The 72,089-nt window shown below is 35.9% G+C and overlaps 4 protein-coding genes across 8 annotated transcripts; 2 read left to right on the forward strand and 2 right to left on the reverse strand.

Annotated features, from left to right (window-relative positions):
• The first annotated feature begins 5,023 nt into the window (after positions 1–5,023).
• LOC133868385 (WPP domain-associated protein) lies at positions 5,024–13,214 on the forward strand. The gene is made up of 6 exons (XM_062305271.1): positions 5,024–5,217; positions 5,699–7,941; positions 8,463–8,589; positions 9,300–9,401; positions 12,428–12,506; positions 12,720–13,214. Exons 2-5 carry the CDS (start codon positions 5,762–5,764, stop codon positions 12,488–12,490), a joined length of 2,472 nt encoding a protein of 823 aa, XP_062161255.1. The 5' UTR covers positions 5,024–5,217; positions 5,699–5,761; the 3' UTR covers positions 12,491–12,506; positions 12,720–13,214.
• A 1,417-nt stretch (positions 13,215–14,631) lies between these two features.
• Positions 14,632–27,739, reverse strand: LOC133869492 (uncharacterized). 2 transcript variants are annotated; one of them, XM_062306517.1, is made up of 8 exons: positions 27,417–27,739; positions 25,691–25,838; positions 22,173–22,364; positions 19,779–19,907; positions 17,962–18,131; positions 17,354–17,484; positions 15,584–15,706; positions 14,632–15,326 (listed from the first exon to the last, which is right to left on the reverse strand). In XM_062306517.1, exons 1-7 carry the CDS (start codon positions 27,664–27,666, stop codon positions 15,629–15,631), a joined length of 1,098 nt encoding a protein of 365 aa, XP_062162501.1. In that variant the 5' UTR covers positions 27,667–27,739; the 3' UTR covers positions 14,632–15,326; positions 15,584–15,628. The 2 variants fall into 2 exon arrangements, with proteins under 2 accessions (XP_062162501.1, XP_062162500.1); XM_062306516.1 differs by lacking the exon at positions 14,632–15,326 and having other exon boundaries at positions 15,369–15,706.
• A 14,082-nt stretch (positions 27,740–41,821) lies between these two features.
• Positions 41,822–45,105, forward strand: LOC133867916 (probable receptor-like protein kinase At1g30570). The gene has a single exon (XM_062304697.1). The coding sequence runs from the start codon at positions 42,428–42,430 to the stop codon at positions 44,954–44,956; it is 2,529 nt and encodes an 842-aa protein (XP_062160681.1). The 5' UTR covers positions 41,822–42,427; the 3' UTR covers positions 44,957–45,105.
• An 800-nt stretch (positions 45,106–45,905) lies between these two features.
• Positions 45,906–53,202, reverse strand: LOC133867917 (GDP-L-galactose phosphorylase 1-like). Of its 4 annotated transcripts, none has more exons than XM_062304702.1 (8): positions 53,070–53,202; positions 51,947–52,393; positions 49,376–49,497; positions 49,235–49,294; positions 48,903–49,133; positions 48,301–48,480; positions 47,090–47,341; positions 45,906–46,271 (listed from the first exon to the last, which is right to left on the reverse strand). In XM_062304702.1, exons 2-8 carry the CDS (start codon positions 52,041–52,043, stop codon positions 46,077–46,079), a joined length of 1,137 nt encoding a protein of 378 aa, XP_062160686.1. In that variant the 5' UTR covers positions 52,044–52,393; positions 53,070–53,202; the 3' UTR covers positions 45,906–46,076. The 4 variants fall into 4 exon arrangements, with proteins under 4 accessions (XP_062160686.1, XP_062160684.1, XP_062160683.1 ...); XM_062304700.1 differs by having other exon boundaries at positions 45,906–46,274; XM_062304699.1 differs by having other exon boundaries at positions 48,903–49,142.
• Positions 53,203–72,089: the final 18,887 nt, after the last annotated feature.

Consider the following 72,089-nt stretch of genomic DNA (forward strand, 5'->3'; position numbering starts at 1 on the left):
TGGAAAGATGAGTAGCCCGCATAGAGTGTGTGGTTTATAAAGATAGTCATGAGTGCTAATAAGTTCCACATTACCTAGTTATTAGATGAAACTGGCTTTTATAATGAATTTTAGGGAAACTCTAAATTGACTAGTCCTTTTGGGGTGATAGCGCAAATGTGACTAGCGCTTTTACTTGGGTCGTTACAAATGGTATCAGAGCCACCTAATAATGCCAGGTCATGTGGTATTGGAACACTGCATGACATGACCCTAATGAGGACGTCAGGGGTTTAAGGATGAGAGTTTGTAACACTAGGTGTTACAGCTACATTGTACTCACTAACTTGTTTGTTTACAATACATAGGTCTCTAATTATAGTTGAATAAGTTGACCTATACAAGTAAACCTAAATCGACTAATACAAGGAAATACAAATCGACCTAGATTAGGAAATATAAATCAATAATATTATGCTCCGTTTGTTTCGACGTAAAATGGTTTTCGTCGTAAAATGATTTCAGGGAAGTCATTTTTCTTGAAAATATTTTTCGCCGAAAGCATTTTTCGGTGTTTGGCGCGTGCGGAAAATCACAAATATTTTTATTCAATCATATTAACCTATAAAAATCAATTTTTATTCAAAGCATATAAATATTAATGAAAAATAATATAAAAATTACTGAAGACGAGATTCTGTCATTGACCGATAGGATTTCAGCTACTTTTACCGAATTCCGCCATTCCGGCTACTATAGCCAGAATCCAAATAGTTTCGTCGGAATCTACGTTGGCCGGATTCCGGCAAAAAATTACTGGATTCCGGCATACTGGGCGGAATTCGGCCGTTCTGGCCTGATCAGTCTGGCCGGATCTGGACAGCCGATCGGAATCCGGCCGTTCTGGCCAGATTCCGACCAGATGGCCGGAATCTGGGCTGACCGGATTCCAGCGACGATGGCCGGATTCTGTCGCCGGATTCCGGCGACATTGTCCGAATGCTGTCAGATTTCGATACCGGCAAGATTTTGTTGATGGTCGACTGCTTGAAGTGAAGGTCGACTGTGTCGTTTAATAGGGGTCGAATGCGTCTGGCGTCTTCGGAAAATGATTTACGCTTTTAAAAAGCGTAAATCATTTTCCTAAATTTACTAAGCATTTTTGGTCAAACAGAAATCATTTTCCGGTTGACTATTATTTTCGCCCCTACCAAACACCGGAAAATGCCGAAATCATTTTCCAGAAATCATTTTACGCCGAAACAAACGGAGCATTATATTCAAAATATATTCCAATAATTAATGTTTTTGTTTATAGAAGAGAACAAATAAATTTTGGGGCAGGCTATACTTCTACTCATTTTCAAGAATGAACATTTATAACAGCACTAACAACAGCTTCTTTATAACCTTTCCATTTTCTTTAATATAGGAAAAATCTAAAAACAAAACAAAAAAAAGTCACATGTAACAGCTTCTCTATTGTTTCTCTATACATTCCATTTCAATTATTTTAATACAAAATATTTTTCTCTTATCTCTCATCTTTTTGCCTTTCGTCGGGGATTGTGTTGGGATATTTTGTAAACAAAGCGAGGGTAAGTAGGAAACCTATATTTTGTAATTAAATAATATTTTAATGGTATTAAGAAAGATAATGGAAACTATTGCGGAGTGTATTTAAAGATGAAAATAAAAATTAATTTTGTTCTCTAAATTTAAGAAAAATTAAAGGGAAGCTGCTGGACGCTAGCCTGCCAGTGCTCATTAGCAACAAATTCCCTAAATCTCATTCCCTTCCTTAAATGTAGAAAAAACTCTTAAAAAGCCCAATCGCAACAAATTCTCTTGGTGTTGCAAGCACTCTCAGTAGCTTTCCGAAAACTTTATCTCTTCCCTAAATATAGGAAAAGTTTCCAATTCAAAAAGTCACATACATCAGATATCCTGTACCTTCACTAAATATTGGGTAAGCTACAATGCAACCCAATGTATTGGATAACACTTTAACTTCAATATTCATTATTTTTACACAAAATATTTATCTCTCCTTTCTCCTCTCTTCTTTCTTTCCATTTCATTAGGAAATGTGTTGATATTTTGTAGAAAAGAGGAGGGTAAGTAAGAAACTTGCATTTTGTAAAGAATTAATATTTTAAAAGTCTTTAAAAAAAAAAAAAACTATTATAAATTTGAATAAAGAAGCAAAAATTAGATTAATTTCCTAAATATAAAGAAAACTGGTTTGCACTGCTCTATAAGTGTACTCCGATTTTCAGTTGATTCCTTCTTGCTTAGCGGGAAAGAAAAGAAAAGAAAAAGTAAAAGGGACTCCCGCTTTAAAGTTTAAAGAGGTTTGGGAATTTACCATCTTGTCACGTCATTGCTAAAGAAAAAAAAAGGGTAAAAAAGAAAAAGGAAAAAGTTTTGGCGGTCCTTCATGATTGGTCCTTCTTCACAACCTTTTTCTAGATGTTTTGTGTTGGTACAATGAGAGTGAGAGAGAGAGAGAGAGAATTTATGCATTCACAGTCAAAAGTAAGGGAGCCTGCATTGTGCTTCAATCTTTTTAAGAGTGGGGGTGTATGACTTAGGTGCGGCCGAATATTAACCGTTCGCATGTATTATTTACAACGATTTATTATTAATAAATATTGATGTGATTAGTAAAAATTATTATTTGCATAAGCAGATGTGAATATTGATTTTAAGATACACGTATGACTGCATCTGCATATCTTTTATATATATATATTATATTTAATAAATTCACCAAAATGACGTCATTTTGGATTATATATAGATTGGTTATATTGATTGTGTTGCTTGCTCGTGTAACGCTTGGGCAAAAATGCAAAAGTAATGTGAATTAATATATTTTTCTAAAGATTAGGCTTAAAAAAAAAAATTAAAACAATCCCAAAACACTAAAAATTGGCCTAAATTATTTTCAAATGCGTTTAAAATAGGCCATAATAGAGACCCAAAGAAGACAAAAAAGACTAAAATAGGGTCAAAATGCCTATTACCTAACATGCGAATAGCAGATCATAAACGCAAAAACCGTATAGATGCGGTTAGTAAAAACATAATGCAGATACAGATATCTAAAAATGATATTCATGTTTTGCAGATGCAGACATTATAAATAACCGCATCCGCATCTACATCCCTATACTATCATCTTAGACGGAAGGTGAACGGAGCAGCTCATAGGCTAGCGAAGAATATACTCCCCTTTGTGGAAGAAGTAGTCCACATGGAGAAAGTTCCTTAGTGTGTGAGAAAAATAAAAAGAAAAAAAGTTGGTGCTTTTACTGTGAGAAAAGTTTGACGAGGTAGAGGACTTTGCTCATAAGTTTCCCCATACACAAAAGATACTAAACCGTTTCTTAGGGGTTAATTCATCTCATCAAAGTGGATATATATGTTCTCCACACTGTTTATCAATATTGGAATTTCCTTTCTAACCTAGTATTGAATGAAGAACACTTCATTTTCCATGTTTATCCATTCGTTATTAACACAATATAATCCTAGTATGATTGTTTTACATCCGAGATTAAATTTTTCCTCATTATTAAAAAAGAAAAAGTTATAATCAACCAGTAGGGGCGAAACCACTCAAAGGCTTGGGTGAGAAATAGTAGCCCCGAAAATTTTAATTTTAATTTTTTATACTTTTGAAAAGTCTTTTTGTTTTAAAAAAAACTAAATTTTGCCCTCGTCACTTAAAATTCTAAATACACCCGCACCGATCGGTCTTGTCATTATCAAAAAGAAAAAAGAAAAAGAAAAATAAGAAAATCATGAGTTATTGGTGATAGTACTATAAGCTTGTTGATTGCCTTTGAATATTGGGCCTCCCCAACTATTTTATGGTAGAGCATAATTGAAAAATATTTAGAGACAGACAGAGCTTCATTCAAATGACAATGCTGTCTCTCATTCCCATCAAACTTTTATTGGTGGGTCGAATGCTTCAAACTTGTTTGTTAAATGACACCAAAAGTAATGGAAAAGGAATTTTAAACAAGCTAAAAAGAAAAATAAAGAAAAAGAAAGAAAGAAAGAAAGAAAGTAATGGGAAGGAGATAAAGTCACAGGCGATCATGGTGAACATGATTCCTTAAATAAATAATCATTGTGCTTTTGGTCTAACTAATCAAAGCAATGCCACAATTAATTAAATAAATCTCCCATTAACACTAAAAATGAGTCCACCACCTTAATTCCCAAATTCTTATTGCTTTATTCTCATTAGAGTTGTACTTATATTTTATGGATTTCGCTTAGAAGAAAACTAAATCATATGTACTGTAGTTTTTTCAACGGACCAAATTTTCTTTTAATTTTTTTTTTTCCATAACAACTTAAAATTATATTTGGACCGGTAAAAAAACTACAACATTTACAGAACCTAAGCGAAATCCGACTTCCATTGAAAGTGATCCAAAGAACCACAAATGGCTATAAGATAAGAAATGGCCATCCTATCATCTTCAGTTGACTTGGGTGTGATTTATATTGCAGTCCCAGTCATGCCCCCAATCCAAACCATTTAAATTTGATGTCCCATGTCCAAAATTGTCCATTTGAATCTTGATCAATAATTTGTCAACAACTTTTTTCAATCAGCAATTGATCACAAAAGTAACCAAATATATTTTTGTTGATTGTATCTATTGAAAGCTATAAAAAATGTCATTATCTAATTATCTACAATTTGAAAATTCATAGAATTAGTCAAATGGAAAAAACCAAAAAGAGAAAATTTACTGTTCATAATTTATAACCTTAACCTTCTCTTATTCTTCAACAAACCCTAATCCTATTGGGTTACACAAACAAACAGATTGAGACGACTATTATTTGTTTGTTTACATCATCTCAATTCTCAAGTCAATCTCCATCAAAAAGATTTCACCAAAGAAGTCTTATTATTTTATTTTTATTATTTTTTTATTTTGGGGTAGGACTGTAAATTAAGTGTGTTCTGGGGTTAATTTATCTACTTCTTCTCTCCCGCTCACCAAATCCCCCCACCCGAACTTTTTTCTTCTTCAAAACCCTAAAAACCTGAACTGAATGACAGAGGCTTTCGTTCCGGAAATCTTTTTACAATTCAACTGCCGTCTTGGGATTATCAAACGCTTTCTGACCGTTAATTTTCGAGGAAAAGCTTTCTACTTGAAAAGCCAATTGTACTGTTTGCTGGGTTCTTCTTCTTCTTCACCAGTAAGTCTTCATGTTGCTAAATATTCTCTTTCTTTTCTTTTTTTGTTTGTTTTTTAAGCTTTTAAATAAGCTCTGGTAAAGTGTTGAGCTAAATTTTCAGTTCATTTGGTGTTTGAGCTTTTGGGTGTGTTTGGTTACCGAGAAAATATCGGAAAATAGTAGTAGTAAAGAGTACAGACTTTTGAACTCAAGTGGGCCGTAAAGCAACTACTTGGGTTGTCTAAGTAGGGGAAATTTTTCTTCCGTGCACCAAGGTAGAAATGGAGACAATCAAAAACACAAGATTAAGGACTCTGTACTCTGTATTTGTTTTAGTTTCCTCAAATTTCTCAGTAACCAAATATACCCTTTTGTGATTTCGCTCAAATTTTCAAGGAATTTAGTCACACAGTGTAGTGTACTATAAAAAAAATGTGATTTATTACTATTTCTGAATCTGTACGTTATAATCTTGTCCTTATTGTTTGTTTAATGTTGGCAGTTTTGCAAGTCTGATATGGAATATCATATTTGATCGGGCTGTTAATAATCTTTTTGATATGTTATGGAGAGTTTAAGGGTTATGGGTGCTGGCGCTGCTGCATGCAGTGATGGATCGATGCAGCTTGGTGATAATCTTCAAGAAAGTGAAAAATTGGGTGATGAGCTCCTTGAGGATTTGGACTCATATTTAGAAGATATTAATGATCGGTTGACCATTTCGAGGATGGTGAGTGACTCTGTCATAAGGGGCATGGTTAATGCAGTTAAAGAAGACGCAGATGAGAAAATTGCTCGGAAAGAATTGGAGGTGGCTGGATTGAAGGATAGGCTACATCTTTACCATGTGGATGCGAATAAAAATGAATCCTTAGGATCTTGTTTGTCATGCCGTGAGTCAAAAATCACAAGTCACTACAGGATGTATTATGACGTTTCAGATGCTTTTGTAGAGAATGATAGCGCAAGAGAATCTTTGGCAAGCCTCAGAAATGCTGCTAAAGATCAATTCAAGATGCTCAAGAAAGAAATTGACCGCATAAGAGGGCCTAGTTCTATTAGGAGGATTAGTTCAGGTTCAGAGCTACTGGGATTGGGTGGTATTCTCCAAGATAAGGCATGTGAAAGATGGACTGATGTGGATATAATGCTTGAAAGTCTAAAGGCTACAATAGACACTGTCTATAAACGGATGGAAGATATGCTTCAGTCATCGAAGGCATCACTCTGTGCATGGCAGCTAGAGCAAGAGTTTCAGGATAATATTGAAGGTATGGTAATTAAGAATTGCATCCGTAGTCTCCAAGAAGAGTTCGAAGAAAGACTTTGGGATCAAAATGCTCGATTTTGTTGTGATGAAAGTGTGAATTGGAATGAAAAGATTAAAGAAATTTCAAGTTTGCGGCAGGAATTGGGTGCCATTTCTAGGTCACTGTCTATTTATGAAATTGGGCCGCTAACTTCTCTTGGGTCCTTAGAGATTGGTGAGGAATGGAGTAATGATAAAAGGGCTGATCATTTCCACCGCAAAGTTTTGAGCAGTAATGTTTCATCGTCAACTTTGGTTTGGGAAGGAAATGGCAAACATAAAGATTCAAATGCTAATCTCCCAAAAAACTCAGATCCTGCCTGTCTAAAGTCAATGGGGAGAGATCAATTGATTACTGAGATGGCCACAATGAGGAGAAATCATGAGCAGAAAGTGCAAGAGATCACTGAAGAAAACATTCGCCTCAGGGGAGAATCATTGAAGCTGCGGGAAAGGGGGTCTTCTTTGCCATTGAAGAAGGAGTTCGACATGTTTAAGAAAAAAATTCCCCATTTCATTTCAAAGTTGGATGACATTCTTGTGGAAAATGAGAAACTACATGCATTCAACGGAAATGCTGAAAATCTTGGCAGTTTGAAGGACAGAATGGAATCCCTTCTTTCAGAAAATCGCCAGCTTAGAGATTCACTTTCAGATAAGAAAAAGGAAGTCAACCGCCTCTTATCACAAGTTTCTGATGCTGAAGATAAAATGTCACAGCACCATCTAATTGAAGCAAATTTATTACGTGCTACAGAAGATGCACATATTAAAGATTTGATTAGTGAAGATGTATATAAATGTGTTCTTAGGGAGTTATTGTGCCAAATTAAATGCGTCACTGAAGAGTCAGACTTGCAGTGTAATATCATGCAAGAAATTTATGAAATTTTCTCCAAAGAAGCCGTTCATATTTCTGAACCTGCAAGCAAGTATGAAGTTGAAGATTCAGATATGGAGTCAATTATCATGCAAGCGCTGGGTGGGATAATATTCAGAGAAGTCTTGAAGGATGCTGAAGAGAAAGTCAGTAACTTGAACATGGAATACATTAATGAAAACAAACTACGAGTTTCTCTTGAAGCGGAGAAACTACGCAAAGAAGAAGCATTAAGATTGGTGGGTCTGGAAAAGGAAAGATTAAACCAAAAGATACACTCACTGGTGGCATCAGTAGAAGAAAAGAAGAAGTTAGTGCAGGAAACAACAGATGCATTGGCAAAAGAAAAGTCGCAATTTTTGTTAGCTTCTCAAGAGAAAAGGATGCTTCATGCTGATGCCCAAGAGAAGCAGAAGGCTTTATCATTGTTCAAAGCTAAAGAGAGGGAGCATCAAAAGCAAATGAAATCCATAGTCGTTATTGTCCAGGGATTTTTTAAATCAGTTGCTGGTTTTGAAAATAGAGTAACGGAAAATATTTCAAATATCAGTCTGAGGTACTTGTCATTGTTAACTTTTATTTATGGACTGTATTAGAGCTACTAGTGACTGCTGTGTGTATGTTGATTTGGGCTTAGGCATGATTATCAAGATTCTGGATAGCTTGTTAAATTGATAGGATACCCGTGTCTTATAACATTGAAAAAGTCATGCACGTATGATCTATTAAATATTAGTTCTTTAGATGCTGGGAAGAGTAGATCTGATGAGCTTATGTACACAGCCCACCTTCTTCACTTGATATCTGACTTTCATTAACCTATAAACTGAGCCTCGAAGAAACGACTCCCTTCCCATTTTCTGGAAGCTCACAATTCATTTAGAATACCCCCCTTTTCTTCAATAACAGTACATGTTTTTAGTGGTTTGATTTCATTTCATTTGTTTTCTTTCTTTCTTTTTCTTTCTTTCATTCTTTTTTTTTTTTTTTTTGGTTCGTATGCAAGATTTCAGATGAAATTTAGATTGGGTTTATTTGACTTGAAAGCCATTTTATACAATATGCCTTTGTATTCAGGCTGGAAAAATTGATTTCTGAATCGCGATCGCTTATCCCTAATGCTAATGTGCTCCAAAGAACGGGATTGTTGTATAAGCAGAGGCTTGAAAGGAGATGTTCTGACCTTGAAAAGGCTGAAGCTGAGGTAAGTATCAGAAAGTTTACAGTAGTTGTAGGTGATAAATATTGCTGTATTTCAATTTGGTGTTAAATTCTTATAATCTATTCCATTCAGGGGATAACATTTACGTGTAAATTGAATTGAATACAACACATGCTTTCTACTTCTAGAAAAAAACTGGTCTGGAGATGTAATAGTCTGCAGAACATAACAATATCACATACATGAATGCATGTTCTCCACTACATAGAGGACCCTGTTATAAGGTGGTTCCACAATGCTACATTTTATGATTTGTAGTCAATCTGTCTTATGACCACGTACAATCACTCAGCCATTGGGGTATGATTTTAGTGGCAAAAAAGCTGGTCTCTAAAATGTTGGTACGGGAATATGTGCTATAATCATAAACCAGAGTTAAGGGGTACTAATATCACCAATCAATGGATTAACAGATATGCTGACAAATGTAGGATGAAAAGCTTACATCTCATGATTCGCATCTATTAATATATCCTAAGAAAAAAATTAGAGGGAGGGAGGATTGAAATAATTCTATCAAATACATTTATAGTTTGTATCCTAGTTATGACAAAATAAGTTGAAATCAGAAAATCTTGCTGGGAATCATTAATCACATCTTTAGTTTTCATAGATAGATTAAAAAATTGGCATTTTTTTTAGGGAAAAAAAAATTCTGTTGTAATTCTATTTGATTCTATTTTTGCTTTCAGGTTGATCTTTTGGGTGATGAGGTCAATGCTCTTTTAAGCCTGCTTGAGAAAATATACATTGCACTTGATCATTATTCGCCAATATTGCAACATTATCCTGGAGTAAGTTTCTTTGTTGTTATTTTTTACTTTCTATTGGTTACATTACTTTATATTTTTAGCGGTCTTTGGCCTTGAAGAGTTATTGTGTGGAAGCAATCAACTTTCTGACACCTATTAGTGTTTCTTACCAATTAATTATGGCAACCTTTTTCATGTTCTTGTTCTAGCATTGGTTAAATCTCTGCTAATCTCTTTTGCTTTCCTTTCCAAACACTTGCAAACCACTTGCAACAGAATCACTTTTTTACTTGGATGTGATCTACTGGAACTAAGAGGAAATACGAGAATCCTCTTAAATTACCTGCTTCTTAGTTTTAATAGAAATAGAACTTGCAGGAGGATCTGGCTTTTAATTCCAGGGCCTAACTTTATTCCTCTAGCCAACTAGCGTGATTTAAGTTTTTTACTACTGCTTCCTGCTGTCCTAATTTAAGTTGCAACAACAGAAGTCTTGATGATCTATCTTGAAAAGTTATGAGTTATTGTGTTGTCATAAAACTGGAAAATGCAAGCATATACAAAAAATCTTTAAGCAAACTAAAAAACATTAGTTTTAAATGTTCTGAAAAAAATAAAATAAAAAAAATCCCCATTAGTTCTTATTGCGACTAGAACAAGTTTTTGAAGTTTTTGCATGTATTCACCCAAGGGGTTGGGGGCTATGCCTCATAAAGTGGGGGTCATTAATTCGAATCTCTTGTTCTCTCCTCCCCTTGGAACCAAAAAATTACTCGTAGAAAGGAAAAAAAGAAAAAAAGAAAAAAGGGTTCTTGCTTGTATTGGGATATTGTATGCCAAGAAGCAAACATTTTGAACAACAGTCGACATACACATTCTAATGCAAAACCTATTTTTTTCTGAGTGGATTTATGGAAAAGAGGAGTTTTGTTCAATCACCGATTATCAAAGTTTAAACTGATAGAAAATGGTAGATTTATTCATTTAAATTAATATTCTAATACTCCCCAACACATGGTGTCAAACTCCCCTTCAACAAGTGAACTTAAAGTTAATTTGATTTTTCGTTGTGTAAAGTGTCAATTGAGGCCCATCTTATGGGTTGTAGGGTTGGATCGCTTCCTATGACATATTTGGGTATGCCTTTGGGTGCCTCTTACAAGTCCGTTCGTACTTGGAAAGGGGTGATTGAGAAAATGGAAAGGAAGCTGGCTGGTTGGAAGCGTATGTATTTGTCAAAGGGCGGTCGGTTGACTCTTATTAAGAGCACGCTGTCCAATATCCCCACGTATCTCTTGTCGCTGTTCCCTATTCCTTTGAGGGTGGCTAATCGTCTTGAAAAAATCCAGAGGGATTTCCTATGGGGTGGCATAGGGGATGAGGCCAAATTTCATTTAGTGAAATGGAACAGGATTTGTACTCCGTTGCATTCAGGTGGATTGGGAGTTCACAATCTTTCCCTGTTTAACCAAGCTCTTTTAGGTAAATGGTTGTGGAGATATGGTAGGGAGAGAGAGGCTCTATGGCGTTTGGTGATTGACGCCAAATTTGGGAGCCTAAAGGGTGGGTGGTGCTCTATTGAGGTGTCGGGTTCCTATGGAGTAGGGGTTTGGAAATATATTAGGAAAGGGTGGGAGAAGTTTTGTAATTATGTTCGGTGTGTGGTAGGGGATGGCTCATATATCAGTTTCTGGCATGATCGGTGGTGTGGGGAGATTTCTTTGAAGCTTTGTTTTCCAGTTCTGTATAGTCTTGTGAGGAACAAAGCGGCTATGGTGGTAGATAATATGGCTGTTCATAATGGCAATATTCATTGGAATGTTCTCTTTACGCGGCAATTACAGGACTGGGAGTTGGAGATGGTGCTCTCTTTCTTCGAGCGGTTGTACTCCACTCCGATTCGACAAGGAGAGGGTGACAAGTTAGTTTGGAACCTCTCTTCAAGGAGCTATTTTGAAGTAAGGTCATATTATGAAGCACTTAGTCGGAAAGAAGGTCCATCATTCCCGTGGAAGAAGATATGGTGTGCTAAGGCTCCGACAAGGGTGGCGTTCTTTGTATGGACTGCAGCTTTAGGAAAAATTTTGACTCATGACAATCTACGAAAGAGGAATATTGTGGTTATTGAGTGGTGTTGTATGTGTAAAAAGAAGGGGGAGTCTATTGATCATCTGTTACTTCATTGCGACACCGCCCGTGAGCTTTGGAGTTTTGTGTTTTCTTTGTTTGGAGTTGAATGGGTCATGCCACAATCGGTGATGGGTTTGTTGACTACTTGGGGTGCTTTTCGAGGGCATGGCCTAGCAAAAAATGTTTGGCGTTTAGTTCCTCACTGTGTTTTGTGGAGCATTTGGAGGGAGCGGAATGCGAGGCTTTTTGAAGATGTCGAGACGGTAATGGTGGTTTTAAGGAAGCGTCTTCTTAACACGTTATATCTATGGATAGCTCCCCATCTTTGCCACCTAGGTGTTTCTACTTTTGTAGACTTTCTTAATTTATTAGTTGTTCCTCCTGTTTAGGGGCTCTCTTGTATACTTCCCGTGTATTAGGGTTGCGCCCCTCTGCGCTTTTTTATTGAATTTTAAATTACTTATCAAAAAAAAAGTGTCAATTGAGGCAAGATTTGGTTGAATGGAAGATCATAGTCAGATGGTTTTTCCCCCTTAACAATATTGGTCAATGAATGTTCAAAGCGGTTGTTTTACATAAAGAATGCTTCTGGTATGTGGAGTTGAATGGTACTGGTATTTCTGGTTGAAAGAAAGATATCAATGGAAAATTCATTTTATTTTGACCAATCTCAATGTTGCAGACATGACACTTGAAATATGTTGCTAAAATATGATATGATTTTTGAAATGAAAGATGGTAGACATCAGTGTGAAAAGGGGGATAAAATTGTTTTGAATTGAGCACACTCTCTTGTCAGCATGACCAAAATTTTAAATTAATTATGATATTGTGGTAATTGATCAATAATTCTACCTATATCCTAAAATTTAGCGGGATAATTATTTGTATGTTGCAGAAAAAATCAGTCTAATTATCCAGCTCCTTGCTTGTTGCAGATTACTGAGATCCTGAAGCTGGTAAAAAGAGAACTGCGTAGAGAATCTACTCGAGCAGTTTAATTTGTTCATTCACTAGGTAATGTTAACTGATTTAGTGGTCTTGTTCCCCACAACCTCGAATAATTGGACATGACTGATATGCTACTTGAATTCTGTGTATGTCGGGAAATATTTTATTTTATTTACTCTATTTCCTATGAAATTATAATTTACTTTTTCTTTTTTGGATTTTCTTTATTTATTAAGGATGCATCTCAATGTCTTGAATGTTTTCTTTGTTGATGAACAGATACAAGGCCGCATTATTCATTTTGGTCCCCGCTGCTGCATCTTTGTGTATTGTATGTAGCACTGGTCTGGGAGTCATTACCAAGCATCCATTGCCTTTATCAATACAACCAAACAATACAAGAACACACCGGTGAAGCCGAGCTTGGAACGATACACCTCTACTTGAGATGTCTGGCGGTGGTTTTTTTTTTTTTTTGGCTCTTAAGAAGGATTTTTGAAGACAACACACATAGGAGAGATGCTATACAGTTGCAATAGTATTGGCAGGGAAACCTGTGGAGTTAGGGCTTGTCAAAATATTCTTTGTCCTTGGAGCTTGTGGGATTTTCCCTTATCTCCAGTGAAGTAGAGTTAGGGCTTTGGATTTATAGTTACTGTTCCTTGTTCACTTCCTTCCGCTTTTACACAGGTTCATAGTTTATAATGTATATGTGTTATATGGGAGATAAGCCTGCTGGATAAGAAAATGAATGTTTTTATTTTATTTTATTTTATTTTATTCTCTTTTTGGTTGGAACTTGCAAGGAAAGGAAAATGGTAGTCATTTGATGCTCTCTCATGTAGAAATTATTAGCCTACAGTGTCAACAATGGCCTCAAACTTCCCCCCGTTCACCCCAAACACCTGATGATATGGTAACGATTGATTGGACAGTTCAAGCAATCTTCAAAGAATGTACTTACTTTTATTTATTGACTTATTTTTTTTTTTTTTTTAGAAAAAGGGATTGATTATAAATGTGTCTATTTTATTATTAATGATTCATCTTCGAGGAAAAAGTATAGATTACCTCCTCAAACAATCATCTCATTGTCAATGTCTTCTCTAAATTACCACTTGTGTTAATGTCTCTTATTAAACTATTAAAAAATTTCAATGTTTCCTTAATGACAAAAATACCTTTCATAAAATTATTAAAATAAATAAAAACTAAAAAAAAAAAAAAAAAAAAAAATTATTAAAAAAATATAAAATAAAAAAACCGGTTTTTCTTTTTTTCTTTTTAAAAAAATTGCTTTTATAATTTTTAGTTATTTTTTCGTTTTTTTTTTTAAAAAAATTGTTCTTTTTCTTTTGTTAAATTTTTTTTTTTCGTTTTTTGAAAAACTTTTTTTTTTTGCTTAATTTTTTTGTTTTTTGAATTTACGAGGATATTTTTGTCTTATTCAAAAAAAAAATTAGGATCATTTTTGTCTTTTTGTTAGTTTTAGGAAGGACATGACATTTATTGACATTTTTTGACAGTTTGAAGGAAACATTGACACAATTGATAGTTTGAGAAGACATTGACAATTGAGTGGTAATTTGAAGAAATATATATACTTTTCTTTTTTCTTTTTAATTTTTAATTTTTTTTTTAACCTATTACCAATCCTGTCCTTGTTGCTCTGGCAATGTTTAGGTTTTAAATCTAACATACTATATTTATTCTCTACTATGATTTCTTGTTTAACGATCTTCTTCTTTTGTTTGAGTAATTAATGCAGATAATAATAGGCCAGTCTCAGACACGAACCAACCTGATATTGGGATAAATCTAATTAAAATAAATTTTCAGAAGTTGAATATGAATTCAGCTTAGGTGCTTTTTTTTTTTTTTTTAAAAAAAAAGACAATAAAGTAGGCTTTTCAACGGTGCAAATTTAATTCCAAGTCTTTTAGGAAAAAGAGAGAAGTTAAATCTGGACTACTGAAAAAAACTACGCCAATATATATTGTAACTTTTTTACAGCACCTAAACTCAATCCATCGAATATAACTCGGCCAATCCTTAACCCTAACTCATGTAATCTGATGGGAGATGCATGCCATTGAATTTGAAGTGCTAGCACCATCCTGCCAAATTCTCTCATTCTCAATAGTTATTGTCAGATCTATTACATTAGCTGATGAGACCAAGATCCTCTCCAGTTGCTCTCAACTGGAGAGGAGTCGGTCCTTTATACATAGGGACATTTTTGTAATTTCACAGTTAAAAATCAATTGGAGAGGATCTTGATGCTAGCCGATGTAGCTTGAGTGTCCTTCACTTCGGCATCATTACCACTCTTCTAAGCATTTTGTAGCTTCTCAAATGAGGATCTTAACCAGCACTAGATTGTCATTTCCACTATAAATCTTTTAAATACCAAATTTCAGCAATTAGTGCATTCCATCACCACAATATAAGGTAACACCATAGCCACATCATTTTTACAAACAATCTTGTAAACAAAGTGTCATTGCAGTCAATTTACATCTAAATAGTAAGCTCCCCATCCTCCTCAACAAGATGGCAAATCATACATGGAGTAACAATTTAGGCAGCCTTATCATATCTGGATAGAGCTTTTCACCATGTTAATAGAGTTGGTAACATCATATTGATGATAAAGTGGTGATCACTTCACTTGGCTAGATCTTAGAGGAACCTTATATTTATCCCCCATGCTTGACCATTTGAGAATGTTTGAATCAGCTTTTAACTCGAAACTCAAAAAATGAAGAACAGAAGTCACAAAACTACAACATAATTTATTAAACCAACGCATAAAAGCCACATGAACTTCATCTTCCTCCAACACTTCTAAGATGGTAATCAGGTGTGGAGAGGCACCATCAGATACTACAGAATCACATCAACAGGAAACAATACCTTTTCAGGTAATTGAAATAAATAAACCATTAAAACCATGTTTTATGCATTGAACATATTTTATACTCTAGCAGTTGTTTCTGTTTTCATCTTTTGTAGCACAAAGAATTGGAAAGAAATGTCTGAATCCTGATTTGAGATTAATGAAACAGTTCTTCAATGTTTGTTGCAACAAGCCAGCAAATAAGAGATTCACTGACAATAATAATATTATTTGAATATATTACTTGTATTTTGAAATGAACAGTGGAACACTTGCTGCAGAACCCTGGTCAGCTGTTATAGTGCCCTTCTGATTCTTTCATCAAGAAATTGCAGGCCAGCAAAGCTGCCCCAACAGCAGGCTCTACCTGAAGATCAATTTGTTTTTGGTAAAGAAAATCTTACAAGAAAAAGAAATAGCATACAGTAATTATTTAGGTTGTAAACTTCCACATGTCCATAATCCATGATCTGCTGTTGATCTGTGGTATGCATGTAAAATGTGTGGATTTGACCTCCTTTGTGAAAACTATATCGGATAGGTACAGAAAGATTTTAGCCCCAACTTTATCAATGGAGATTTGAAGTGTCAGCAACGAAGTTGTGGCTTATACTTTTTGACAGCTCTTAAAAATTATTTTAATGCATTCATATAATGTACAGAGACATAGACAAACACAATTAGTTGCACAAACATGTACTTCCTGAATAAAACTGTCTATAACAATGCAAACTTCATCCATAACTCAATACAGGCTTCGATGCCATATCTAAAAGGGTAAATTACACCCAAAAAAAATAAACTTACACAACATTTGAACTTCGACCACTACCTTACGATGCACTACAACTCAGACCTATAAACTACCAAGATATTGAGTTACTCCCTGACTTAGATTTGGCTGTTAGTCTAGATAAAAAAAATTAACAAGTGCCAGTCACGTGCACATGAACCATTTATTCGGCCAAAAATTCCCCGGCTAGAGAGAAAATTACAAAATCATCCCTCTCCTAGTGGCTTGGGTGGGGCTGACTGCAGCCACGGCAGAAGAAGATAAGGGTGGCCGCATGACCACCCTAGGAGAAGAAAGGGGGCGACCGCAATGGCTGCACAGCCACCCGAAGAGAAGATGAGTGGCTGCGAAAATAAAGAGGATAGTGGGTGGCCGCGTGGCAACCCCTAATAGGAAACAACAACTGGCCGCGCGACTACCTCTTATCTTTTTCTGGGTGGCCACAAACCCATTATTTTCTTCTAGGAGTGCCGCTCCCCCCCCCCCCCCCCCCCCCCCCCTCTCTCTCTTCTCCTAGGGTGGCCCACAAATTTTTTCCCCCACTCTCTTCTCTTGGGGTGGACATGCAGCCACCCACTGTCGGCCATATCCTCTCTTCTCCTAGGGGTTGTCGTGCGGCCACCCATCTTCTTCTGCAGTGGCTCTGCAGTCATTCCCACCCCCACCCCAGCCACAAGGATAGAGATAATGTTTTAATTTTTACTCTGTAACCGGGGTGTTTTTGGCAAAATAAATGGTTCATGTGCACATGTTAAAACTTCCATCCAAACTAATGGCCAAATCTGACTCAGGATGTAACTCGATTTTTTTTTTATTTATTTACTTTTTTTGTAGTTTTTAGGTCCAAGTTGCAATGAGTCATAGTTAAGAGGTCAAAGTGCAGATGGGGAGTAAGTTTTTTAGGGGTCTGTGGGAGGAGTAGAATCAGAAGTCCCATGGCACTAGTATCTCCTGAGACACAGACGCAGAAGAAAGACTAAAATTTAAATTCATACGGTTCTCTCACTAAACTAGATATGTACGTAGAGATTACATAAATAAATGCAGTGACTTTAGCATACTTTATCTGATTAAAAATTAACAAAACAGAAAGAAGAATAAAACTATACTGTGAATTGCCGAGAGAGAGAGAGAGAGGGAGAGAATTTGTTTTATGATGAAAAATGAAAAGTGAAATCTGGACCAGTGTTTTCCAAGTGGAGGGAAAAGAGGAATGCGAACCATTGGTCTAATTGGATAAGCCCCAGGGTAGTGTTTGTAGATACAATTCATAACTTCTTTTCCTATATCCCAATTCTTATTAGCTTCAAGGACACCACCAACCATCACAATAGGGAAAGAGCCATTTCCATCTGCAATCAATATCAACATACATTTTAAAAGGGTTAGACACCGAGCAAAAATGGAAAAATTATACATATTGGGTATAGATACATAACAGATCAGCACTTACTTATTATGCATACGTAGGTTTTTTTTTTTTTTTTTTTTTGCCCTTTTATGGCCTTTTAGTGTGCTTGTATATTCATATATAAATGCATACATGCATAGGTATGCATGAATGCATGTCAATATTTAGACTGTTCCTTTTATTTGGAGGAAAAACAATCCACCAATTTAACTTTTGTATTCCATCTTATCACAGTAATTAAAAGAATTAGTAAAATTCGATGTTATTTCAGGCATTTTGAGTTCTTTAAATGCAAACTTCATTTCCATAATTCAAACTGTCAAGAATCAAAGTAAACACATTTAAACAAAAAATCTAAATCATTATTTATTTATTTAAATAAAACATTTGAATGATTATAGTAAGACAAGTTAAGAACCTTCGCCACACAAGCAAAGTCTTTGAACAACAGCTTTCACGCTTATAGCCAATTCCTGGACTGCATCAACTAGTATCTTATTTGCGATTTGATCACCTGCTTCTGCACAAGACACTACTTCCGGAACAAGTGCTGCAATACGTGCCCAAGATGGATCCGCATAAGTCCACCTAAGTCCAATGAAAAAAATATGAATCAATTTTAATATCCTAATTGAATGTGTCCTGTAATATTCAATGAGCTAAAAAGGGACCAGTCACTCCACGCCATTGTTTCCAAAGACAACTGAAGTTACTTGTTTCGAGATGAAATTAGGCTGGGTCTGAATCAATTGTACCAAATGTTGAAGAATTGTGATACTTCAGGCACACTCCAATAAAAAACACTAACAGCTAACCAGTAGATCAACTTCTCTTGTGTCTTTTTTTTTAAACCCCTACCCTCTCACCATAGAGGCCCCGCAACAAAATGCAAGGCATACCAACGAGCTATTTACAGGAAATCAAAATACTAGGACCAGTGCCTAGAAGTGACAAATTTCTCCATCACTAGGGAAAAAAAAAAACTGAGTCTAATATCTCATTCAGTTACCAAAGACTACCTAGCATGATGCTTCTCTCTGTCTCTCCCAATCTCTTCCAGCCCCCCCCCTCCTCCCGCACACAGTCGGCACGTTTCATCTCAATTCTAGTTTGTTTCTACTGTTGTTCTGGCTCCTCACTAGGTTTGTGGGTTTCTGTGATGGGTTTCCTAAGGTGGTTCTATGCCGAAGCTAAGGTCTTCGAGTTTTTGGTTGTAGAGGGGCATTCAATGTTGCATTTTGACGAGTAGAGGGATTTTTTTTTTTGAAAAGAAAAATAAAAAAGTACACATACCCCCCTCAAATTACCAACTAATTGCCAACGTAACCCCCCCCCCCCCAAAAAAAAAAAAAACTACTAAACATGGTCAATGTCCCTATTTTGTCCCACAAAAAAAAAAAAAAAAAAAAAAAAACCTTAACAATTTTTTCACAAAAGACAAAAATAGCCCAATAATTTTTTTTTTTTTTTTAAAAGTGAAGACCCACGGCAATTTTTTTAATTTGCCATGGTCCACCATTTTTTTTATTAAGGGTATTTTTGTCATTGGGGGACATTGACAATTTTTGGTAGTTTAGGGAAAACATTGATGCAATCTTTAAGTTAGGGGGAGCATTAACAATCAAATAGTAATTTGAAGGAGGATATGTGTACTTTTCCAAAAAAAAAAAAAAAATCAAAACATTCTATGGGTGGCCGACCACCCCAAGTGTATTATTATTATTTTACAATCTTGGGTATTTTAGAAATTTTGATTCAATTCCAGTGAGAAAATCATGTGTTGTCACTAAACTAAAGAATATGAATGATCATTCAATTCCAACTTCTAGTATTCCCAATAATAGCCATTCCTATTCTTAAAGAAATAATCATTCTGTGTACCAAACGTGCCTTTAGTCTACTTTGAAATGATTATGGGTGGCCACATTTTGAAGATTGTGTAAAATTAGCATAAGTCAAATGCTAACTCAAACAATGTGGTGGCTCCAAAACTTTCAAGCCAAGAACATAATTAACTTATACCAACTTAAAGCCCGATGCTTAGATCTATATGCCATTCCAATAGACTTTGGAGACACCAAAAAAACCAAAAAACAAAAACAAAACACAAAAATAGAGAGAGAGAGAGAGAGAGAGAGAGAGAGAGATCCACACAGGCCCTGCTAGATCTCAGAAATTTAACTAGCAATTGTGACTACATATGACAACCATCAGAAGAAGTTTCAAGAAAGATACCCTATCAGTTCATTAGGAGAAGAAAGGTCGAGAACCTTCAAAATACTGTGTGTAAGCATTGTCTGTGGACCACGACCATCATGAGCCCTCACTACCGCTGTTAATGCCTGTGCAGCAATCCCATAGCCACTACAAGTTATCACATATCATCATTCATCAAATTTGTATAAAATAATTCTAAGTATACCGTAATGTATTCAATCAATTATAAGAACTTTGAGCTTGTAATATTATATGCTAGTCTTTCCCTTCAGTGGGATACAAGTGACCAACGTAATCATTGAGAAACCAAAGATTTTTGTCCAGTTGGTTAGACAAAGCAGCACTTTATTTCGAACCATATGGAAAATTAATACTAAAGTAACAAGCCAAGAGATTTGTTAGAGCAAATTAAACTTAAAAAATTAGATGTCAATTAGAGATCCACATACCACCTTTTACTAAAAGACAAAGTTACGAGTTTATTTCAATATTCAACAGAATTGCTGCTGTCCATCAACATGCACAACGAAGGTTTTCCCAAACCCAATTTCAAATGCACCTTTCGCAAACCAGTGGCATTTGTGTATGATAAGCAAATAAGTAGAAAAGATATGTTCCTCAGCAAATTAAAAAGGATGTGTATCTCAGAAAACTTGCATTCTACAAGACTACATTAATTCAGCAAGTAGCTCCCTTCTTAATGTTTGGGTAAAACCTCCACAAGACTACATTGATAAGAATTGGAAATCATGGAAAATTAAGGTCTGTATTCTTTTACATTGTATTAACAGGAGTATCCGTTTTCTGCTAAGGTTCTATCAACAATGACCAATAGATCTTATTTATAAAGATGAAAACCCTCCTGTCAACTGTTGAATGCCAGTACAAAGACAAATTAGTATATCCCTTTAAGTTCAGGTTCATTTAAAAATCATGTGCTTATAATCAATTTTCCTATCATCAACTAAATAAGAACTTAGAATTTGACAGAAGCACTAATGATTTCTGTATCACATTTACCAAAAAAAAAAAAAAAAAAAAAAACCCCTTAATATTTCACATCCGAAAACCTACTGAGGAAACCGTCTGTAAAAGGTATCAGAATATGAGGTTGGTATCCTTGACATCGGCCACAAAGATGAGTCAGCAGAGGGCAATCTCAAAAAGCTACTAGCAAAGTTCTTTACATATCTACAGATTGCCAGTAACTCTAAGTATCCTTTGTTTCAAATAGCACGACTCCTTTAAAGATTTGGCTCCTCATTTGAGATTTGCAGCTCTTCAGAGTAGAGCTGAGATGATGAGAACATAATTCATATTAACAGAGCTGTAACAACTCTCTATCAGCTCATGATCTTTATATTCAATAAGAAAGACAGAGTTACAAAATTCAAGAATGGTTACAAGTCTCTGAAAGTACCCCCATGCCTTACAAACATTAATTTCTAAACAATATCAACTTAAGCAAACTTTGTCATTCACCAGTCAATCCCAACAGGATTAACAGGGTAAATTGGGAAAAAGAGAGAGAAAACTAACAAAATCACAGTACTTTTACAGCTCAACGTTCTTTGTATTACAATTAAACATCAGCATCTAAAATTTTAGCACTTCAAGTTGCATACTGTTCCAGTTCTCTTCTTAGGTTCAGCTAATGCCAATTTTTAGTCTAAAAGGCCAAAAGGAAAATGTTTTGGCTGAACATACTACAAGCTTCTTTAACTTCTAACATATAGGGAGTCCATTTTGTCCCGAAAACCATGAACGAATTGTACATTGTCGTAATGCGAAAGGGAAGTGCTCAATTATAGCTATTACTGTGTCTCTGATTGCTTGGTTTCATCTTCTGAACTAGAAAATTACAATTTCCAAGAATTTGGAAACTATCTTGGGTAACTAAAACTGCCAATTCATTTGACAGCAATATGGTACTTTGCCAGCAGACAAAGCATATCAAATATCGGATTGAGATCTACTACAATTAGGCTGTCTGAATTTATGTGAGAGAGTGGCTATGGAACCCACCTACCCTAGGCAGGTGGGCTCAACAACCTGGACTGCCCATGCAAGGTGGGCCCCACAACCTACTCTCTTAGGCTTCCCGAATTTCTGTGGTGGATCCTCAACCTTAAATACTGATGTGTATATACATAGTATATCATCACCATCTTGTAAAGATGAATTATTGCCTCATCTTTCCCTGTCACAAAAGCTTATTGACTTGTCATAAACTTGCACGCATTCAGATGTTTTGGCCCATATAAGCTATTTTTTTTTCAGATCATTTCAATGACATAGTATTAACACACAACCAAAGCCACCCGTTATTTAAGAAAGCAATTGGAAAAAAAATAACACATTCTCATCATTTACAGTAATAAACTAAAAGCACACCAAGACTTGATCACATACCTTCCCCAATCACCTAAGACAGGTCCTGCACCTGCAGCCCGAGCTTCTCTACCATCGTTAGAAAAACCATAACAAATGCATCCTGTACCAGCAATTAAAACGCATCCATGAAGCTTTCCCAGTGTCCCGCTTGCCAGAGCTGCTAGGGCATCATTGTGAACATATAGCTTTACATGACTAGGGAATATGTCCCTGAGTAAATCAATTTAGAAGATTCAAAACCAGTTCCCAGTTATCAGGTACAGTATATGCAAGGAGAAGGTCTACAAGATTTACCCATAAAAGATGTACTAATGTTAGGAAATGTCCTATCTTATCCTAGACTAAAAATACGTGAGACATCTAATTTCAATGGAAAAAGAAAGAAACATAATGCAAACACCATTTAGCATTTTTGTATATTTATCTCCCGTTGCAAGAAATAATAACATGTAATGATAACTTTTAGACATTTCCAGAATTTAGCCACAATTTCTGAGAAATTTTTTGAACACCCTTTTCATTTATGATGTCCCTCATTGCTTCCCCTGTTGGTACAATCATAAACATTAGAGAAACTACAAAACTTCGTTTCTGAAACCAATAAGGACAGGACCTGGATGCATCTACCGAGGACAAGTCGAGTTGATGGACAATGCAACTAATATTTGAGATCCTTCCTTGAAAGATGTTAGTACTCCACCTTTCAAAGTGTCAAAGGATGTGAAAGACCACCAGCTCTTTAAGAAACCCAACTCTTGGGCTGAATATATACACCATCTCAAGAAACCAATAGGAAGGAAATAAAACAAAGCCAAAGCCCTAAAGCATTCTGCAATATAATTCTTCACATACCAACAGCCAAAACCAACTTTTCAGTTCAAAATAGTACTTTTGTTCCCTACATTCAGCTTACAAAGTTATTCGAGCTCATCTATGCCAAAAGGGATTTGTTCTTTTTTTTTTTTCAATTTTTCTTTTTGTTTGTTAAGTATCTATGTGAAAGGTATGATGAAAAGTGTAGAAACAGTGGAAGTAGGATACCTAAAACCAGACAGGAATGTGATCCGATAAAACTGGAGGTTTAAGGAAGCATTTGCCTATTCTATATACATAAGCCCATTAAAATCATGGAAGCGTAGCCGTTGGTTGAGGAAAACAAACACAAGGAATAGTTTTAAATCTTGCCAAAAGTGGAGTTCAAGAAATTTTAAATTTGCAACAACAAATGATGGTATAGCATGTCTTAAATTTCAACTTTGGACATTGTTAGAATGATAGGGGTTTCTAGAACTTGCAGGTGAGGCACCAATTGTCTCTGGTGAGGTGTCCAATTAGCTGTCAATTCATGGGCTGTATTGTCCTATATATTTGAATGAATGCAGGAAGAGAATATTCACTCCCATTTCTCTTACATTTGCCAATTTCGATTATAACTAACATGATATTAGAGCCAACTTCTAGGGTCTAGGATTCTTATTTAGTCACTTTGTTTATAGCGTTTGTTTTTCCTCTCTTTTTTGGTTAAAATTTCACATCTTGGTGTTGGTGAGTCTCCCTCTAGTGGCAGCACTGCCCGTGTGGGCTACGGGCAGTGCGTTGATGAAGCTCTAAAAGAGCTATTCTTGGTGACCAGAAAAAGTCTCCTGTGAGAAAAAAATAGATATATATAAATCGATTTTGTTTGTTTATGGTGGTGTAATTTGGTGTTCTATGGTGTTTTCGGCACTTATGTGGTATTTCTCAATGGTTTCCATGGTCGTTGGCATTCTCTGTGGTGCTCAATGGCTGTTCCAACGGCTTTTACGGAGGTTCACACCAGATTTTGATGAGAATCATGGCGTGTTTGAATGTTTTCCGGTCATCGGTGGCCTATGTATATGCCGCCGAGGTAGTCGTTGGAAATTTCTAAGGCTTGTTGGCATCGTCACTCGCCGGAGTTGACAAGGAAGGCCCTTGATTGGTTCTGGGTGCTTTGCTACTCCCTATCATGGATAAGGATAGCCACGTTCTCAGTTTATCTCTATCCTTTTTTGTTTATAAGAAAATTTTTAACTTTTGATTAATTGGTGTATTCACTATCCTGGATAAGTTGTTTGGGCTCAGTCATCAGTTCAGCTCCCTTTGGCCGATTTTGTATCCTTTTTAACCAGTTCATCAACTCTTTGGCCAATTCAGTATCTTTTCTCCCAACTCAAAGTATTTCTCGACCGGTTCAGTAATTTGAGATCGTTTCAATACCTTTTTCATCCGGTTTAGTTTCTTCTTCAACTTGTTCAGTGATTTTCTGGCTGATTCAGATAATTTTCTGACCGATTCAGTGGTGTTCTAGCCCGGTTCATGTTGATTTAGGTCAATTTAGTGCATTTTTGTTCAGTTCTTGCTATTTCTTGACTGGTTCAAATAGTTTTTCAGCTGATTCAATCATTTTTTGGCCCGTTCAAGTGCTTTCTTGGTCAATTTAGGTGGTTTATCGATCTCAATTAGGCTACACGGAGCAACCGCCGGGTTTGTTGCTTAGGGGGAGTATTAGAGAAGTGTCTACAAGTTTATATGTCTGCAAGTGTTGTTGCAAAGTTGTCGTTAAGCTCGGTCTTCATATCATTGTTGAATTCTCAGCTATTTGTGCTTGATGTAGGTTGTTGGTGGAATTGATCATTGGAATTTTGACCGTTGTTGTTGGTTGTGGAGATCCAACTAGCCCTTGTGTTTTCCAGCACGATCTGACCGGCTCTTTTGTTTTCCAACGAGCTTCGACTAGCGCCTTTGTGTTTATGGCTAGATCCGGTCGCCTTTGTGTTTTGTGACAAGATGCGACCGGCCTCTTGGTGTTTGGTGGCAAGATCCAACCGGCCCTTGTGTTTTCTAGCACGATCTGACCGGCTCTTTTGCTTTCCGACTGGCGCCTTCGTGTTTACTGCGAGATCCGACCGCCTTTGTGTTTTGAGACAAGATCCAACCGGCCTCTTGCCGTTTGGTGGCGAGATCCAACCGCCCTTAGTGTTTTGCAGCAAGATCCAACCGCCCGTTACTGTTTTCCAGCAAGATTTCGACCGCTGTTGAATTTTTTGGCGAAATTTCAATCGGTGTTGGTGCTTTTTGTGAAATTTCAGCTCATTTATGTTCAGTTTCATGCATTTTCTTGTTAAAGACGTTTTATAAAGTCTGCTTTGTGTTTGTACGTTCCAAGCCGTTCCAGCTTGAGGGGGAGTATTAGAGTTTGTTTGTTTGCTTTGTTTCTTTCTTCCAAGCTGAGCATATGCTCCATCTTGAGGGGGTGTGTTAGAATCATAGGATTTTCTTGAACTTATAGGTGAGGAACCAGCTGTCCCTAGTGAGGTGTCCTATTAGCTGTCAATTCATGAGTTGTATTGTCCTATACATTTGAATGAATGGAATGAATACAGGAAGAGAATATTCACCCCCATTTCTCTTACATTTGCCAATTCCCATTATAACTAACAGACATATACCAGAAAATTAAAATATACCTTTACAGCATGAAGAAAAACTGACAGAATAATTTCACAATACTATACCTTAGCCAATTTAATATCCTTTCCTGATCCTTTGGATGGTTAACACCAGAAACACCTAAACAAGCAGCACGAACAGAAGACCAAGTTGAACCTGATTTACAGAGGGCTTCGGCCATAACCTGTTCCAATGTATCCTTGGAAGCACTCTCTGTAGAATCAATAAATGTAGAAAAGATCAAAATATGAGAATAATTCTCCATTCTCCTCCACCATTTCTCAAAAGAGCAATCAAGAATAATGGGTTTCAACTCGCAAGTTCTCCTTTTGTGTATTTGTTGCACTGCCATAGTCGATAACATGATTACCAACTCCCTATATTGCAAACTGAGACATGAATATTGTTAACCTGGTTGTGGTAAACATTATTGATTAAAACATTTCCCACCTTTTCTTTGTATTGTTGCCCTGTAGGTTGTGTTACAAATGTCATGTTGATGAAATAATGTCTTGTTAACTTAGACCTCGTATACATGATCACCACATTCTCTCATCTAATTGAAGTAAACTGTGATTACTGATCAGGAAAGTGACATCTTTTAACCAAGAAATTTCCAAGGTCGACAATATCTCTGTTATCTTGGACCAATCAATCAAATAAAATCAAGGAACCAAAAGGGCATCGTCTTTAAAAGTAAACTGCCAGGACAAAAGAGAAAAGTGCTTGTGGAGCTTGTATTACCAACATATGATTATTGAATTAAGAGAAATTTCTCAAGACAACAGTGAGATCAACCAAGCTAGATGCTTATACTAATGAATGATGACCATAAAACAGGCTTAGCTGAAATGAAAAAGGTGTGGACGACCAATAAAGCAGGCAAGAAAAATTTATAAATAGCTGCACTGATAAAAACTAAAAAGAACTAAAATTTTTGAAAACAAGATGAACACACACATGGAGACGGCTTTTCATGCACAACAAAAAAAACCAAGACCATAACTGGACTCATTAGAAGAGGTCATGGTTATGGCTGAGACTATTAAAAAAAGACATGGCAGCCAATAAATTTGGTTAAAATAGAAAATTTGATCTATATATTTCCAAGAAAGGAAAAGATACATGAATCAGCAAAAAAAAAGTTTTAAACTTGTTTCATCAAGTCATATAAACTTAAAATGAGGTTCTACAATTAGGATGAAAGCCTTCAAAATAGTAACACTGAGGTAAATTGGAGTCATAGTCAGGCCAAAAAAAGGAAATTGACCCTTTTCGTGAACAGAAACCCATGCTTTTCGGTTTAACATATACACAACAAAACAGGGAATAAAAAATACAAATATTACAGCATAAACAAGAACCATTGCCCCAGAACTTGCCAACTATTTGGAAAGATTAAAACTTAATGATATTAGGACGCCTTTAGAGATGTAAATTTAGAAAAGTGACACCAACTCAAAAACAGAGTGTCAAAACTAATAAATTATTAATATGACTTCAATAATTCAGTAGATGTAAATGAAACAATATGGAAATTCATAAAGGTCTCAAAAATTCAGGTACTCCAAGGTTACCCCACAGAAAACTTTAAGAAAAATTCACATTTGGGTCCTAAAAATCAGCCATATACTCACAAGCTAAACACCACGATGAGAAGCAAAGAAACCCACAAGCACAAACATAGAAACAAAAAGAAATTCCATAATGAATTAACTTTTCAAAGGTGAAACACAGACATTCCGTTTGGTTCTCATGAAAACACAAGGAAAACAAATAATAAGTAGTTACCTCCGACGCTGTTGTGGTTGGAGCAACCAGCGACGGCGCGTGCGAGAATGGGAAGAGGGTTTGGGAGGTTGTGGTCGGAAAAGGGAAGCAACGGCATGCAGACGCAGACTGTGGAGGTGGTTCCACCATCCAAACCCAATACGACGCCGTCGGACCCATGTCCATTTTCATTCACTCCTAGTTGACTTTGTTGTTCCTTCTCATCTGAGAAACATATTTCTCCGTTGCTGTGCGTACTATTCTTCTTCATGGAATCCAACGAATCTTAAAAGGCACGACAGAGAGAGGTGGTACGGTGATTCAAGACGAGACCTTTCGGGTTTTCTGTGCCTTTCGTTTGTTTTATAGAAAACTGTCATCACCTGCCATGTCAGCATAACTGACCCAATGAGATGCTATACTTTTTTTGAAATGAAATTACACTTCGATTAGATTTTACTAACCATCCTTCTGATATGTTTTATAGTTGGACCTACATCCTCTCCGGTTGAACTCAATTGGGGAGGAGCCTATTAATTATATAGAATGATATTTTAATAATTTTAATTGATATAAAATTATTAAAATACTCTCTTATATAACTAATTGACTTCTCTCAAGTTAAAATTAAATCGGAAAGGATCCTATTGCTTTATAGTTGGGATTGGGATTGATCTCTCGTCCTGGAAATGGATCCTCTCTATTTCACTTGAAATGAAAAGAAGTCGGTTAATTGCTTTATAAGAAGTAAAGTTATTCAAGAAATTAAAATGACAAATTTACATCTAATAAAACAATTAAACGACTCATCCCCATTTCAAGTGATCCTATCCCCCTCATCCCTCGTAAGCAAGGAAGTTGCTCTTTCCCAAATTACAGCAACTCCCCTTTTAAATATATATTAAATAATGATTTTTCTTCTAAAAAGAAGGCTCAAAACTCATTTCACATATATGTCACATTAAAACATATTTTCAAACAAAACAAAAAAAATAAAAAATAAAAAATAAAAATAAAAAATCACTTAAAAAGGGTTATTAGACATCATCGTAATCTTCGAAGATATTGGATATAATGTGTGACGTCCCACATCGCCTGGGAATGAGGATGTGTTTATATGTATAAATACACCATTTATGACACAACGCGTTTTAAAGCCGTGATGGCCATGAACCTATTAGAACTCCGCAGTTAAGCGTGCTTCTGCGAGAGCAATACCAAGATGGATGACCTCCTGGGAAGTTTGGTTTGGGGAGCCAAAAGCAGACAATATTGTGTCATTGGGGGTGGGTCGTTACAAATGGTATCAGAGCCATTGCCCAGCCTGAGATGGTGGGAGCGTGCACAAGCCCAATGAGGGACGCCAGCGGGGACGCTGGGTCCAAAGAGGAGGTGATTGTGACGTCCCACATCGCCTGGGAATGAGGATGTGTTTATATGTATAAATGCACCATTTATGACACAACGCGTTTTAAAGCCGTGATGGCCATGAACCTATTAGAACTCCGCAGTTAAGCGTGCTTTTGCGAGAGCAGTACCAAGATAGGTGACCTCCTGAGAAGTCTGGTTTGGGGAGCCAAAAGCGGACAATATTGTGTCATTGGAGGTGAGTCGTTACATAATGTGTTGAAGCAATTTTCTCACGCAGGACCAACGATGGATTTCCAGCAAAATAGAGAAAATTGCCACTGGGTTCATTGGTCTCAAGGGGACCGAAAATAAACTGATGCTTAAGTTCGCATGGTGTTTAAAGAATTTTTGTGAAATAAGAGATGTGTTAGGATCGAGAGCAGGTGCACTAATGAGCAGATGAAGTTTCGACAGAACTGCAAAACAATGATAACAAAAAAGAAAAACAAACAAAATAAACTCTTTTATTTTTTGCTTTTGTTAAATAGTGAAACAGAAACAAATAAAAATAAAACAAAAGTCTACCTAACCTAGTAGAAAAATAAAATCAATTCAAATAACAATCGATTTTCACAAATCATCAAATTTCCCGGCAACGGCGTCAAAAACTTGTTGTGAGTTTTAAATTACTCGCAAGCGCAATAATCATTTACAATATAGTGTATGTGTAAGTGCGAGGTCGAATCCATAGGGAATTGTTTTGCAAAAATTAATTTATATATATTTAAACTAATTCTATTTTAACCTAGTTCCAATTTTTGGGATTTTAAAATAATAAACTAAATAAAACTGAATTAAAAATAAAATGAGTAAAATAAAAAGCACTAAGGTTTTCCGAATTCACCTCGCCAAATCAAAGCGCATATTCTCATGTTTGTTCATACATGCGAATTGCAATAAAATCCTATACATGTTTTAATTTTCATAAAATTACCTATTGAAAGATTCAATGAATTCATCATTTCTACAAATCACAATGAATATTAAATTTAATTCAAAATCATCTAATGTATCCGTTTGATTAACAAATCACAATGGATATCCAAATTAAATCAAATAAATTCAATTTATCCGTTGGATGAAACACTTTGAATATCCAACGTTTGCACATATATTAATCGAAACAAACAATTAAAAGAGTACGTTTTAATCATTTAATTGAATTGAAATGAATATACATTTGGATTATACGAACAAAACATGAAAATACAAAATCTAATTAATGGTGAGGCTTCATCTTCAACCTTAGTTGAAGTTTTAGCCTCCCATAACTTAAAATAATATGCTAAACTTTATTAAAAACTAAGAGTCTTACAAAGAACAAAAGAAAACATACAAAGAAGAAGACTCTCCGTTGAAGGCTGTAGGCTTGCACCTCTATACACGCACTCTACCATTTTTACAAAAGAAAAGCTCAATTTTTATATGATGTTGCTAGGGTTAGAAACAAAAGACCAAAAATGACGCATCTACCCTCACTTCCCTTCTTTTTCTTTTCCCACTTTTCCTTTTTTCTTTTATTTTATTTGGTCCCACGCACGTTGACTTTCTTCTTCTTTCATTTCTTTCCTTTTTATTTTTCTTTTCTTTTGGAATTTGCTCAAGCGTCTTGGATAGAGATGTGCTCGAGCCAACAGATTAGAATATACTTGTTTTCCCGTTTCTTTGCAATTTCATATTAAAAGCGCTATTTTCTCTCAAAGACCTACAAAATACTAAAACACCAAAACTAACAAAAAACATCAGAAAATAACAAAGCTAAAGGTTTAGCACATGCAAATTAAGGGGTCCAAATATATAGTATTTGGCATTCATCAGCTAATGACAAAATCCATAGCAATCTGGTCCCATTTCTACATAGGCACTTCAAGTGGCTGAAGTTGCCTAGTTAGCTTTTAGTATTCAACTTTCACACACTACAATTTTTTTTTTTTTTTTTTGCCACTTGCAGTTAGCCACGTGGCTAACTGCTAGCCATGTGGGTACGACGTGGCAGATTAGGATGTTGTGAAATGTACATTTTGCAACATGGCCACGCTGTCCACGTCGCCACTAGGCCACGTGGCTTACCTGCCACATCGTGACACGTGGACGACGTGGATTAACCACGTCGCTAACGTGTCAACGACGTGGCAGGAACTCACGTGGCATGGTGGCAACGTGGATTCTCATCCACGTGGATTTGGACCACGTCGCCACAGTTAGCCACGTGGCCCGAAGCCACGCGGCCATAGGTAGTCATATGGAAAATGCCACGTGGCAAAAATTGGCAATTTTTTTTTTAAAAAAATATTTCATTAAATACATTTTTTTTCCAAAATATCCCCAAAATTTTATTACAATATTTAAAATGTTATAATAAATACAAATTTAAACAATATTGCAATAATTCTGAATCAAAATAGCAATAAATTATTTATAAATAAACATTATTGTTGTTGTTATTGTTATTAACAAAACAGCACTACAAAAACTCTACAAATCTTAACGTCGTCGTTTTTGGGGATCACAATTTCTCTTACTAGGCGTTGACTCACCAATAGGCGACTGATACGCAAGACTGATACGTAAGGGACAGTATAGCGGGTGAGAGTGTCCCAGCGAGAGAGTGCTGGCCCAGCAGTGATGGCGAATACTACCGTCCAAGGGGCGAAACCGGACCCTGGGGCGACAGCGGCCCAATCATCGTCGCATTACCTGCAAATAATAAAAACATTAAAAAATTAATTTATATGCATATCATGTCCATATCATTGAGCAAAAATAAGTAGTTTACACAATTGTAATCATACCTGCAGATGCATTACCTACGAACGATGTACTACCTCCGTTTGGAGGTGGAGAATGCTGAGCAACTAGGCTCGTATGTAGTGCTCCCATGGAGGCAAGAATGGACTCGAAGTGACTCATACGCTGCTCCAAGGCCTCATTCCTATCGGTCTGAGCCCGTAACAATATCTCCATCGTGGCAATCCTACCCTCGTGTACAGAGCAGCTCTGAGATGTGCATTGGGATGGTCGTGCCTGTGAATGGGTGCGGTATGAATCAGACGTCCCCCGTACAAGAGTAATGTTCGGCCTAACTTGCAGAACCCTCCCCGCGTATTCAGGTTTCCCAAGCGCCTGTTCGTACGCGTCATTCGATGCCTAACACACTGTGTCTTCCGACACGCACGTAGCAGCAAGGTCATTCGGTATACTTTGTGTCATCCTTTCCTATATGTTGTCAATACAAAATATATATATGTCAATATATAAGTTATAATACGCATAACTTAGAAATATTAAACGATAAGATCAGTAGCATACGCATAGTGTTAGTATTTTATGCTGGCTACATTCTAGATGACAAAAACACTTTATGTAATGGTTGCTATTTAAACAGGATTATCGGTCTTATTCAAAATCTTCAAGTTTTATGGAATGTATTTATTTCACACCTTTTGCCTTGTCACAAGTCTCTAGAAGATGTTCATGAAGATTCCTTACAAATTCCAAGTCAGCTAGCTGGTTCCAGTGCAACCGTCTGAAAGGGCCTTTGAAGGCGTCTGGACTCCCAGCAGTGTCTAAAAGCTTCAGCAATGAAGACGTCAGGGCAACACCGTCCAGACACTAGGTCAAGCTTCTCCAATTTAGGGCTGGCACAACGGGTACTCGACAGGACCCGTGACCCGTTTAAGCTAGACCCAGACATGACACGAATACGACAATTTCACGGGTCACCTGACACGACCCGTGAAACCCGTTTAGCATAATGGATAGCATACACGACCCGTTTGACCCTAACCTAATAATCTAAGCTAAACAATGTAAACACCAACGAACACTCGGTTTTTCATTCTCTGAAGAGTCTGAACTCCATATGGTATTATACATATAGATTATAGACCATCAAATTAGGAACTAAAACATGATTTACAAGTTATTTCACTCAGATACTCATTTCTCAATTCATTCAATCAATTCTAGATTTGTCTATAGATTTAGCAAAGCCAAGAAAGCTAATAAAGAAAAGTTGATGAATTTCGAACACATACCGCACGCCCTTGGCAGACTCGTCATCCAAATCACGCCACTTCCTCGCACCACCACCATTAGAACCGCCTCTACCACCACTGCCGTGATTCGCTCTCAGGTCCAAACTCATTGGATCACTCCTCGAAAAGTCCTGATTCGCACCGCTAACGTCGCCGAACTGCGTGCTCGGCGCTCCCTAGCCCCAATCCCCGTCCAAACTCCCCCACGCCCCCACTGCCATTCATCGGGAATTGAAGAAGAAGGGGCGGCGTTGAAGAAGAGCAGAGAGAGAGAGAGAGCGTCGCTGCGTCAAGCGGGAGGAAGAAGAAGAAAATGGAAGAAGAAGAGGGGGCGGCGGCGCGGCGCTGAAGAAGAAGAAAATGGAAAAAGAGGAGGCGGGGCTGCGTAGTGTGAAGCTTGAAGGAGAAAGAAAAGAAGACTGAAGAAAGCTTTTCGGCCCTAACCTAAAAAAATTACCTAATAATCTAAAATTCTAAATCAGTAAATCTAATCCCATTTCCTTTTTTTTTTTTTTTTTTTTTTTTTTTTTTTTTTAATAATATATATATAATAAAAAAAAGAAAAAAAAGAAAAAAAAAGAAGGTAATCATGTCTGGCGGGTCACCTGTGGGTGACTCGTGACCCGACTTGCCAAATTGAGATAAACGGGTCTACCCGTTTATGACCCAAACCCGTTTAAGGTAGACCCAAACCCGCTAATTTCGTGTCGGGTTGTCGTGTTGTGTCAAAATTGCCAGCCCTACTCCAATTTCTACATGGAGTTGGATTTTAGTCGACACTATTTGGGAAGTTTCTACAAAACGTTTGAACGATGTGGTAACTTGTCCGGACGCTATCCAGCATTCTAGAATATTTTGGGTTTCCTTTACAAGCGCGGAAAGGAATTATAGAGAAAGCCGTTCGGACGGTAGGCCAAGCCGTCCGGACGGTCGGCCAAGCCGTCCGGATGTGGACCTATTATGGGAAGAATTGCGCTATTCTGGAAAGGCGGTCGCAGAAGACCGTTTGGACAAGGCTATCTTTCGTCCGAACACTCCACAGCCAAAGTCCGAATTTGTCTAGAATTAGGTTTTCTGAAGCCTATATAAAGAGGGCTCTAGGCTTGTTATTTGTAAGAACTTAGTATAGAATCTAGAGTGCTTAGAAAGGGTGTTTAGGGAGAATTAAAGATCCGCTAGCTCTCTAACTGTTGCCGGTGTGTGCTACCTTGTTCGTGTGAAGTCTATCTTAGGGGTTAGCCCTAATGTAAAGGATTCCATTGAAGACCCATTCAAGTTGAAGACTTAGTTTGGAAGCATTCACGATAGGCCTCGTGTCAGAGTTAAAGGCATGACTACTGCATAAGGGTATGTGAATATGAGTGTCTTGTAACTAGATTTGTCTTCGGTATAGTGGATATCCTGGGTTTGGTTGCCACGGAATGGTTTGTCTCTTCTCAAAGTTTTCATTTCATCAACAAATATCTTGTCTCTTTTATTTTTCGCATTTAAAAATATTTTATTGCATACGAACACACACTTGGTATTTAGAAGTCATATATTTATTTTTCACATAGGACCCGCATACGCTTGTTCGGGTGACTCCCGTCCCTCCTCGTGTGCGTCTTGGCGAATGATTCCGCTCGAGTGGGGGGAGTGCCAAAAGTGATTGTCTGTCGACATCCAAATGAAAAATGAGACCAGTAGAAATTTCTTTGGAAATAAATAAAAAACAGGAACATTATTTTTAAAAATAATTAGATACGAATATTATAACATCTACTATATATATCTCATCGTGATTGAACCTGGCATATCTTTTTGATCCCAAGCAATGGGAGATGTCGTTCTGTTCTCGCATTCGCTTCATCTATTCACATGCCTCTTACACAGTAAACATTTCACAATATTTAAGCATTATGAAACACACTTAAATGAGATATAAAATTAATTGAACAGTTATTGAAAATACACATGATAGTAATATAATTAAAGACCCACGTACCTTTTTTTTGCTCGGTACACTATTTCCTCAGCAGATGCTCCACAAGAAGGACACTGTGCAATGTACTCAGCAATATTTCGCTTCTTGCTGTACTACCAAACTTTTTTTTTTTTTAAATCTTGGTACATTTTGTGTTTAGTTATTTGCTTTCTCAAGAATGGAGTTGAGTTTACTAATCTGGTAATCGGAAAGATTTAGTCAATGAAGCATTGATATTCAGTTGAGATAATCTTTCAGTCTTTTTGTTATTTGCTAACTATTCTTAATTACTTTCATGGTTGGTTCGTGCTATCTTCATAAAAGTGGTGTTGACCTTTGTTAAGGAATATTCCTCCCCACCTTAGAAAACGTCCACGTGGTGCCTTGAGCTTGACAAGGGTATAATAGGCATATGGCATACATGAGTATAAAAAGGGAGTATCAAAATTATTAAAGCAGAATTGACTACTCTCCCTCTCCCTCCTTCTTCCTCTTCTTTAGACACTGGACTGACTTGATCGTCGGAGGAGGCTTCGCCGGCCAACCCCCGGCGGGTCTTTCTTGTTTTGCAGGCCAACACATAGAAGAAGTGACGTCTCTGATCACGCCACGTCACCCGGTAAAATATCAGCATCAACAACCTTGTCTCCCTTGAATGGTTAGATTGCATTTATCAATGGGACAGAGATTATATATACGCCTGATGGGCAATTTCCTCCCAGTGCATTGCCTATTCCCCTAGGATATGCAGTTGACTCATTGAGATCCCCACTCATGTAGCCTTTGAGACAACTTGTAGAATTAACATGGGAGACCCACTTCTAACTTCAAACGAAGATTCACAATGGAGGATATGGGACCAAGATCAATATTTTATTGTCCAAGAAAAATTGGGACAAGGAAAAATGAAAGGAAGAAAAAAAAAAACCCATTCCAGTCATAAATACATGCTTTTATTGTTTTCTTTGGGTTTGTAGTTGTTAATATTTAGTGTTATATCTCATAAGAATGAGATATGTAGTGTAGTTGATATATGTAGTTGTTTAATCTCATGTAAGTTTTTAAAATGAAATTTTAGGGCATTTTTAAACATTAGATTTTCAGGCCCAAAAGGCAAAAGCAAATAGGTCTGATAGACTCATACACTTTTTTTGGTTTTATTTATTTTTTATTTTGTTGAGAACACCCACAACAAAGCTTATTAAGCCCAACTTATTGGGCCAAAAAAGCCCTAAAAGCTTTTTTATTAAGGGCAAAAAAAAAAGTTTAAAGGAAGCCCAAAAAATAGGCCCAACACCTAAAATAGGCCCAAAATGCCAAATCTTTTAAAAAAGCGATTAGTGGTTATTAGATAACAGTTAACTACTTAGGCAGTTAGCGGAAGCGGTTATTATTTTTAATAACCGCCTAGGTGGTTGTCGTTAGTAGTTTTAACCAATAACCATTAACCGCAACCGTCTTTTTACCCCTAATTTACATGTTTACATTCGGCATTGATGTCCTCATAACACTATAGTCCAAGTTGGCATACATGTTCACATCCAGCACGATGAAGCTCCAGTGTTGATAATAGATTGTAGAAGAGAAATGAATAATAATAACAAAAAAAAAAAAAAAAAGAATTAAAAAGAATATATTTTAATGGTATAGGAAAAGATGAGAAAAATTTTTCTTAGATTTTTTTATTAGGTTCCTTAATTTTTTTTTTTAAAAAAAATCTAAGAAAAATTGGTGCCAGTAGTGTTCTAATAAAAAATAGGGATAAATACCTCATTGGTACCTGAGTTTTACGTGTTTTTAAATTTAGTACCTCAGTTTTGTTTTGTATCATAGGTGGTACCTGAATTAAGGGTAAAAACCCATTTGGTACCTCTGTTAGATTTTCCGTCCAAATTTTAACGTCTCGCCACGTGTCAACCGCTGAGGTTGACACGTGGCACTACATAAAAAAAATTAAAAATTAAAAATTAAAATATTTAGAAAATGATTAAAAATAATAAAATTTTAAAAAAAAAATTAAAAAAAGAAAAAAGCCCTTGGCCACCATGGGGGTGGCCGGCCACCCCCATTTTGGCCAAGGAGGTGGCCCAGCCACCCCCTTGGCCGGTCTGGCCGGTCTGGGGTGGCCAAACCACCCCATAGGGGGTGGTTCGGCCACCCCACAGTTGAAAAAAAAAAAAAAAAAAAAAAAAAAATTTTTTGAAGGGTTTTGGCCCTAGGGGGGCCGGACTGGGGGTGGCCGAACCACCCCCTAGGGCCAAAACCCCTCAAATTTTTTTTTTTTTTTTTTTTTTTTTTCAACTGTGGGGTGGCCGAACCACCCCATAGGGGGTGGTTCGGCCACCCCAGACCGGTCAGACCGGCCAAGGGGGTGGCTGGGCCACCTCCTTGGCCAAAATGGGGTGGCCGGCCACCCCCATGGTGGCCAAGGGGGGTGGCTCAGCCACCCCTCTTCTTTTTTCTTTTTTTAATTTTCTTTTTTAAAATTTTATTATTTTTAATCATTTTCTAAAGATTTTAATTTTTAATTTTTAATTTTTTTTATGTAGTGCCACGTGTCAACCTCAGCGGTTGACACGTGGCGAGGCGTTAAAATTTGAACGGAAAATCTAACAGAGGTACCAAATGGATTTTTACCCTTAATTCAGGTACCACCTATGATACAAAACAAAACTGAGATACTAAATTTAAAAACACGTAAAACTCAGATACCAATGGGTTATTTATCCCTAAAAAATAAGCCTCGGTACAACTGCAAAAAGAGACTTCAATTTTTTATTTGACATCCGACGCTTCCTTTTTACTGTGAGCCGCACCAACCTATTCAAGCTATTTTGGTTTGCCCAACAAGAGAACGAGAGAAGTATTTGTCTTTTGTCAAAAAGTTCTCTTTTATGTAAGATTGAGATTTTTGTTTATTGAGACTTTAGGCTTTTTGGTAGCTTTCTCTTCACTATTATTTTACTCCTGTCTTTTCATAATGAATTTTCGTTCTAATTAATTGTTTTCACCTTTAGGCGTAGATTTATTAAGTCGAACTACATAAATCTTGGTGTTAAGCAGGACGGCCATGGCTTCCCCTCAACTCCTAAGAAAAAAAAAAAAATTTGAGTTTAAAAAGAAAGAAAGAATTATATGGTTTTTTTTTGTGTGAACCGCAGTTGTTTCTTGGCTCTGGCTGCTTTCTGATTATCATCACTTGATGACTTCACCCCCTCCGCCATCTCTCAGCTGGGATTTGTTTTTGGCCCTTGTTATTTCCTCATTTTGGTTCTGCTTTTTTGATCACCGACATCGATCTCTGGTCTCTCCCCTAGCTAGCTTTTCTTCACCTACCCTTGACCTTCTCTAGCCGGCCTCTCACCCCTATCTATCGCTTTCTCTCTCTCAAGTGCGATCCTTGTATCTTCCAGCTGTTAGAACATGGAATATTTTGAGTTCTTATAAGATAAATGCTAGGAAGTAGCCAATGGAATTAAGGAAAGGGGAGTACTGATACGTGTAAAAATTCTTAGCATGGGAGCAGACAAAATATGAAGATTGTTGAGTTTATTTATTTTTTATTTTTTGTTTTTTTGAGTAGTAGTAAGAAAGTGATTGATGTGATATAAAGTAAAAAAGAATTTGTATGAAAAAGTGAATTTTTTTTTTTGTATTATAGTAAATTTTTTTATTTGAATATTAATTAAAAAAATATAAGGTATTTTTACCTATTGACTCATAGTAATATTTTTTTTTTTGGCCTTTGGCTTTATATATTCATATTTTAACTCCTACTTCCAAAACAAATATTTGGCCCCCTCTCATTAAAATGTCTGGCTCTGTCCTTGGTGTTATGTGTAATTGACTTACTTTATTATGTTCTTTTCTATTTTTTCGCAATTCAAAAAAATTAATTTTGACACAACATAAGACCATAATTTGCACGTTTTGTATTTTTTCTGTTAGAATTAATGTCCGATTTAAATGAAAAATAGAACATTGAATAAATTCTTTAAATGAGATAACCCATCACACATTTAAGGAGGAAACATGACTTAGATGATTTACCACCAAAAAAAAAAAAAAACAAAAACCATTTGTGCAAACAGCCATGCCCATGCCAAAGTTTTGAAGTACAAAACATTTATCTCTATTACCTATAATTTTTATTGGAAGAGCCCATTCGAAGAACCCGTGATCTTGTATGGTTTTCTTTTTCTTTACGTTAAAGTTTCGATTAAATAATTAATTTTTTTTTTATTAGCTTAAACCTTTCGGACAAGTGGTGATTTAGCATTTTCTTCTAACAATATTTTGAAAAGAAAAAGAGGTTTGAAAAACTTGTCATTTTCAATTGTTTATTTCTCTTGAATGAAACATAGCATAGAAAAAAAATAAAATTATTTCATAAATATTTTATAGCATTAAGTGTTGAATAGACACTCGTGAATGTGTTTCCAGTAGATGGTTATCAACTTAATATTTTGTCATTTGGTTAGGGGCTTTTCATTTTTTTTTTTCTAAAAAAATAAAAAATAAAAAAAATAAAATCCCTAGCCCTTTTTTTTTAAAAAAATTTCTTATGATTTTTTTATTTTTTTTTTCAAAAAAACAATCTTGTTTCCTTTTTCCTTGCATAGTCTATCATCCTTCATTGTGGCCGTGGGATGACAAAACCAAGCAATTTGCAGCATCGTTAGCTTAAAAAGAGTGAAAAAGAAAAAGAAAAATAAAGAAAGAAAGAAAATAAGTACATATTTTTATGTTTTCTTAAATAAAATTACAGACTGGAAACACAAACAAACAAATGGACATATCATATCAAACGCGTTTATTTTATTTTATTTTATTTATTTTTTTCAAGAGCATATAATATCAAACGCGTTATTTCTTAAATTCTGTTTCTGTTTTTATCGATAATTATATTAACACAAATTAATTCATATATCCAATAAACACTTGTTGTAACTTTTAATTGATGAAAAAAAAAACTTTTAATTGGTGTCGTAAAAAATGTGGTACTAAAAGAAAAAAAAAAGATTTTTTTTATTTTTTATTTTATTTTATTTTTTATTTTTTAAACTAACCATTTTTCAATCAACAAAATTTTACGTAAGCTTAAAGTAGTGACACTGAGACTTACAAATTAACGCTCTTAACTAGCAATGCTAAAAATTATCTCTTTTTTTTTTTCTTTTAAAATTGATGTAACTTTTAAAAAATTATCACTGGATAAAAAATGATCCAATAATAATTTTAAAAGTTACATTAATTTTCAAATGATAAAAAGAGAATAAAAATAATCCCTAACATTACTCTTAACATAAAACCTTGTATAGATTGAGCCTATTCATTTCAATCTTCTTAATAGTTAGATTTATTTATTTATTTTTTTGACACGTCCACACAAGAGGGTGAATGTAGATTCGAACTAGTGACCTCTGTTTCATGAGGTGTGGTCCCCAGTCGATTGAGTTACCCCTGGAAGACTTAATAGTTAGATTTAGCTTAAATGCTGTAAAAAACATGTGTTGTATTTTATAAGCGGTCCAAATTTAATTTAATTTTATATCTTTTTTAAAAAAAAATTTGAAATTAAATCCAAACTGTTAAAAAAAAAAAAACCACAGTATATATTTTATAATTTTTTTTTTTTTTTTTTTAAGGCATCTAGTACAAATCTTCAAAAGTCAAGAGCTTCCACAAAAGATTGAAAAAGGACATTCTTAAAGCAACCATTAAAAGAAATAGTAATAATCATTAAAATTTGGGTTAAAACAATAGAATATAGCATCTACAAAACAAATAATTGAGGTTATCCCAAGAACACCCTCAGGCTATAGGGGTACTATTGGTACGGAAAGAGGAAAAGACAGCGTACAGTTTTTTCCTAATAATTGAAAAAACTGGGGGTAGTTTTGTAATGCCACCACAATAATTGCACTGCTTATCATCTCCCGGACATAACTCAACATAAGCATGTGAGCCACCTCACTAATTATGGAACCCCATATGTGACTGCCCAACACCCATAAATAAAATAACCAATAAAAAAAAAAATTGTAAATTCTATTATTTATATATACATTTATCCCTTAATTTTTACTGCTCATTATGGAGTTAGTCTGAAACTATGAATCTTTTAGATGAGTTCTTGCAACTTTTATCATTGGCTTTAGCTTTACCACCGGCATCGCTGATAGTTTTTTCATTTTTTTTCTTATATTTTGAGGATTTTCTTTAAGCTGTGAAATGAATTTGCTGCAATGAATAGAGTTATTTTTTGTCGTCTTAATTTTGGTGTTATTGTAAAAAATAAAAAATCATTGCATTGGATATGGTTGTCAATTTTTGACACGATTGATGAACCTGACACGAATAAGACACGAAATTACAATGTTAGGGTTTAGGTTAAATGGGTTGGCGGGTTGACCCGTTTACCGACACGATTATAAACGGGTTGACGGGTCAACCCAACATGTTTAGTTATCGGGTCACTTGCCAACCCGCCAACTAATGGGTTGGCGGGTCAACCCGTTTACTTTTTTTTTTTTTTTTTTTTTCTTTTAAAATGCTCTTAAAAAAAGAGTAAATATTTTAAAACAAAAGCCATGATTTTCCGACATCCAAGAAAAGAAAAAGGAAAAATCTTTAAAAAGTTAAGTCGGGTCGACAGACCCATTAACTTAATCGTGTCGTGTCGAATTCGGGTTAGGGTTTCAAGTCAATTAATAATCGTGTCGGATTTGAGTTGTCATAATTGAGTTGGCGGGTCAAACGAATTGACCCAAACTCCACGCGACAACCCGAATTGCCAAACCTGCCCTCCAACTATTGGGTTACTGTTTTAATCGTTATTTTCACTGATTTATTAAAAAAAAAAAAAAAGCAGCAAAATAAATTTGCATGAAAAATAACTACTGTTACAGAAGTGACATATAATTATAAGAAAAGTACAAGCTTAGTTGTGTCAGGTTGTTGGCTCCTTTGAAAAAGATAGAGGCATACAGGACAAAAGCAAAGATGGGATGGACTTTTCCAATCTGTATGCAACGACAGCCCTTGTAGCCCACGTTCATGCTCTCCTTTCTTCTTATTTCTTATTCTGAGATTAACCCCATTTCACAAGCATCTTCCTTTGCAAGTATGTTTTGTTTTTTTTTTGGGTTTTGAGTCTCACTGGTGAGTGAAATTTGTTACCTTTGAATCAATCAATTATATTTCCATGTACCATCTTTTGTGTTCTTCATTTTTGCCACCAAAGTCTTGTACTTCTTGGCTCAGATCTGGTTGTTAGCTAGCTGTTTAATGTGTTGGTTGGAGATGGTTTGATTCAAGAAGGAGTTGGACGTGGGTTATCTGAATCTTTCTTTGTTCTAGCTCCCATGATGCTAACTAAACAAGGAAATGCAAATGGCCAGAGATGGGTTTGATGAAGGTAACTAGATGTTTCTGCTGAATTTTCTTATGAAGCTTAAAATTCATGGAGATGGAGTAGTTGGTTGATTTAAGAGCTGGGTGTTTGTGCTTGTTATGTAGATTGTGTGTTCTTGAACATTGGGTGATTGTCGTTATTCCAGGAAATTTTTTTCCTTCTATCTTTGAAAACAAATATAAAGAATTCTTGAGGTAGAACGGTTATGGAGAATGTGTTGGGTCTACTGTCTCTGGTGATAATCTCTGTGTTTGTTGCAACTGGGGAGGCTCAATCCAAATCTTTTCTGATAAATTGTGGTACGAATTCCAGTATTAATGTGGATGGTCGGAGATGGGTCGGTGACTTGGTCGCTGATAACAATCTCACCCTTAGTTCTCCCGGCATTGGCGCATCCACGACTGCGTTAAGCAGCAGTTCAATTTTTGAACCTCTGTACAAGACTGCTCGGTTTTTCACTGATGGTTTGAATTACACATTTGAAGGAATTCAGGGGAACTATTTTGTTAGGCTCCATTTCTGTCCCTTCTCCTTTGAGAATTACAATGCAAACGAGTCTTCGTTTGATGTTGTAGCAAATGGTCTGAAATTGGTAACAGAATACAATGTTCCTGGCGAGATATCACACAAGAATTCGCGCTTGCAGAGTTCAGGAAGCAATTCAAGTTCATTCTTTCTGATTAAAGAGTACATTCTTCCCATCAATGTGGATGTGCTTGTGATAGAGTTCTTTCCAAAAAAAGGATCATTCGGGTTCGTAAATGCCGTCGAGATCGTCCCGGTTGTGAACAAGCTTTTTACAGATCCAATTAGTAAAGTGAGTGGAAATGGGGCTAGTCTGAATTTGAGTGGCCGGGGCATTGAAACTATGTATAGATTGAATGTTGGTGGACCTGAGATTAAATCCCATCAAGATTCAGATCTTTGGAGAACATGGGAAATGGATTCGAGCTACATGATCACTGCAGATGCTGGTTCAGAGATCAGAAACAGATCGAACATTACCTATGCTTCCATGAATGATTCCTCAGTGGCTCCTCTTCTTGTTTATGAAACCGCAAGAACAATGTCCAACACTGAAGTCTTGGAGAAAAGGTTCAACATGTCGTGGAAATTTGAAGTCGATCCTGATTTCGATTATTTGATTCGATTACATTTCTGTGAGCTGCTTTATGATGTGGCAAACCAGCGGATTTTCAGAATCTACATAAGCAACAGGACTGCAGCAGATAATTTTGATGTTTTTGCGCAAGCAGGAGGGATGAATAGAGCATACCATCAGGATTACATTGATGTTGTGTCATCCAAAACTAATACACTTTGGATTCAACTAGGACCTGACACAGCAGCTGGTGCTGCAGGAACCGATGCTCTCCTGAATGGGCTGGAGATTTACAAGCTGAGCCGAAATAAGAATCTTGCCTATGTTGAGACATATGATTCAACTCAGAATTCAGCAGGCAACGCAAAAACTAAAATTCTTTGGGTGGGAATAGGAGCAGGTGGAGCTTCTGTTGTCATACTTGCAGTTTTAATTAGCTTCATCTTTTGTTACTGCAGAGGCCAGAGAAAGAAATTGACTGATACCAAAAGCAACACTCCTGGATGGCGGCCATTATTCCTTCATGGGACTACTTTAAACACCACTGCCAATGCCAAGGGAGGAGCTGGAAGCCAAAATCCATATGGGTCTATGGCATCCATGAGGGTCGGCAAGTGGTTCACATTAGCAGATATACGTGCAGCTACAAAAAATTTTGATGAAAATTTAGTGATAGGTGTGGGAGGCTTTGGTAAGGTTTACAAAGGATCCATTGAAAATGGCACCCCTGTAGCAATCAAGCGGGCCAACCCGCAATCCGAGCAAGGTCTAACCGAATTCGAAACCGAGATTGAGATGCTTTCAAAGCTCAGGCACAGGCATTTGGTTTCCATGATTGGGTTCTGCGAAGAACAAAATGAGATGATTTTGGTTTATGAGTACATGGCAAATGGGACTCTTAGAAGTCATCTTTTTGGAAGTGGTCTCCCACCACTGACATGGAAGCAGCGATTAGAAGCATGCATTGGTGCTGCAAGAGGACTTCATTACCTTCACACAGGAGCAGAGCGGGGAATAATCCACAGGGATGTTAAGACGACCAACATATTGTTGGATGAAAATTTTGTAGCAAAAATGTCCGATTTCGGGCTGTCGAAAACCGGTCCTTTGGAATACACCCATGTCAGTACTGCAGTAAAAGGAAGCTTCGGATATCTTGATCCTGAGTACTTCAGACGACAGCAGTTGACTGAGAAATCCGACGTTTATTCTTTTGGAGTAGTGCTGTTTGAAGTTATCTGTGCTCGGCCTGTTATAAATCCAAGCTTGCCTAGAGATGAGATCAATCTTGCAGAGTGGGCAATGGGGTGGCAACGGCAGAGATCACTAGAAACCATCATTGACCCACATCTCAAAGGAAACTATTCTGCAGATTCCATGAACAAGTTCGGGGAGATAGCGGAAAAATGTCTTGCCGACGAGGGGAGGAGCCGGCCGACGATGGGGGAAGTTTTGTGGCACTTGGAGTATGTCTTGCAACTCCATCAAGCTTGGATGCGCACTAACAATGAAGAAAATTCCAATTCCTTTCCACAGGCTTTGGAGGGTTTAGAAGAGGGAGAAGCAGCAGAAAGAAAGAATCTGGAAACTAGAGGAATTCTTCAATTAGATATCATCAGCGGAAGTCAATGAGCTCTCACAGCATACACTACTAGTGAGGTACTGCATATTGTATTCAATTATATTGCTTTATAAATTCTTTCGTATTTGTTCCATTAAATTCTATGTAATCTTGAAGTTTTCTTCTCGTATTATTCATATTATCATTATAGTGCTTCAAACATATTCGTTGTAATATGTCGTATTTTTGGTGTCTTTTCTTCTGAAAGGCTCTCTAATTCTTTACCAAAAAAAAAAAAAAAGGCTTACTGATATCCTCCTTAATTCTTGGATAGAGAAAGTTTGCTTGCATGCTCTGAACAAATATCAATTTAATAAATTGAATTGAAAGAATTTTCTCAAGTCCAGTTTGAAAGAAAAAAAAAAAAAAAAACCTGTTCAAACTGCATGGGTAAGTTGGTGGGTTTGATTGCTTAGCTAAGATTACGTTAGTTCTTCATTTAGGAAGGGACAAAGTTTTCCTCCAAACTACGGAGGAACTTCCTTTAACTTAGTCTATAAAAATGTCCTCGTTCTCATATGCTATTTTTAATTTCAATGGCAAAATTAAAAGAGCAAATACATTTTTAATAAAATTTCTACCAACTTTGTCATTGCAATTAACAAAAAGCATGTGTTTTTCATATGCAAAAGAATACGTTACATTTTTATAAATTAGAGTGGAAAAAATTCTTCCAACCCAATTTGGAAAAAATCTTTATTTTTTAGGTCGTACTTCACAGCTTCCACATTTGGGAACTTCGCTGGGTTAAAACGCTCGAGTTATGACTGCATTTTGCATGGCAGATGTTAAGCATCTTATATCAATAAGAGTTAAAAGGTGCTTGGTAAAAGTAAGCGTTTGTTTGAGTTTGCAATTTAAAAATAACGATTTCAAAATGCACAATTTGAAAACATAATTTTTAAAAACGCAGTTAAACGCCTCGATATCATCAACCAGTTCCTAGGGAGGGATCAGAAGAAAAAAAGAAGAAGAAGATAATTATTCTCCATTTTGGCTGTTATTGTTAGGTAAAAACTATTACAGAATGCAGAAAATGGGTTCAGATTGTACTCTTAAACGGAAAAAAAAAAGAAAAAAAAAACATACGTTTCAGACAAATCTGCAATACGTTCATCAAAGGTCCCAAATTCAACCGGAAAACTTATCTGCAATACTGCAACAGAGTTGCTTAACTACTTGGAAACCTTCATCATCAAGAGAGACAGCACTTAGCTTTTTAAGCATTGCCTCCTCAGTAGCTTGATCAAATTCAGACGTTGATTTAAACAAGAAATAACCCCCACACTCCCAAGCTGATAGGGTCCTCGAGTTTGCCAATTTTCGCTGCTGCATAGAATCAATCACTAATCAGCATACATACAGTCAATCCATAGCCAATGACACAGAAAATAAGATCCTTCAGCGCGACATCGGCTTCCCGTGCTGATGTTAGTGAGAAAGTTCTTTGAGCTATTTGAGCTAAAAACTCTGACCAATGACCAGTACAAGTGAAATTCGAAACCAAAATGTCTCTTTTCTGTTTCCCAATTTGAACAAAAAGAAAACTCAAGAAAAACATTAAAAGTTCATCATGATAGCCTTCATAAGAGCAATTAAACGACCAGTCTACTATGCTTCTTAAAGTGCTTAAGTATTGAATGTTCCAACATTAATAGAACATACTAGTATGAAATCATTGAAACATGGCTGCAAAGTGGATCACCATGATATGCAAAATGGGACAGGATAGCAATACGGATTACGGACCTTAATCAAGAATGAAGTATGATGGTGGACTCAGATTTGTACTTCATATAGAAAGCTCAACCAAAATTTTGAAATGCTACACAGTAGTTTGTATTATGTTTGTATGCTTGTATCTCCTGTTTGTTATAGACTTCCCACATGGGACTGTGAGAGGCTTGAAAAAAGGAAGAAATAATGGAAATGTGAGGCTTGAAAAAAAAATGTAAACTTGTCTGCCTTTTTCAGATCAAGGCATAGTAGTATAGTGCATTTCAATCTCTTTATTTTTCAGTGACCAAAAATCAGGGAACTTTAAGTTTCCTCCAGCACTAGTGCTTACAGATCTCTCCTAGTGAGCAGTGTGAAACGAAGTAAGAAAAATTTTATCCTTAAAACAAGACTAGAGGCCATTTTACCTGAAGAAACAAAAAGATCTTTTTACCACAATCAGAGACCAGCAGATTATATGGAATGCTCTTTTCCTGTAAACAAGAACATATCTCAACAACAACCTCCGCCATTATCTTAACTTTCTGGTTACTCTCAAATAAGAGGGTCTTAATGGGGTAATCTGTGACAGCAGAGATGCACATTCCCCTCCTCCCCTCACGCAAAAAAGTATCAACAGGTGTGAGCTCCACAGGTAAAGGGCTTGGAAAGTAGCAAGCCTGCATCATCAAAGGAAAGACAAATATATTTTAAAGCATAAATCAAGCAGAATGAAACCTTTGGTACAAGAGATACATTAAGAAAAAAGTAGACTGCTAGAACACCGAACTTCGATACTTTCTGAACAACTAAAAGGTTTATACAGTATGTGCAGTTGATAAGCCAATGCTCGATGTTGTCACGACTTTACTATTAGTAGCTAAAATATCGCTTCAGCTCACGCCCTCATCAAGTTAAATGGTGCATACAAAATTAGAAAATAAAGCAGTCTGAGATTCCTGTAGAACAGTAGTTACATATTAACAACATAGGCTATACATGTGTCACATTAACCTATAATGTGACACATGTATCACCTATGTTGATAGTATATAACAATAAGACTTGTATGAGAAGTACAAATTACCATTTTTTTTCCTTTTCTGATAAGTAAATTCTCAGCAGCCGGTAGGAAAACAAATTGGTTTACTTTCTAATTTGACATGCAACATCAAACATATCATAGCAAGTTTAAAAGAGCTGACATCATCATGTTAAGACCACAAAACCAATATCAAACACCCAACCTTTTCACCTGAAGGATGTGTATGGATGCATGCATTCTCAGTAATGTTGTAAATTCAATAAATTAAAAAATCACATCAATCAAAGTAAAAGTTATAAACAGAAAGACTTAATCAATGACTCAGCAAATGTCAAATCTACTATGGCCAAGGTTGCCAGGCATTCATCAGATGTTGGGTTTATCCCAGACCTTGTGGAGAAATAGATACCACATGTCACTAACACATACTCGTGCATTCTCAAGAAAAGAAATAAAAGAATCAAATTTATGGCTCATAATAACCTTGTACAACAAAAACTTCACAAAATCAGACAAAAATAACATTATCGGTCATAAAACTAACAATGCATGCTTATAGAAATGAAAAAGCAACAAGTGTAAGCAATTTTGCACCTGGAAATATAGATGAGAAGTACCAGCTGCAGGACAGTCATAGAACAAGCGAAAGGAGCAATTGTTTATTTCAACAGCAACCCTTGCTACCATTTCCAAAGATCTTGCATCCAGGACCTGGTAAAAATTGTCTGAGCCACAAGGCACCAGGAAGACATGGCCATATTCTACAGGGATTTCCTAGAAAAATGAAGTTGATTATCAATTGCACCTTACCCTTGAGAATGGTGTTAGAATTAATAATAAGACACAGTAAAACAAACTCTCCATCACTAACGGCAATCTACATCTACATTGTAGATCCCCAAAACATCTTAATGGTTCTTCGTAAAGGTTCAAAGCCATGGTTAAATGGCAATTCACTGGACCTCATGGAACAAAACCAAACTCATTCAAATAATTAAAGCCTCTAACAATCATTTTCCTTCAATGACTTAAAGCAAAAGATCCCAGAGGACAACATAAACATCTTTGATTTAAAAGCTTATAATCACATGGTTGCATACTTACCAACCAAAATGTGCACCATGTATCATGATAAACGAGTGTAGATGATTGAAAATAAAGTAGGAAACACATATCCAAAACTCTTAAAACCTTACGTTAATAATAATCAAGATGGCATCATCAGGCACAGCAGCTGAAGGAATAAGCTCAGGTTTTAATATTTCACCACCTGCAACACAAAAGAGTAACTCCTCATGATGTTCCATCCATTTAAACACTGGGAGATCCCCTTGACTGCAAATTTTCTTCTCCTCATGTTTGGGCATATAATTGATATCCCATTCTTCATTCAACTGAGCAAGAAACTTTCTCTGGCCACAAATTACCTGCATAATCTACAAATTTAAGTGCTTGGCGATCGCATCTGGATCCATGAAAAAGCAACAACCAGCTTATGTCACAAAAAGATTGGTGCAGCATAACCTACCTTAATTTCAGAGGTTGTCACATCATATCTGAGAACGCCTTTCCACAATCGATCTTCCCACTGGAAAAGTATTATAAGGAGCACAAAAATTATGGCTAGAACGCAATAAGTAGAAAGGTTTTTATCTGCTTTGGTCTGTACCTGAGCAAGAAGAAGGGAATCTAGTATACTTTGTTCTTCTTCAGGAATGCATGGAAGTCCTTCAAAAGGACTATCGTCCAGAAGACATTGGCTACTGAAGTGATAAAGAGGAATTCTGATGCCTGAGGGAATTCACAAAATAATCAAAATGAATTTATGCAAAAGATATTGCTTGTTACGCTCAAGATTAATAAAATTGCCATGCATTTCTTAGAAAAATAATTAAAAAATTGCGCTCATGCAATTCTAGTTATCCATCATAAGCATGAAATAAATTGTGTTGCTATAACCAAAATCTGCAATAAATGACAATACACATCAAGTTCAAGTATATCGCTAATCATTGTTTACCTACCACCGTTCTTATATAATTTTCCTATTGGATAAGACTAGTTTTGAAATCAGGGGATGTGCTCTCCCTGATCATGTTCTAAAAGTAAACAGATAAGAACAAAGAAGACACCTGGGATTTGATGCAAACTAAATAGTGATATGATGAAGAAGCCTTACCCTATGTTTTATAAACTACCTTCCTGTAGAGAGGACCAATAGTGAATAAAACCAACTAATTTGGGCACATAAACACAACTTTACTACTTCCCAAAATGGGTATAACCAAACATCTAAAACACCATTCCAGAAAGTAGAATACAAATACATTTAATGCACATACATAAACTAAAACCTGCTCACACAATCCCTTGAAATAAGTTTCCACAAAGCTAATTCCTCCAAGGTAACCCTTGAAATTAAGAATATATTTTAAATGAGAAAAGAGATGAGAATACTTTAGCAGGATGTAAATGAGTACAACTAAAGTAACTATGCCCATGATATCATGATAAATGCAATTTGGGTCACATCATTTCAATAATAGCAAAATTTTGCAGGAAGCTTGGGCCCTGTTTAGTTTTTCCAGTTAGCTGTTTTTGGGACCAAAAAAAAAAAAAAATTTTCCAGTTAGCTGTTTTTGGGACCAAAAAAAAAAAAAAAACAGAACTTGCGAAATTTTCGAAAATTCTAGAATTTCATCAAAGCAAAAAATTTGGGGTCTGTTTGGAAAACTTCTTAAAAAATGTTTTCGCTTCTCAAACGCTCAAACTCTGCTCAAATATCAGTTATCCAAATGGATTTTCAGATGTGGTCCCCACCACTAACACTTTTTAAAGCCGGGATCAAAGCGTCGAACCAAAACAGCCGTCAGGGACAAACCACAAAACACTTTTCACAAAAAAAAAAAAAAAAACTCTCAAAAAATAAAACACAAAACAGTGCTAAAAAAATAATTACTATGAACTTCCAACAGTCTTGGGGTAGCACCCATGAACGTCTAGTGGCCACTGTTCCAGCGGCCTTACGGTGGCCCCCATGAACTTCGGCCTCGAGATGGTCGCCATGAACTTCCAATGGCCTCGCAGTGGCCGCTATGAACTTTCAGCGACCCTGCAGTGGCCACCAGGAACTTTTGGCGGCCTCGTGGTGGCTGCCAAGAACTTTCAACAGCCCTGTGGTGGCCTCAAGGACCATCTAGCATAGACACCATAGTGGGTTCTGCCAGACGGCCACCACCATGAAGTGTAAACTGCATAATTTTTTTTTTTCCTTTTATTTTGTGGAACACTTTTCAATTTTTATTTTTCAAACAAACTTATCAAAATTTTACCAAATGAATCTTAGTTTGTGGACCCCATATATAACACATTTTTCAAATGTGGCCCCCCACCAAATCAATACTCAATTTTTACCTTTTTCAAAACCCAAAACACATTACTTCTCAAAACTTTACCAAACCGACCCTTAAATTTTCACATGCTTTCTGAACTTTGAAAATTCCTTCTGACATGCTGTGTGCAACCACCACCACACCAATGTTGCATCATTGCAGCCACCACATCCTCCTCCATAACGGCATTAGCACCATTGCCAATCCTGAATTGAGACAACACCAGTGGCAACATTGCCACATCACTCATCCCTCACCATAACCATCACCATCAGCAATGTCACTATGATCATCATACTATCTTCTTAGTCATCACCAGTACCTTACACAACTCTAATTCATTGAAATTCAAAACATCAATCAAACTGCTCCTCTCTTTTCTTTTCTTTTTTCAATTTAAGTATGAAATAAGTTACATGGTTCAAAGATTATGAAACAAATCGAAACAAGTTATTCCTTTCCAGTATTATAAACAAAAGAAAAAAAAAATGGAATGCAAAATACCTGATTTGGCATTGGAATTAGTTTCTCCAGTGTGCGGTTTTCTTACAGAAATATTTCATGAAATTAATTGACACATAAACATGAGTTGCTGACTATAAGCAAACACCAGAAAACAATGTCATACAATTTCATTTTCTGATTTTATAAGAGCAAGCTTTATAAGAGTTTAATCAAGGTTAAACATATTGTCAGCCTTTCTTACTCATAAAATTCTGACAACTGCGAGCATGAACGTACTAGAAGAAATAGCCATAAAAACAAAAAAGTTTAAGTATCAAAGAGTTCTACAGCTTACGATTAGAATAACTAGAATAAAATTGGACAATGTCATAACCATTGCTGACCTTGCAAACAGAACTGAGGACACTTCAATCGCTCATGGGCTGGAACTTTTGAGACCAAAGTGTTATCTTCAACCTGCTTGACTGTAACCATGTTCATATATAATGCACTTGCGAACCTATAAAAAACTTAAAAGAAACCTTCTCAATTGTTTTCAGCACCCTCTCCGAGCAAGGAAGATAAGATGAGTTTGGTGCGAATTTTAGCACCCGCCACCAGCAAGGAAGGTGAGATCTGCCGGATGCCCACCAGCTGAAGGTAGGGCACCACGACCACCATGAAATGAAGGGGACGAAATCAAGAACTTAGGGAAGGCCTGCACCCATTCCTTTCCCCTTCTAGTGTTAATAGGAGTTTCTTCTTTTCTTAGAGCCGTGATTGAATAAACGAAGCCAGCCCTTACTGGACCAGCAATTCTACCTCCGTTCTTACAAAATCTTTAAGAAAAACTGGCCAAAAAATACAATCAACAAACCACATTAGCCTCTAATTTTTTCGACTTCCTACTACCCAGAAAAGCACAACGTTTCATCCTTCAAATTTTCTCAAATAATGAAATTGAACATACACATACATTATTTCTTAGTAAATGTAGGAATAACGAACAAAAAATTGAGTTCACTAATTGGAACCCTAGAATATAAAAATCCAGAATCAAGAATATAAATTACACATAGTAGAGAGCCAAATATAGGATCCAATATTATATGATCTTTTGCTCAATTATATCAGCAACCAAAAAGAACATAATTTGTTCAAAAAAAAAATAAAAAATCCAATGATTTAATAAAAAAAGATTGCTAAAATTAAAAATTTTAAAAATTAATTGATTAATTGCTAATCCTTTTATTTTCCAAAATTTTGTCACAGCAACCAATTCAAGCTTAATTTCTTTGAACTAACAATGAAATTCTGATTATAAAACAGAATTCTTTATCCAAGCATTTTCACGCAACGATAAGTCCCATTAGATTCATTCTAAAGCAATAATTACAATTTTGAGGCTGATCATACAATTTTTGAAAAATTCAAAATATTCCCAAAGCTCAAAACCCTATGCAATCAACAATTCGATACAAAAACAAGTAAGGCAATGCGATCTTCAAACAATTTAACGAATTTTACCTGGAAATTTTTGTAGGAAAATGATCAAATTCTCAAAAAGACCCTTGAATTTCGGTGAATTACGGAGAAAATGGATTTTGAGACAAACAGTGCTGAGAAAGAGGGAACAAACCAAGTTAGATATGGATTGTGATCGAGGTTCTGAAATCTACAGTCCCTTTTAAACAAATAAGAACCTGACACGTGTAAGGTCAAGCCTAATCTTTTGTCACTTGAAGAGTCGGACAACCCAGCAGTTAAAAACGTGACGTGACATGTGTATCTTAGCATGTCACGTTTCTATCGACGCTGACTCCAATTTAAAAACATCATTGTCATTTTTAAATGTGACACATGGTGATATGTAACATTTAGCATGTCGTGTTTGTAGAGGATCAAAAATTTATTGGGTAGTTGCATTATTGGTATTTGAAGTTGGTATAAATTACAAATCATATTTTGTGGTACAAAAAATTCATAAAGCGTACCTATAGTAAACTATAATTACGAATCACTTCCTGAATTCGTTTTTCGTCCACCAAGTTAAAAGATTCCGTTAGTTTGTCACGTCAGACCTAATAGGAAATCAACACGTAGCCACCCCTAGACGTGGCCGGGCCACATTCGGCAACTACCCTTTTGCTATTTTCTATTTTTTTAAAAGAATAAAATAATTTTTAAGTTTTATTTATTTATATTTTTTTATTATAATGAACACGTGTAGATTTCTTATTTGGTATGACGTGACAAACTAACGGAATCTGTTAATTTGGTGGACGAAAAATGGGTTTAGAGAGTGATTCGTAATTATAGTTTACCACATGGACCTTTCATGAACTTTTTGTAGTACAGGAAGTGATTTATAATTTAGGTCAACCCTAAGGACCAATAATGCATTATCCCAAAATTTAGAGTTGGAGTTAGGTATGTATACGAGCCGAGCTCGGGCGAGTAGTGGTTGTTCAAGCTCGGCTCGTTGAGAAAATTTATGAGCTCGAGCTCGGCTCGAGCTCGTGAAGGGTATTAGATATGGAGCTTGGCTCGACTCGCCAAGAGTAAAATCATGTCCAGGCTCGAGCTCGAGCTTGGTTTTTTGACGAGTCGAGTGTCTTATCGGGCACTCGGCTCGCCTGTCTCGCGTGTAAAACGGCCTCTCAACCTCTTCTCCTTATTTCACCATCTTCTTCTTATTTTCTTCTTCTCTGCAACACGGCCTCTTAGCCTTGATCTGCATTTTCCGTTCAGTAGCTCCCTCTTGATTTTTCACCCTTGAGTGCCTGTGAGACGAAGAGTGGAAGAAAAGGGAAAGTTGGGCATATGAGAGACAGAGAGGAGAGGAGATCGAGGGAGATAACTTAGAAAAGATAAGGCATTAGGTGTAAGGAGGAAGAAAGAAAGAACAGAAGGAAGCTGCTGGACAGGTGAAGACGTGAAGTGTTCAACCCTTGGACAATGTGTTCAATCCTTGGACAGTGTGTGCGACGTGCGTGAGAAGACTATTGTGGAGAGTAGAAGCTGGACACCTGGCATGGATAAAGCAACTGAATGTGATGGTCCATATGGAGAACAGCTAAGCTAACTCACTGTTTTAGTATTGAAGCAAGCCTTCATTTCGTATAACAGTATGAGTGTATTAGTGGTTGTTGACTTGTTGTAAACTTGTAAACAATTATTTTTTTTTTTCTCCTAAACACGGCATGTAGCGTTAGAAGTTTGTTGAAAAGTCAAGAGTCATCATACCACTCTACAAACTTAGACAACTAGTGTATATTGTGTCTTGCTTTTTCAGACTTCAAAGGGGTAAAAAATTTCAAAAACAAAAAAATAAAATAAAATAAAAAAATAATAGAGGAAAGGGTAAAAAAAAAAAAAAAAAAAAAAGGCTCAAAGCAATATTGTGCACTGTGCACGTACAAGGACATAGGGCGCAGAGGAGGGAAAAATGGGGGTGGGGGGATTTTCAAATAGCTTTGTCAGAAAGTTTCAGACAAATTGGTTTGGAAAAATTTAATTTTTTTTAAAAAAATAAATTAAAAAACGAAAAAAATTAAAACAACAAAAAATAACGATTTTTTTAAATAAAAAATAAAAAAATAACTGAAAATTATAAAAGCATGTTTTTGAAAGAAAGAAAAAAAAAACAAAATAAAATAAAAACCAGTTTTTTATTAAATTAAAAAAAAAAACGAAAAATAACAATTTTTTTTTTTAACAAAAAAAAAACTGAAAAATTATTTTTTTTTAAAAAAAAATAAATAAACAAACAAAAATTATTTTTTAGGGGAATATTGACATTTTTTTGTAGTTTAATGGGGACATTAACATAATTGATAGTTTGGGAGGTACATTGACAATGATGTGATAGTTTAAAGAGGTTATGTGTACTTTTCCCTTAAAAATTTAAAAAATTATTATTTATACTTAAAAATAATTAATTCTAACTTATAAGTTACATATTGATATAATTATACATTTATACTTAATTAGATAATTTGGTAAATGTTAATCATAAATCCATAATTGATATTTACACAAATTACATTTAATCATTATTCATTAATTCATAGGCTCAAGAGTAAAAGTTTACAAATTATTTATTATATTTAAACTATAATAATAATAATAATAATAATAATAATTTAATCATACTTAATTATTATTTTATACTTAAGTTAGAAGTGTCAAGTATATATCAAAATTATCAAAGTAACAAGATACTTAATCATTATAATTTATATTAGTTATTTGGTGTGAATTGTATACTTATGAGTCATGACTTAAGTAGTTATATGACTATGTCATTATGTGGTTATAATAATTTATTGTTATATCTTAATTTTTAATTATATATAGTTATGAATTATGATTCATATCATATAATATGAGATTATTTATGATATGATATGAAAATTATGAATCATACTTAATTACTTATCCTAACTTTATTAGTAGCTAATAATAACATTTATATGACATGATACAACTAAAATTGATAGAATTTAGATAACACTTAATTATAAAATGATACAAAATAAGTATTTTTTATATGATTATTACATAATACATTGTGCCATATGAGATGAGATTTCATATCATATAAATGGTCAGATCATGCTTAAATTGAATCAAATGAATTGTTTGATCACATCATTTATTGTTGTTACATCATAGTAAACTGTTAGAACTTATATCACACTTAATCATATAATAATACAAAATAAGTATTGTTTATATGATTGTTACATTATATAATAAAGATATAATGTGCTATATCACTAATAATTTAATATCATATAAATGTTAGATCATATGCATTTCATATAAATTCTAGTGATAATACATATGATCATATAATCTAATGATATGAATTTTAATAATTATACTTAATTTGTGATTATAAGAAACACATCGTTGATTTTAATGCTAATCAATTGATATGTGATTATACCAATTACATTGTCATTGTATAAGATATGATTATTTGAATAATAGATTAAGTATCAAGATTTTCATTAAATTATATAATTAACAATTTATTGTTAATTCAAAAATCATTAGATATTTAATTATTAGACTTAGAGTCTTAGTCTCTTAGATCATATAAGATATAATCAATTTAATTATTTTTTATAATTAAATTATATATTATATAGATACTTATAAATATAACTAATAATTATATATTGTATAACAATAATTAATTATTGTTAATTAATAAGTGATATATATTTATTAATAAATATATACGAGTCGAGCTAATAAGCGAGCCGAGCCTTTTCACGAGTATGTTCGCGAACTTTAAACGAGCGAACCGAGTTTTATACGGGTATGTATCGTTTAATAATCGAGTATATTTTCATGTCCACGAGTAGCTCATTTAATAACTGAGTCGCGCACGAGCCGAGCCTTATCGAGCCGAGCCCGAGCGAGCTCATGGGTAGCTTTGCTTCGTTTACATCCCTAGTTGGAGTTGTCTAATAAGTGAAGTTAACCTTATTTTTTACTATTCCACCACGTTGACTCAAACTATTTGTCGTCAACTATATATGATCATCTAAGAAAAAGTACAGGAAAAGATAAGGCTTAATACTTAAGAAAATTACTTCTGTACATAATTAATAAGACCTAGCTTTATTAATTGTACTGTATGAATACAGTTTCTCTCATATCATACTGCTTATTTTGATGTAAACTATACGAGGATTCTTTGGTTGATGGCGTCCATAGATATATATAAAGGGAACACTTGAACTTGGGCTAGTTGGGTTTTATTTGTGTGATAGCAAATTCACATGTCAAAACCTCTCCATGTTACTTTCAAATCACATAAAACCTTCAACCATTTACTAGTTTAGTATATTGTGACCGGAGTTTCAGGTTGTAGCGAGCGAGCGAGTTCGTAGAGGAAATTCTATAGAAGCAGGATAGAGTTTTGGAGTCGTTATGGCAAAAGACAAGATGATCGTTTATTGAGGTTACAAGTTTGTGTTTAAGCTACAAATGTTTCGTAAGTAAAGATTGATTGTAAAATTTAATTATTTTATGTTAGAAATATCCTCGAGTTGGTTGCCCCCATTGTGGTTTTTCTTTTGTGTTATACTTACTTGGATTATGGTAAGGACATAAATTTTCTACAAACTATCGTACAACCCTGCATTTAAAAATGTGACATGTGTCACTTAGCATGTGAGAAACACATTTTTTTAATGAGTAATTTCTATACTCCACACTTTTATCTATGGGTGCATAAGTAGTTACGGTTGCGCTTATTCTCTCTTAATCACATGCAAGTATGCAACTGCAACCGCTTTAGGCAATTATTATATTTAAATAACTGCAACCGCAAGGCTGATTAGCGGTTAATCGCAAACAGCAATTATGCGGTTATTGGAGGCCAATTATTAACGCCAACCACGTTTCACACAACTAAAATTGAAAGCTAGTTCTTGAACCACCCCACTGGATGCCCACATTAAACTGAAGTAGGCACATTTTCGCACAAAAGCTATATATAAGCTTCTTACAAAGAAATTCATAGTTGTCATTTTGATTTGTCAAGCCTTATCAAAAAACTCTTTAGATAAACCCTGTGTTGGTAAGCATATGTCCGTTGGTCAACTTGTTTCAAGCAAAGTGAACGCTTTAGGGTGGTCCTGGCAGTGTCCCCACAAGATTGTCTAAGTTTATTTTAATTAAGTAAACACAAATCATTAATGGTTAACCATGAGTTCTCTTTTTATGAGCACTTCTTCTAGGTCTTGTATGTCAACCCAAAGTAATACAATGAATAATGAAGAGATAAACATAATGAATATAGAAAGAAATCTCCAAGAATGGAATATACCAAATATACCTACTAAGCAAATAGACAAACAATCAACATTCTCAAACTCATCATTTTTATTAGACTACACAATCAAAACAATAGAGAAAACAATATCATTGAATAATGAGTATGAGACAGTAAAATTATTCGGTAAAGAATTTATGGAAAAACATAAACAAAAGTATTCCTTTATACATATCGGATTAGTACAAGTTGCAGTAAAACCTTTAACTAGACAAGGATTAAATACAACTGTTTTATTATGCTTAAGAGAAGGAAGACATCTTGATTTTCAGGATTCTTTATTAAGAATGGTAGAATTATCTTTGCATGAAGCACCCTTCTATTTTAACTGTCACCCAAATTATTCTTTATCATTATATGATCCAACATTATTACATGCATTAGAATTAAACATTAAAACACATGGTTATGAGATGATGAAAGGAGCTCAACCTTTAACCTTAGTATACATAATTTATTATAAGTTGATTAAAACTACCTTAGAGACATAAGTATTAATTGAAAGCTCAAAAAGACAAACTCTATTATTACAAACAAATACACGTAATTATAGTATACAAAACATAAACAGATAAATAGGAAATATATTAGGTTACCTAACCAGTGGTTATTAGAAAATCTTGTTCCATCTCAAAAAGTTGAAAATAATGCGGGTAATGATTTAAATTATATTACACAAAAGTCAAATGGTACTATAGGAATTTATTTCCAACCTTTTCGAAATTCATTTTCCCAAGTATCCAAATCCTATTAAATTTTAACCTATGATAGAACGCAACATATCTCCCCCTAGGAATAGTCTTAGTAAATTAGAAACACACAATAATCCTAGTAAATTAGAAATATACCTAGAAGGAATCAATAAAGGAAAATTAATTGATACACCTTTTTACGCAGTAGGCTTGGGAAAACAATAATAACTCTTCTTCACTAACACAATCCCGAATGGAACTCAATTATTTTGAAAATTTAAGGGAAGAATCACAAATTTGTATGATTTCTCAAAACTTTGAAATAAATAAAGAAAAATTGAGAAAAAACTTTATGTTACCAGAATATGATGAAAAACAAAATTGGTTTTTTAAAACTTTTTCACAACCCGAACAAGTACATATTAGATCTAAATGGCATAATTATATGACAGAGGTAAAAGCAAATTTATATATTTTTCTCATGGGTTGAAAGAACATATAAGAAGATAAACACAATTAATAGAACCACGAAATTTGTATAAAAAAGGAAAGTAATGAAGTTATATGTGAATAATACCCTCCTTATATATGAATCTGTTTTAATAACTCACAGGGAAACACAAAGTGTTGCCTCTCCTATAAAAAGAGCTAGTCTTAGCTATGAAAATAAAAATTTAGAAAATATAATACAACAAAATAATTATACTAATACTTACTTAAAAGTCATTGGAGAAAAATTAGATAGAATACAAAACCAGGTTAACCTGTAGTTCTAAAATATATAGATAATGATAAAGAAAAATCTTTATTCCCGCCACACGAAATTCTCTTACATTTACAATTTTCTTTAAAAAAGTACAATATTAGATGAGATTTAAAAAATAATATAAAAGCTAGATATTACTAAAATAACATAAAAGAATAGTGGGGTAATACAATAAAAGAAAATGATAGAGCATGGATCAAGGCCACTTATAAGCGAGATAATTATCAAATTATATAAAGAATGAATTAGGACACCCCATAGAAGATACAGTTACTACATTAATTTTGCTATTACAAAACATTTTGTATGAGACCTAACATAATAGAGTACGTCATACCGATTTCCCTTTTGTGACGACCTATTTTTTTTTTTTTATACAAAATGAAATCACCATAGTGGCATGACGATAGTCATTAAGCTAACATAAACCTAGTACATCTCATAATATATGCTCAATATATCAGAGATAAACCTAGAGCAACAGAACTAAATTCATTAACTAGAAAGTGTAAATACAACAAAGCCATATTTTTGTTTTTCTGTTTAAGGCTTAATCAAAACATTAATTACATCAAAGAATGGCTATACAAAATAAGTGTCACATGCGACACAAGCCATATATCAAATGTCTATATAAAATTTGGACTATCCGTAGTTCGACCCACATACGACTAATGTGATGAGCCTCAATTGTAGTATCCCAAATATAATGCCACTGGGTCCTCGTTGATGTTAGCAGTACTTGCAGCCACAACATTAGCAGCATTTACACGGTTGAGGTAATAGCCATGTCCGTATAGGTGAAAGTATGAGTCCACAAACTCAGCAGTATAAAACTCACTAAGTTTTCACAATGCTCCAACCTTTTTCTTTTCTACCTCGTGTTTATTATAATAGCTACTATTTATGAGAGTCTTTCTTTTAAAATGTTTCATAGCTAATGTAGTAAACACGGGTGCTTGTAGCAAGAGAAACTTTATTACTTTATACACACATTATACATATATCAAGTCGCTAAGCTATACTTGTATACAAGTTCTCCAAACCTTCGAAAATTACAATTATATGGTTATGTCTTAAACAGAAAATAAGTGGCATTATAACCCAGCTATACAAAGATACGAGCATTTTCAAACCTTCAGGAAATACCCATATCTAAGCACAAATAAGCATAGTGCCTTATAAAAACATTATATGCACTCTAACTGTAACTATATACATATATTCTGTTCCATTCAAACTCATATGTATATTGGTACGCCTAGTATGAAATTCCATATAAAACATCTATGCAATCTACCTGTAACTGTATACCTATGTTTTGTTCCATTCAAACTCACAAGCATATTGATACATCTAGTCATGAAATCATCATAAAACATGTCACATATCATCATCATCATGCTATGCATGCTCATCATTTGTTTTTGTCTTATTTTGGTGTCGAGGGGTACGTAGTCCAACGGTCTTTCGTTTCATGGTGCCCAAGGGTACGGCCCAAAGGTCTTTCATTTCATAGTGCCAAGATGTACGCAGTCCAATGGTCTTGTTGCATGGTGCCCAGGGGTACACAACCCAAGGGTCTTTAGGTCAGTGTTTTGTTCCATGTACATGCTTGTGCTTTAATGACTTACATCATACGTATTCATGCTTTCACACACTTATGCAATTTTCAACATTTCATGCTCTCCACATCATTCTCATTGTAACATTAAACCTTAACTCATTTGAAATCATCTTAAGACATAACTTAACATAATTGAAAGTATTGAAATCAATCACAAGCATATATCATCTCAAAATATCATTGGCTTGGTTTATCATAAATCTAGCATTCATTTCTTCGTAAAAACTTTACAAAATGTAATATCTTTTTCTCAGTCAGTTGAATACTCACCTAGGCTGCTTGACAATTGGCTATAAAGAAATCTTCCTTGTACGCCACGCAATGTATCACTGTACAATACATTGTGATGACAATTAACACTAATACAGTATTTTCGAACTCTAAATTCTAACATAATTCTTGAATTGTTCAAGAATTAATACCCATGGAAAACCCATAAATTTTTAGGGCTTCATTTGACAACCCATTAACTAATAACAATAACCCATAAGATTATCTTAGGGTTAGACACACAAATTGCTAATTTTACAACACTTAGAAAAATCTAGGGTTTTAGGTTTTACCTTGATTTCTCACCAAAAATGCAACCCAATGCTTGGGAATTTGCTAGAATACTTCAAGAACACCAAATACCTAAAGAGATTTGATATTAAGCTCAAACACCTAAGGATTTACTCAAAATCTAGCAAAGTTAGGATCTTTGGATTTACCTCAAAACAACTGGTGAAAATGTAGATCTTGTAGCAAGGATCATGTTTCCAGTGTCTGATTTGAGTTTGGAAGTTTCAATATACCGAAATCTAGGGTTTATTATCAAACCTTAGGAGAGAGGATGGAGAGAAATCGTTTGGGAGGAGAGAAATAGGGGAAGAAATGAGCTGAAAATTCGCTTATAGCAATTTCTACCGAGGCTTGTCTAGTTAGTGGACTGTCCGAACACGCGCTGAAAATGCAACTTTCTGCCAAGCCCGTCTAAACACAAGATTTGCCCGTCCCGACATGTGCTGACAAGTGAACCTACTACCCAACTCGTCCACAAGCCGTCCGGACACGCCATAGGACACGATTGTACTGCATGACACATCTGGACACAGAATTAGTCTGTCCGGACGCACTACTCAGAAACTCAATTCTAAATGTTTTCTAAGTGTTTTTTTTCTTCCTCATTTTACCTAATTAATCACTTAATTACTCTGATTTTATGTTTTTAATGTAAACAATAATCCTATGGCTCTAGCTCATGATCCAGATAAGCCACACCAACAATCATGGAATCCCACATGAGACTCCTCTCCAACATCTACAGGAATATTACTCTCCAAAGGCTATATTTATTTCATTCCTTTATTATCACCACCAATGGCTACTTCGATGCATATATTACATAACAAGCATCACACCTCCAACAACTACACTGATTTCATTCCTTTATTATCACCACCAACGGCTACTTCCATATATCACATACCACCTTTACCACCTTTCCTTTCATATGTATATACGGCCATAACTAGTTCCCATAAATGGTTCCATGCCTTCTATATTGTAAGACCAAACATTGTATTCATATATTATAAATAAGACATCTTGGATCTCCCAAAAGATTAAGGGAGTACCAATTCTTTCATGGTATCAGAGCCATATTAAGCTCACGCAATTTTTATTTTTTATTTTTTATTTTTTTTTCCATTCAGCTCATGCAATTTTTTTTTTCATGGCTTCCTCCTCTAGTGCTCCTATTTTTACACTACCAAATGTTATCCATATGGTTCAAGTTAAGCTAGAAGATCCCAACTATATGAGTTGGCTGTCTCAAATTGTTCCTTTGCTCAAAACAAATGAGCTAACGGGAATACTTGATGGCTTCAAACCATCACCTCCTCCCTTTGTCACTGACCCAATAGATGCAGCAAGGCAAATTGCCAATCCTGCTCATGCTTTGTGGGAAAAGAAGGATCAATTTATTCTTAGTTGGATCACTACCACCTTGGCTAAAAACGTATTGGCAACAATTTATGGGTTGACCACTGCGCGCCAAGTGTGGACTCATCTTGCCAACAGATTTGCATTGAAATCACAATCAAGAATTAGCCATCTTAAGCGGCAGCTTTACACTTTGCAACAGGGCTCACAAACTTGCACATAATATCTTCGTACCGCCAAATCCTTGGCTGATCAATTGACAGTCATAGGACACCAAATTCCTGACGAGGATCTTATTTTATTTATCCTTAGTGGTTTAAATTCTTCTAATAATATTTTTGTCCAATTTTATTCCCTTACTACAAGGGATAATTGCTTAACCTTTCAAGATTTTTAGGCAGAACTATTGACTCATGAAATTTTGATTGAAAATCAAAATTCAACCATGCAATTCGACATTAGCAACTTGGCATTCTTCACTCACAAAAGAGGAACAAACTCATCCTATGAGAAAAAGAAATATGGTGGGCCACCCAAATTCCACCAATACCGTCCAGGATCCCATAGAGGACACTTCCGAAATCAATTCTGAAAAATAAATAATGACTTCAAAAAAAATCAAGTGTGTGTTTGTGTGCAACAAAATATCTTAAATGCGGAATTTAAAGAAGACAAGATATTTGTTGACGAAGTGGAAACTCTGTGAAGAGAAAAACCACTCCCGGGAAGCCAAACCTAGGAACTCCAATATCCAAAAACAAAGCAAGTTACAAAGCACTTGTACTCACAAAACCTATTCAAGTAGTCATACCTTTAACTATAACACGAAGCCCATCGTGAACGCTTCCCAACCAAGTCTCCTACTTGAAGGGGTCTTTGATAGATTCCTTTACCTTAGGATCGACCCCTAAGATAGACTTCACATGAACTGTTGAGCACACACCGGCAACGGCTAGAGAGCTAGTGGATCTTCGATTCTCCCTAAACACCCTCTCTAAACACTATGGAATTCGATACATGTTAGTATTTTAATTGGCTACACTCTGTTGACAAAAATCACTATTATGTAATGTTGCTGATTTCACAGGGATGCTGTATATTTCAGAGTCTTCAGATATTCAGAGTTTATTTCTCTGATGTGGAAAGAGCCGTATTATGACAAGTTGCAAGTGTCACAAGCTTGATGAAGGTTATTTCAGTGTTCAAAGAAGATACTGTGCAGATTCCAACTCAGAAAAGTCAGATCCCAAGCAACCGTCTGGACGATGTGGTGTTCCCGTCCGGACGCTCATCAGTGAGCAATATCCGTCTGGACGACGAGAACCTTCTGTTCGGATGTCCATCAGTGTCTAGAAACTTTGAACTATTCAAGATTGCATCCGTCCGAACATAATGGCAAATCGTCCGAACGCTATTAAGGGTTCGAGAAGAATCCAGTGTTGAAGTGCATCCAACCGGACGACATGGCAATACCGTCCGGACGCCATTCAGAGTTTGATAAGTAATAGGGTTTCTGTCTCAGACACAGATATTGGAAGACAGTTGCAAACCGTCTGGATGATGTGGTGTTCCCATCTGGACGCTATCCTTGGTAAGGCAAGTTGTACAGCAGAAGTGCAACCGTCCGGACGCTAGGGCAACACCATCTGGACGCGGCCTTGATATGGAATCTTTCAACGCTATTTTGGAAAGGCGGTTGCAGTTGATCGTCCGGACGCTCGGTCAAGCTGTCCGGACGCCCTCTAGTATTTCGATCATAACTTTTCGCTAACGAAAAGATATACAACTTGGCCATCCAGAAGGAAAGAGAGTAGCGTCCGTACGGCCTCCAGATATGCGCTGTTTCTGAAGGATATCGTAGAAATCCGTTCGGACGAGGCTATCTTCCGTTCGGACGGTCGACATATAGAGTCTGATTTTAAGCAGTTTTTGAGGTCTCTTGAAGCCTATAAATAGGGGGCTTTAGGTCTGTGTTTTGTATAGAATTCGGTGGTGAATTCCATAGTGCTTTGATAGGGTATTTAGGGAGAATCGAAGATCCGCTAGCTCTCAAGCCATTGCCAATGTGTGCTCAAGTGTTCGTGTGAAGTCTATCTTAGGGGTTGGCCCTAGGGTAAAGGAATCCATCAAAAACTCCTTCAGGTGGAAGATCTGGTTGGGAAGCGTTCGTATTGGGCTACACGTCAGAGTTAAAGGTATGACTACTGCAGAGGGTTATGTGAGTACGAGTGTCTTGTGACTAGCTTTGTTTTTGCATAGTGGATTTCCTGGGTTTGGCTGCCCCGGAGTGGTTTTTTCTTTTCATAGAGTTTCCACTTCGTAACAAATATCTTGTCTCATTTAAATTTTGTATTTAAGATATTTGTTTGCACACAAATACACACTTGGTTTAAATTAGAAGGCAATAAATTATTTTCAATTGGTATCAGAGCATGTTACACTTGTGTTTGTATTTATTTCTTAAGTATGATTTATGACTTCTTCTAACATAAATCTCCTTGAGTTCTCTGAAAATGATATTTATGATTTCTCTAAAGATACCCTTTTGATAGGTAAATTCTTTAAGAAATCCAATAAAGAACTCAAGAGGATTAAGCAAGAAAAAGAGTCTTTGATTTTACAGTTATCTAAATCACATGTTGATTGACTCTTTGACATCTGAAAATACCATGCTTTTTGATACTGTTGATGCACTAGAGAATAAATTAAAAGAATCAGAGGATCTCTTGGAAAGATTCTCTAGTAATAATTTGAAAAGCATGCTTTGTATTTATTCAGATATTTCTAACAAGTCTGATTTAATTATTAACGATTTAAGTACTTCTACTTCACATGCTTTTGATTCTAAATTAGATTCTATTGATATTAAGCCTGTGATAGTAGATGCAGCTTGTTCTGAAAATTCTTGCTTAAATAACTGTGTGAAGCCTAACTCTAAGGATTCAGGAACACAAGGTAAGTTTGTTTCTATTTGTCATCATTGTGGGAAGGTTAGTCATATTAGACCAAAGTTTTATCTGTTAAAATCCCACAGACCTTGGAAGAAGCAGAAGGATTCCAGAAAGGGCTTTATTGAGAAAACCTTTTCAGATAAATATGTTCCACCCCATAGGAGGCATATATCTCAAAGAGGTAAGGACTTTGTTATTTGTGAAAACGCTAATCTTAAATTTGCAGAGCCTTTCAAGAAGCATTTTAGTAAACAAAGTCAGCCTACCTGCTTTCATTGTGGTGTCTTTGGACACATCAGGCCACACTGTCCTCAGATCCAACATCAGCAGCCTCAGATCTGGAAAACAGAGCAAAAGACAGGTAAGTCTAGCTCTAAACTTTCCAAGCCTCATCATGCTTTTCGGCAACAACGACATTATCCTCAAAGGGGTTCTCCTTCTTGCCATCAATGTGGTAAGTATGGCCACACCAAGGCCGAATGCTTCAAAATGAAGCCTCCCAAGCCCACGAAGAATCAGACCAATGAAGGGCTTGTCAACATGATGAAGAGTGTCCTAGTCAGACTAATCAATTTGGACATGGCTCACACCCCTGCCTCACAGGTAGAGAAGGTATGGGTAAGGAAGGATGAGACCATTCACCCCTTGAGGGGGAGTGGACTCACCTAGTAGGTGAGGTCTCCCATGCCTAGGATTTTGGTTCCTAAATTCTAGTGCATGTCAGGTATGTTTGCATTGCATCTTTATATAATCTTATCTCATGAATACTTTGCATGTTGTTGTGGAACCACCTTTTCTATCCCTATATTCCCTCTTGTTTGTCTTGAGGAAATTCTGTAGGTATTAAATAGGGATGATAGTAAAAGCACGTCGAGCGGCTACTTTTCTGTCTTGGTATAGTCAAACCTCTCTCCCTGAAGTCAGGTTTACTCTTACCTACATGCTTTGTCCAGACGTATGTTCTTTTCCTTTTAAGCATGTCTTTGTTGTTTTTATCTTTTATTTTTCAACAAAAAAAAAGGGAAAAAGATGCAGAATTTTTATTTTTTAAGTTGCTTTTCAGATATTGTATGTGTTTTTGTCTGATATCTCAGTTCATTGTGCATTATTTGAGTGCTTATATATGATTGAAAGTTTATGTCTGATATCTGCTAAGTGTTCCTGTGCATCTTAATACTAGATAGTTGCTTTTCTTATGCGGTGAAAAATTGTGCACTATCCAAAGCTCCCCTAAGGTACATTTTTGCTCTCTGACTTTTAGCTTCTGAAAATTCTAATGAGAGAGATCTTTTTGCTAAGATGATCAAATTGACCAACTCGCTAGTTGAACCTAGAACCCATAAATTCTGGCATTCTTTCTAGGTTGCAGCACCAAGTGATAAAAAGCATTCAAAACTGAATAAATATGGATAAATAAAAAGATCCACTGCTTTTGTGCTATAAATCTGTTCTTGAGCTTGTCCCTATAGAAACAGTTAGTGACCAAATCATTGTGGAAATAGAAGGTCACTAAAGGATGAAGTAAAAGAAAAGTTCTACAGCTTAGGGGGAGTGTAACAGATGAGGGTGGCTAGGCCCTAGTAAAATAAGGTTTGACTTTTGACTAATCTAACATTGATTTTCTCTCTTATTTAGAAAATCTGGTTGCTTTAAGTCATATCAGTGAAGTTCATACTTTATTGAGAAAGCTTTCACACACACACGCATTGCATGAGTTAAGTTTACTATTGAAAAATTTCTAACTGCAGGGAAATTTTTGTGCTTATTGACTCTTAACTTTCAATTATATCTTGGTATATTTTTGAAATGCTATTTGACTATTTTATCAGTTATTTATACATGCGTGCTCTGAAGCTAACGTTAGGAAATTTTTGTTCTGCATATTTCCCTATGCTTTTCAGCTTCTAGTGTGAAGCGTCCGGATGGACATGTTCTTGCGTCCGGACGTGCGCGGCTCTGTCAATCTCTTATCTTACAGCATGCCATCCGGACGAGTATGTACCACGTCCGGACGCGAGCTTTTTGCTTTCTCTGCCAAACACACACTACTTTTTGCCTATTTCTATCATGTCGTGTTGTGTGTGTTTTCTCTCGGACTGATCCCGAGATTTTGGTATTTTCTGCACATCTTTTCTCATTTCCAGGTTCCTTTGACTTTCCTTATTCTATTAAGCTTTGGTTCTTTTTAGAATACTGGAATTTTTAATTGATTATGATTTGAGAGATTGTGCATGAATATCTTTTTCTGTCTTTATGCTAGATGGATATTACTAATCTATGTCTTTTGGATTGCTATATTTACTTTTGTATTTCTTTATGCATCCAATTGATAGCCATCATAATACCACATTCTTTTTGAAACTAACTAGATTTAATATTTCCTTGCGGTGTTATTTTTGGATAGATTTTTGTTTAAATATTTTTAGGAATATGTTGTCCAGCGGCTTCCAGCATAGTGTCAAAGAGAGGGCTCTTTGGAAAACAGACCAGTGTTGAAATCATATGTTCTAGAGATCTCAATTTTAGATGAGCTCATTCCCCCTGCTCATACAGAGTCTTCTGTAACTTCTTCCTCTATATCTGCACCAGCTAGAGATTCAGTGGTGAATCTTCTTTTTCGTCTTGCAAACCACTTGTTTAGAGAATTTCTTTCTGCGGATGATCAATTTCGGGCAAGAAGACTCAAGTGACTAAAACTTTTCAGTCTATGGTTTCCCGGCTTCTAGGGCTTCAGGAGCTAGAAGCCGAAGTAGTACAAATCCAGCTTTTTATATGGATTTCTTCCGTTACTTGATTTCAGTTGATCAACAGGATTTGGTACTTGGAGGATTTTTTTTGTTCCTCTCTTTTGGACCACTTGCAGACTCTTCTCTAGTTTCCTATTGTTTTGGATTTTAAAACGTTTTTGTTTGTGGATTTTATATACTCTGTTTACTCTTGTTTTGTTGAGACATCAAGGGGGAGTATTTTAATACTATGGTCTTTTTATACTCTGTTTACCCTTTGTCCCTTTGAGACAAAAAGGGGGAGTATATGTTAGTTTTTGGACGGGAAATGTATTTTTAATCGGTCTAGTGATTTTTGTCCCAGAATGGCCAAAGGGGGAGTTTGTTAGTATTTTAATTGGCTACATTTTGTTGACAAAAATCACTATTATGTAATGTTGCTGCTTTCACAGGGATGCCGTATATTTCAGAGTTTTCAGATATTCAGAGTTTATTTCTCTGATGTGGAAAGAGCCGTATTATGACAAGTTGCAAGTGTCACAAGCTTAATGAAGGCTATTTCAATGTTTAAAGAAGATTATGTGCAGATTCCAACTCAGAAAAGTCGGATCCCAAGCAACCGTTTGGACGATGTGGTGTTCCTGTCCGGACGCTCATCAGTGAGCAACATTCGTCCGGACAACGAGAACCTTCTGTCCGGATGCCCATTAGTGTCTAGAAACTTTGAACTGTTCAAGATTGCATCCGTCCTGACGCTATTAAGAGTTCGAGAAGAATCCAGTGTTCAAGTGCATCCGTCCAGACGATGTGGCAATACCGTCCGGATGCCATTTAGAGTTCGACAAGTAATAGGGTTTCTGTCTCAGACACAGATATGGGAAGACAGCTGCAAACCATCCGGACAATGTGGTGTTCCCGTTCGGATGCTATCCTTGGTACGGCAAATCGTACAGTAGAAGTGCAACCGTCCAGACGCTAGGGCAACACCGTTCGGACGTGGCCTTGATATGGAAGCTTTTAGCGCTATTTTGGAAAGGCGGTTGCAGTTGATCGTCCGGACGCTCGGAAGACGCCCTCTAGTATTTCGATCATAACTTTCTGCTCAAATATCGGATTGGGATGATATTGGTGTCATTGGAACGCTAACAAAAAGATATACAACCTGACTTTCCAGACGGCCCACTGTCTGGATGGAAAGAGAGTAGCGTCCGGACGACCTCTAGATATGCGCTGTTTCTGAAGGATATTGCAGAAATCTGTCCGGAGGAGGCTATCTTCCGTCCGATGGTCGACAGACAAAGTCCGCTTTTAAGCAGTTTTTGAGTTCTATTGAAGCCTATAAATAGGGGGCTCTAGGTCTGTGTTTTGTATAGAATTCGGTGGTGAATTCCATAGTGCTTTGAGAGGGTGTTTAGGGAGAATCGAAGATCCGCTAGCTCTCAAGCCGTTGCTAGTGTGTGCTCAAGTGTTCGTGTGAAGTCTATCTTAGGGGTTGGCCCTAGGGTAAATGAATCTATTAAAAACCCCTTCAGGTTGAAGATCTGGTTGGGAAGCGTTCGTGTTGGGCTACACGTTAGAGTTAAACGTATGACTACTGCATAAGGTTATGTGAGTACGAGTGTCTTATAACTAGCTTTATTTTTGGATAGTGTATTTCCTGGGTTTGGCTGCCTCGGAGTGGTTTTTTTCTCTTCATAGAGTTTCCACTTCGTAACAAATGTCTTGTCTCATTTAAATTCCGCATTTAAGATATTTGTTTGCACACAAACACACACTTGGTTTAAATTAGAAGTCAATAAATTATTTTCAATATAGAATTCATACAAATTACAAGCCTAGAGCCCTCTATTGATAGGCTTACAGAAATCCTAAATCTGGACAAATTCGAGCTCTGACTAACGGGCGTCCGAACGACAGTTTAGCCACGTCCGGACGGTCTTCTGTGACTGCCTTCCAGAATAGCGCAAATCTTTTTATAACAGGTATATGTCTGGAGGGCTTGGTCTAGTGTCCGGACGGTCTTTGCTAGATCTCTTTTTCGCTTTCGAACGGAACATTAGAATATTCTGAAATGCTGGATAGCGTCCTGACGTTTTGCCACGTCGTCCAGACGTCTTGCAGAAACTTCACAAACAGTGTCGACTGCTGAAATCTAACTCCGTGTAGAAATTGGAGAAGCTTGACCTAGCATCTAGACGGTGTTGCTCTGACGTCCGAATGTCTTCAACTCATTATTCTAGACACTGCGAGGCATCCGGACGCCTTCAAAGGCCCGTCCGGACGGTTGCACAGGAACCTGTTTCTCTGATTTGGATTTTACAAGGAATCTTAATGGACATCTTCTAGAAACTTGTGATCAGTGACATGTTTTGAAATGAACACTGTCCGAATATATGAAGACTTTAAATAAGAACCGATCATTATGTTAAATTGCAACCATTACATAAAGTGTTTTTGTCATCTAGAATGTAGCCAACATAAAATACTAACAAATTCCATGGACCAAGACAACACCATTTTTTGTCCAATACACAACAGCCCGCTCAGCAACATTTCTCACACCGACCACACCGATTTCCACAGCAGCAAGCTTCTTTTCCACAGCAACCATTGTCCCACAAGCAGCACCAATTTCGGTCTCCACCATGCTTTTCTAGCCCATCCCCATTTTTCAATTGTAATTCTTCCAGGTCCCCTTGCCAAATCTGTGGCAAATCAAATCATTGTGCTATGGACTGCTACCACAGGATGGACTATGCCTATCAAGGTAGACATCCACCTGCACAATTGGCTGCTATGATATCACAATCAAAATTTTCTCATGAGGATGAGCAACCTTGGTTCGTAGACAGCGAGGCTAATGCTCACATTACCTCTGCACTTGAAAATGTTTCTATCCAACAACCTTTCCAAGGTGATGAATCCGTGGCAGTAGGTAATGGTACTGGATTACAAATCCAAAACACAGGTTCCTCCACATTCCACACTCCTCTTTCACATTTTGTC

This window comes from Alnus glutinosa, chromosome 5 (genome assembly GCF_958979055.1).
Source record: "Alnus glutinosa chromosome 5, dhAlnGlut1.1, whole genome shotgun sequence".
In the NCBI taxonomy this organism is placed as follows: Eukaryota; Viridiplantae; Streptophyta; class Magnoliopsida; order Fagales; family Betulaceae; genus Alnus; species Alnus glutinosa.

What these genes read in the sequence shown, in the direction of transcription:
- LOC133868385 (XM_062305271.1), top strand. Translation starts at nt 5,762, where the DNA reads ATGGAGAGTTTAAGGGTTATGGGTGCTGGCGCTGCTGCATGCAGTGAT. An exon ending in ATTTCAAATATCAGTCTGAG is followed by an intron (nt 7,942 to 8,462) that starts GTACTTGTCATT and finishes CTTTGTATTCAG; the next exon opens with GCTGGAAAAATTGATTTCTG. An exon ending in TATTGCAACATTATCCTGGA is followed by an intron (nt 9,402 to 12,427) that starts GTAAGTTTCTTT and finishes TGCTTGTTGCAG; the next exon opens with ATTACTGAGATCCTGAAGCT.
- LOC133869492 (XM_062306517.1), bottom strand. Translation starts at nt 27,666, where the DNA reads ATGAAGAAGAATAGTACGCACAGCAACGGAGAAATATGTTTCTCAGAT. An exon ending in CAACCACAACAGCGTCGGAG is followed by an intron (nt 25,839 to 27,416) that starts GTAACTACTTAT and finishes TTGATTCTACAG; the next exon opens with AGAGTGCTTCCAAGGATACA. An exon ending in CTTATCCAATTAGACCAATG is followed by an intron (nt 15,707 to 17,353) that starts GTTCGCATTCCT and finishes ATTGATCTTCAG; the next exon opens with GTAGAGCCTGCTGTTGGGGC.
- LOC133867916 (XM_062304697.1), top strand. Translation starts at nt 42,428, where the DNA reads ATGGAGAATGTGTTGGGTCTACTGTCTCTGGTGATAATCTCTGTGTTT.
- LOC133867917 (XM_062304698.1), bottom strand. Translation starts at nt 52,043, where the DNA reads ATGAACATGGTTACAGTCAAGCAGGTTGAAGATAACACTTTGGTCTCA. An exon ending in TCCTCAGTTCTGTTTGCAAG is followed by an intron (nt 49,498 to 51,946) that starts GTCAGCAATGGT and finishes GAATTCCCTCAG; the next exon opens with GCATCAGAATTCCTCTTTAT. An exon ending in TGACAACCTCTGAAATTAAG is followed by an intron (nt 49,143 to 49,234) that starts GTAGGTTATGCT and finishes TTAAATTTGTAG; the next exon opens with ATTATGCAGGTAATTTGTGG.